This window comes from Abrus precatorius, unplaced genomic scaffold (assembly GCF_003935025.1).
Source record: "Abrus precatorius isolate BTA unplaced genomic scaffold, Abrus_2018 Scaffold7, whole genome shotgun sequence".
Classification (NCBI taxonomy): Eukaryota; Viridiplantae; Streptophyta; class Magnoliopsida; order Fabales; family Fabaceae; genus Abrus; species Abrus precatorius.
This window is the reverse complement of record NW_020874417.1, coordinates 18,026,457-18,098,545: the sequence shown is the minus strand read 5'-3', so window position 1 is coordinate 18,098,545 and position 72,089 is coordinate 18,026,457. Positions and strand designations below refer to the sequence as shown.

At 33.4% G+C, this 72,089-nt stretch overlaps 2 protein-coding genes and 1 non-coding gene across 5 annotated transcripts; 2 read left to right on the top strand and 1 right to left on the bottom strand.

Moving 5' to 3' along the window:
- Window positions 1-26,770: 26,770 nt before the first annotated feature.
- On the top strand, window positions 26,771-30,094 carry LOC113871583 (ankyrin repeat domain-containing protein 13B-like). The gene is made up of 2 exons (XM_027508675.1): window positions 26,771-28,135; window positions 29,762-30,094. The coding sequence occupies exons 1-2, from the start codon at window positions 26,771-26,773 to the stop codon at window positions 30,092-30,094; spliced, it is 1,698 nt and encodes a 565-aa protein (XP_027364476.1).
- A 6,274-nt stretch (window positions 30,095-36,368) lies between these two features.
- On the top strand, window positions 36,369-59,633 carry LOC113872307 (E3 ubiquitin-protein ligase Praja-2). 3 transcript variants are annotated; one of them, XM_027509759.1, is made up of 10 exons: window positions 36,442-36,482; window positions 37,966-38,064; window positions 38,463-39,394; window positions 40,601-41,249; window positions 41,347-41,430; window positions 51,660-51,854; window positions 53,744-53,841; window positions 58,108-58,207; window positions 58,401-58,499; window positions 58,583-59,298. In XM_027509759.1, the coding sequence occupies exons 2-10, from the start codon at window positions 38,056-38,058 to the stop codon at window positions 58,643-58,645; spliced, it is 2,229 nt and encodes a 742-aa protein (XP_027365560.1). In that variant the 5' UTR covers window positions 36,442-36,482; window positions 37,966-38,055; the 3' UTR covers window positions 58,646-59,298. The 3 variants fall into 3 exon arrangements, 2 of the variants coding, with proteins under 2 accessions (XP_027365559.1, XP_027365560.1); XR_003505867.1 differs by having other exon boundaries at window positions 36,369-39,394; window positions 40,601-41,246; window positions 41,344-41,430; window positions 58,583-58,719; window positions 58,886-59,298; XM_027509758.1 differs by lacking the exon at window positions 37,966-38,064 and having other exon boundaries at window positions 36,381-36,482; window positions 58,583-59,633.
- Window positions 59,634-66,584: 6,951 nt separating this feature from the next.
- LOC113873951 lies at window positions 66,585-66,686 on the bottom strand. Its single transcript, XR_003506016.1, has one exon. It is a non-coding gene; the product is annotated as a small nucleolar RNA R71 (small nucleolar RNA).
- Between the last annotated feature and the right edge of the window lie 5,403 nt (window positions 66,687-72,089).

The window sequence follows — 72,089 nt, the reverse complement described above, 5'->3', positions numbered from 1 at the left end:
GATTATATTGGACCAAAAAAATCCCACCATTGAAAGAACCAATTTGGAAAGATATAATCTTTGTAGGTCTGTCCCTTCTGGAAATAAATTAACCAAGAGTGTCAGTAAAATTTATTCTGTTGCCAGAAAACTTTGGTCCAAGCATTTATATAATCCCAATAATTGTATCCTGCTAGGTCAAAAAGTTGAAATTTTTTTTTGTAAATATTCAAGTTTTTCCCAAAATCTCTCGAAGACAGAACTTTAAGGATTTGTATTGTGAAATAGGTGATGGTATTAAGATCTTTTTGGTCCCTAAAATGTTTAATAGAGATTGAATCTGAATCTATTAAAATAAATTCATAGAATTGTCTAGTTTTATTTAAAGTTGTTGGCTTAAAATGAAATCCAGTTGGGAATACTTTTGTAATTACTTTATAAGGATTTTTATCCCAAAATTCAGGTTCCATTTGAATAACAGAGGATAATTTTCCTTTTGTTACGTAATGGGATATATTGGATGATGATTTGACAATTTGTTGTGGCCAAGGTTGGGTGATAGCTTTACTAGAATCTCTTGGAAAACTGATAGTTTTCTGGGATTGGTTTAGGGTTTGGACAATAGTGTTTAGGCTTGCTAAATCTATTTTCATTTCTTCTTTAGAGGCAATATCTGCCCAGGATTTTTTCGGTAATTGATTTAGACTACCTTGTTGGATGGCTAAAAAGGTACTAATCGGTAAGGCATAATTTGCCTTAGTCTATTAAACTATTTTAGATTGGGATGAAGAATAATCAACCTCGTTGGATGACTCTTCTATGGATCACAGACTATTGAGTTGATGACTCAACTATCTGGATTGCTTTTTAGGTGGATGACCTAGTCGGAGTGGATGACCCCGAAGATGTTGACTTTGAATCTGCCGAAACAAATTTTGATTTTCATTTACTCAAAGTCAGGGCAAGCCTGACTCTTCCTCTATTGGTGGTTCCTCCCCTGAAGGAGGCTGTCGCCTTTCTAGGCATTCTACTTGTCCTGTAAATATTCATGTGTAAGGTAATCAGGAAGGGAATTTGATGTGCCTTTGAGATATTCGATTTCAAAATAAAAAATACTTAAAATGTGTTTAGAGACAAGGTTTTTAACATATTTCTATAAAATTTCTTTGGCAGATTTACAATCAACTCTGATAAGAAATTTTTGATTTAATAAATCAAATTGAAATTTTGAAACACATAAAACAATTATCAAAACTTCTTTTTTAACAGTTGAATAATTCTATTTTGCAGAATTCTAGTTTTGATGTATATGCAATGATATGCTCATGGGAATCGACTCTATTTTAAGAATATCACCATATCCTATATTAGAAGCATCTATTTCAACAATTTTAAAGGTTTGAGGGATAGGGAGATAAAGATATTTTATCTCTCTTACTTTAGTTTTGATTTCTTTAATGACATTGGTGTGAATGTTAGTTCAAGCTGGAGGATTTTTCTTATGCCTATCAGTTGAGGTGAGGAATAAGTTCACCCACATAATTAAGATATCCTAAAAATCTTTGCAACTGGGTTTTATCAAGGATTTTATCTGAAAATTTATTAGCAAATTCAATAGATCTGCTAATTGGAATAATAGTTGATGAATATTATGACCAAGGAATCTGACATTTGTTTGGAAAAGACTGATCTTCAATCTAGACATAGCAAGACCATTTTGTTTGACAACATTAACAAAAATATTTATATGTTTAAAATGTTGATCAATGGACTAAGAAAAAATTAAGACATCATTGATGTAGACAATGATAAATTTTGAGTAAGGATTGAAAATATCATTCATAATTTTTTGAAATTCAGACTGAGAAATTTTTAGACTAAAGGGCATTATGTTTCATTTGTATTGTCCAAAGGGGACTATAAAGGCAGTTTTATACCTATCAGATTCATTAATTTGGATTTGCCAGAATTCAGACTTCATATTAAACTTGAAAAAGATCTTAGCAGAGTTGAGTTTGTTAAGAAGATCTTTCTTATTAGGACTAGGATACCTAATCCATTGAAGAGTTTGATTTAAAGATTTTTAATTGATTACTAACCTGGGAGTTCCTCTTTCTAACTTTGCCTATTTATTAACATAGAATGCAAAACAAGACCAAGGATTCTTACTCTTTCAGATCAATTTTTTTCTGAAGAGATCTTTGATCTCTTTCTAACAATATTGAAGAAATTCTTCATTCATTTGAATGGGTCTCGCCTTGGTAGGAATTTGATTTTCTATGAAGTCTTTCTCATAGGGAAGACTTACTATATGTTTTTTTTTCTATTCCAGAACACATAAGGAAGATTAGAACATATAGAAGATTGAATGTAGTCTAAAAGAGATTGAATCTTTTTCTGCAATGATAAACTCTTCAGTTGATTATCAATATTAGCAAAAGAGAATTCTTTCAAAAAATTGATTTGATTAATCTTTCTTTGTAAAATATTGATATTTCTAGTAAAAGGTTTATTAGAGAATTTGAAAACAATTTGCTTAACTAAGTGGTAAGTCGAGATTCCTTCTTTTGAATTTTGAAGCGGAAAAAAAGCTTTTATAAAAGGTGTTCCCAGAATAACATCATTCTTCAAATTTTTTACAAGAAGAAAATTTGTTTTTATCTTAAAACATTTATTTTTAATAATAGCTTTAGATAATTTGTAATTAATTTTAAGCTTAAAACCACTCACAATGCTGCTCTTTTCAGAAGTTTTCTCAAAATATTTAGTAGAAATTAACCCTTCTAAAATGTAATTTGAATCAGCACCAATATCAAAAAGTGTCAAAGTATCAAGAAAAAAATCTTCAATAATGATTTTGATATTAATGTAAAATTTTTAGATTTTGACCTTATGAATCAAACCCATGAATTGTTCCTCTTTAGGATTTCCAGAATCATTTTTTGCATAATGTTGTTATTTCACAACTTCTGATTCATCATCTTCAAGTTGTGAAAGAATTATTTGATGAATTTGTTGTTGATCTTTGATCTATCGGATCTCCTTTTTAAGATTACTAATCTCAATTTAGAGATCTTGAATAGTGGTTGATTTTATAGAATTTTTCTAATTTTTTGAAAATGCTATTTATATCAAATTTGTTTGTTTTAATAAGTTCTTTAGGTTTTCGTTTTGTTTCTAAAACTTCTTTGAGTTTCTTAAGAAAAATTTTCTTTTCCTGAGAATCAAAAATAGAATTAATTATTTCAAAAAAATGATCTTGTTATTTTGTTAAAACATTGATTTTTGGTGTTTCATCACTATCAGAAGAAGAAACTTGTTCATCTTGTTGAATTTGATTGATATCCTCACTAAATTCTTTAACAGATTCATCATCCGATGTTTCTATGAGGAGATTATTGATTTGGTTTTCTATAGAAGGATCAAGATTAAGATTATCAATCTTTTTCTTAAGCCTATAGTATTTGCTAATATGGATTGATTTTTCACAATTGTAACAGGTGACCCCTGTTCTTGGTTTTTTAGGAATTTTTTTAGGGATTTTATCCTCACCAGGTTTCCTAGAAGGTTTGTGATTGTATTTTCGCTTATAGGATTTCTTCTTGGATTCTACCTCCTTCTTAGGGTAGTGTTTCTTTTTCTGGGTTGGACAGGGAGGTAACCTGAATTGCTCACAGAAAGACCTTAATTCTTTTTTGTTTAAGGCTTTCTCTTTGGCTAATTGTCTTTAGATTTTGTCGTCTTGACAAATCTTTAAGGCCATTTTCTAGAATAAAGAAATTAATTGACTATAACTAAGACTATCATAGGGAATTTCACCATTAACAGAATGGCTACGAAGGTTGTCTATAACTTTGTCTCTGAATGATTTAGGTAGGCCAACTAAAAAATTTTCTTTCCAAAATGATTGTTGGTTGTCTTCTCTAGTAAAGACTCTAGACAGTGTCTTTATACCACCTAAAGTCATTCAGGGTTCTACATTTAAGATTGGACAATAATTCTACTGACCTATCTTTCCATAAAGATGGATCTCCTATAAAGTGTTGACCAATGGTGAAGAGAAGAGTATTCACTGCATCAAAGATAGGACTTTCCTCATCCATGAGGGTTTTTCCCTTAGCATCAGTTTTGATAACAGTGAATTTTTTTTTTTTCTCATCCTTAATAAGGTAATTATCTCACCAACCTTTGAGTTGACCAGAAAAACTAGCTACAAGAATGTTGATAGTGGTTTCTTCGGTACAGCTATAGGAGGTTAAGTAGGCAGTGGATACCATGGTCATCTATTGTAGAGTATTCATAATGTTATACTCTGTTTTGCCATCTATGTTCCATTCATAGATGTCGTTGGCACTAAAGCTCTTGAAACTATGATCATTTTGTTCTTCTAAACGAAGATCTGGAGTAGTAGCCTTATTATAATAAAGCTTTGAGGGAGATTTCCAGTTTTTACCTGTAGTAATAACTGAATTTACTTCTAGATTGGACACCGAATCTACTTCAGAAGGTGGTTCTGAATCATGATTATTAATAACATTAACAATTTTGGAAAGAGACCTAGTTTTTGGTCTAGAACAAGACTTTTTAGAAGATTAAGGTATTTTTGGAACTATTTTAAGCATGCTATTAATTCTACTTAATACTTCACTAGGATCACCTAATTCTTCAGGAATTTTATATTTCTCTTTTTGCCTAAGCTTTAAGATTTTCTGTTTGGCTTTGACACTAATTTTGAATGGTTTAAAAGGGTTTTTTTTTCTCATTGGATCTGATAAGAACAACAACAAGAAGAAGAGGGTGTTTCTTCCTCCTTTTGTTTAACTAGGGGTATTTGAGATTTTATTTTCAAAAATCTGGAGATATTTATTGATATAATTGGCCTGTTCCATGAGGCCTTGGATATCACTAGGAGATATAGACTCATCAGTGAGTTTGGTTTTGAATGGCATAGCCATGACAGGATTGCCACCATTATCTTTTAATTTAGGCAATTAGAATTGAGTTGAAGGAGGAAGATTGCTTTGGACTATTTGTCCATCTTTGATTTGCTAGGAAATGACGTTAGTAGTAGGATTACTAATAATATCTACTTGCCAAGGATAATCTAAATTATTTTTTATGGTATACGCATGAAACCAATCAAAGAAAGGAATATTTTATTCGAATTTTTTGAGAAATTTGTAAAATTCCTCTTGGATATCTTTCTTATTGCTACCCTTATAATTCTGGAAAAATTACTCTCTCTAAAATTTTCATTCATCAGAATAGAATTCTTTCTTAAGGGTTTCTTTATCAATAACAAACTTATGAGACAATATCATAAGACTCATTAAGGGAGGAGCAAGTTGAAAATTGGATACTCTGATTTTTTTCTTTTTTTTCTGAGGTTTGATATATTGTTCTAGGAATACTAGAAGAAGTATCTAAAACCTGTAGGTCTATGTGAGATGGAACATGAGATATAGATCTCGGTATCTCAAACCTAAAAATTTGGGATCTGGAAGAGAAAGATCTTCTCCTAGAGACAAGGTTTGATTGTTTATTAAAGGCTTCTATTCTAGAGGAGAAAGAGTTTCTCTTATTGGAAGTTATTTTAACTTTCCTGAAATTGTCTTAAGAAATCTCTTGGATTTAAGGAGCAAGTCTGGGGACAGAAGACGTAGCCTTGTCCATAACCCACTTTTCTGGGAGAGTGACTTCATCCTACTTAATCGTTCTAGGAAGGGATACATTAGGCCTAGTTATATCTGTAATAAATAGGATGGTTTCACCTTTTTGGGGTTTGAGAAGTACCTTAGACGTATAAGAGTTCATGACTTTGTACTGAATTATATAGATTAATGTTGTCGGAATTGATCCCTCTTTCATGTCTAAACCATGAAAGTGAATATTGAGGAATAGGGAATCCAGAATATTTTTATCCATAAGACTCATCGTTTTGTTTGGATAACAGTTGAAGTAGATAGGTCCTTGCCCTAGACTAGTTTCTACTGTGCCTATTAATGAGTCTTCAAACCTATTATGTCTAATATCTCTAAGACACGTTAAGATAGAGGCATCTATACCTATGTCTATCAAAGGTTTTATGGCGACTTAAACACATCTTATATGGAGATATTTGTATTTTCTCATATGCTCATTCGCCGAATGTTTTGATAAGAGATAAAATTCTTCTCCTATGTCTTGACCTAGAGGAATATTGTTTTCAACAATCTTGATAATGTAATCAGAACTGTTTCTTTTGGTTTGGTCATTAGGAACATATAATGTATCTTGAAGGATTTCTGAAATAGTCCACTCATTCATGCTTTGGTTAATCTCTTCAAATCGAACTTCTTCATCAAAAAGATTGTGTTTAGGAGTAATTTCAAGAGACTGTTTCTCTTGGACATTTAAGAGGAAATTGGTTTTGTAGGGAGAGGAAGATGAGCTAGAGTTAGAGTGAAGAGAAATGCAAGAAAAAAAGCATAAGAGACAAGACATCATAAAAATAACCTCTGGTTCATCACTCTCATTTGGTTCTATAAAATATATTTGTTAAATTATCAATAACTTTTTTTGACTAGATCAACTTATTTGTGAACTTTTTTCTTTTTTTTTTTACAAAAATAAAAATCTCTTTACTATAGTCAATAGCCTCTTATATTCTTTTAATTTCTTTTGAATATATCGTCAAATCAACCTTACCACCCTTCACCCACGGGATTTATTGCTACAACTCTATTCAAAAGAACTCAAGAACTGTTGTACTTCCAGTAAAGATCTTTCATGAAAAATAAATTTACCAAATTTAAATACTGTACATGGAATGTAAAGGCAAATCCAGAGAACTAGTCATTAATATATATATATATATATATTAATAACAAAATGCTAATGCTAGGATTGTGTTGGAGCAATTAATTATATACATGTTTATATAAAAGTGTCATCAACTGAAGCTGTAAAATATTGTCGTAGAAAAGATTTTCCAAAACAAAACATATTGATTGCTTGTTCATTTGACCTAAAATTTACTTATGCTGGATGGGAGGGCACTGCATTTGATTCAAGAATATTAAAAGATGCACTACATAGAACAAATTGTCTTAAAGTAACTAGAGGTATATGTCTGTATGTGTGTGTGTGAGAGAGAGAGAGAGAGAGTTATAATATTCTTGATTCTGGATTCATGTTGAGAATGGGACTATTCACACCATTTAGATCAACTCGTTATCATTTGAAAGAATTTTTCTCTAGAAATTCACCTCGTACACCTCAAGAATTATTCAACTATCAACGTTCATTATTGCTAAATGTTGGTGAAAAAGCTTTTGGAATTTTGAAAAAAAAAGATTTTCAATCATTGCAAATGGCATAAAATCAACTTATGAAATCAAGACTCAAAATATGATCATCATAGCATTTTGTATTCTACATAATTATTTGTTGGTAGTAGATCCTGATGAAGAGTTGATGGATGAGGTCGATAAAGAAATTGAAAATCAGAGTGCACCTCAAAATGATCATATCTTAGTAGATGATATTGAAGAAGAAGAACATACTCATCTAGGGGAGAATTTAGAGAATTCTAATAGTTGATTCTATGTGGAGAGATTATACTTCTTGACTTATATATTTATTTGATATATTTTGTAATTTGATGACTTTTGTGATCTTAATTAGTATATACATTTTTTTTTATATAACATGCATATATTTTCTTTATTAAAATTTGAGTCAAGATCTTGTATTTAGGAATTATGTCTAAGCTAGAAAGAGAAATATGGACACTAGAAATGGATAATACTCTTGTTGATGCCTTTCTACATCAACGAAATGAGGGAAATAAGGTGGGTGGAAGTTTTACATCAAAGGCCTATGACTTCATAACTGAAGAGTTACAAGAAAAATTTAACAAGCCTTTTAAAAAGGATAAGGTGAAAGATCGTTGAAAATTATTGAAACGAAATTTTACCAATTGTTATGACATCTTCAAAACTTTAAGTGGATTTGCATGAGATTTAAATGCTAAGTGATGGCTTGCTAATGTCAAAGTTTGGCAAAAACTAATTCAAGTATGTTACAAAATTTGAACTTCTTGATTTTATATAATTTTATAGTATTTATTTCTAACTTTGTTTAATAATTTATTTGACAAGCAAAGCCTAAAGCTGAAGAATGGATGAAAAAATCTATTTCAAACTATGACAAGATGGTCATTATGTGTGGGAAAGATAGGGCAATCGAAGAACATGTTAAGACTGCCCTAGATATTAGAAAGAAGAGGTCACTATCTAGGGAATTAGTCATTAGAAACTAACAAAATTACATTAAAAAGTATCCAAGAAGACAATGAGCAAGAAATTAGTTCTCCTGAAGTGCAAGTAAGGATGGGAATGGGCTAGGCCGGAGATTAAATGGGCCAAACCTACTACATAAACTAGAGCCTAAACCTAGGCCTATGACCTGACATATCTGACGTTCCTAATACAGACTCAATGGCCCACTTGGGCACCTCACACCTTCATGCGGGAAGTGGCATATACGCATGCTTAGGTAGGTAATTTACATGTGGTGAATAACAGAATTAACGTGCACAACACATTTACACTTAATAAATCATCTTAGTATTCATGTATACAAGATATATACTGGCTATATTGGTATACAACACTTAGTCAGAAATTATAAATCATACATATATAAGTACATGAATACTCAACAATGCTTATCATTCACAAGAACACATAGAAATCCTCTTCTTTTCCAAGCATAAACCATGGTTTGAAGATAACACTATCATAAGTAAATACGTAAATAATCATTTAATACAAATTAATCTTGTTGTCAATAAAAATACAATAATTGATATTTATAGAACACAAAGTACAACTCAAAATAGTTATTAACTCTATTTAATCCTAAGAGCAGTCCCAACACTAATTATACAAAGATGATAATTACAAAAGAAAACAATCAGAGGAAGTGCGCCCCTCTAAAGAATTCAACCATGCATCTTGGAGGACTCAACGAGTTGTACTTAAGGTCACCAATACACGAAAGATACATTGTTGTAAGGTTGGATTGTAGAACCACGTCTTCCTTTAATACTGGGGTCCACGCCTTGATTTAGTCTCGGCTCATCTACACACACACACAGAGAGCAAACAAAGAAAGACACAAAACATACAAGAGGGTGAGTCCATGTAATAGATAGAACAAGTCAAGTCACACAACAATCCATACAACGGGTTTATTTTCAATCACATCCATAACACCTAATACCAATCAATCCAACAAATCGAACAGCATAACATAGCCAAACATATGTTAGATGATGCATGATGCAAGTTTCTTATAAAATTCACTCTTTATTTAGTCACATGATGCAATGCATGAGGATCCCAGTCACTCAGAACATCATCATCATCATTACAATATCTTTCTTTTAACGTCAGAGGCGGTCGGAGGATTCCATTCCTTACTCCACATCACATCACAACACAAGTTTCATAAAAAAATAATAATAATTGTTGACAACTCACGCTTCAAGAGTGTCTTTCAGGAATGGACCTACCACGAATTGGTAATGCTTGCTCACGTCAGGATTAGTGAAAGTTTATTGGCAATGTGTCCTGGTCACGGTAGCTACTCCGTGCCATTGGGGCAACCACCCTCACTACCCCCAAGGTTCTCCCAGGAACCTGAACACCCCACATCCTGCAGTTGTGCCAAACTGTAGGCTTGACGACTTCATCAACTCATGTCATAATTCATGGACAAACAATTTTATTAATTAGCCTTCCACATTTCATCATTACCGTTTCTTCATTCACCTTCCTCTTTCTTTTAGAGGATATCACATTCAGGCACTTCATCACCCATTTGAGTGTCAATTATCACACACTTTTTCATTGACAATCATACACATTCGCCACCATCCATTTCACATTGAGATTTTCAGTCCTTGTCACAAATCCAAGCATCAAGTCCATAACACATAGAATGAATTGGCAATACACAGCACTTCCAAACATCTCTATTGCTTATTAAGTCGCACACAAGTAAAAGGAACCAATCATTCCAAAATTAGATTGTGGCTCAAGCAATTACAAATGTCTATATATATATATGTGTGTGTGTGTGTGTGTGTGTGTGTTTACAATTCAACCAGTGGTTTAGGAGCTAATAATATTCTGCATATTCACCGAGTTAAGTGTGGCACTTTAAACATGCAACTTCAACACAATTTTGTAGAGATCTCAAACTATCGTCACACCATATTTTTAAAGTCAGAGGACCTTTCTCTTTTGAAATTATACACTTTCGTTTTAGACAAACTAGTACACGAGCTTATATACTCAAATCAGAACTCATTCTAAGAGTCGCAATCACATATTGCAAGGTAGGACTAACATACACCTATTCAAATCATCACGCTAACTTAATAAATTAGAGATAGATCAAATAATTACATTCTTTCAATTCAACTAAGAACATCAATCAAGCAATAGCAAAAAGACATTCATTTTCACAATGCAATGTAGAATTTGTATACAATTTAGTGCGGAAAAATTCCTCTTTTATGAAGAAACAAGTGGATGTAATAGCATGCTGAAAATGCTTCTCTTTTGATGTAGAATTTGACATATAATGTGCATTGGAAAGGTCTGTTCTTGGGGTAGGATTACATACAAACAAAATGTAGAATAATATGAGAATAAGTCATTTGACGCTAAAATAAATAGGTAATAAGGTGCAGCACATAGAATGTTGTAAAGTGTTGATTAACTTATTCTTTCATGCCAAAAATAGTTATGCAGTAAGGTGCAGCATGCAAAATGCACTAGTACGCTAAATAGTTCATTCTTTCATATTAGAAATAACAAAGCAGTAGGATGTAATATGCATATTGGTATTCCTTTTGATGTAGAAATAAGTGGGCAGGAGAATGTAGAATAGTAACTTAATGTAGAAAGTAGTGTTAAGTTCAAAGGATAACAATACAAAATTATGTAGAAAAACAATAGCAATTTTAGAAAGAAAAGAGTGTAGAATTTTGTAGAAAAATAGTGACTAGTTTAGAGGATGAAAGTACAAAAAAAATATTTTTCCCACATTTTCAACTAATACATGAAAAAGTGCACAAAATCCCATGAATTTTTAAAAAAAGCAAAGAAGGTACAATTATTCTGTAGATAGGAATAATTTAAAAATTTAAGAATAAGTAAAGAACACATATAGCGATTATGCATGCAGCCTTTGAAATTTATCACGCATTGGGTTTGTAGTTAAATATCCTTACAAAGGTTATAAAGTTCATATATTTATTCAAATGTGACACACTGCAGAACACAGACAACACATGATCTGGACACCAACGAATAATGTATTCATAAAATCAGAGTCACATGCAATCAAATTAAACACTCAATCACATTTCATATACTCACCAGAACATTTTCCAGTTCATTAATTCGCTCAAGGAATGAAAGAAAATGAAGAAGAACTTCATGCATGCCCACTGATAATTCATTTAAACAAGGTAATCAACCAAACATACACAAAGTTACATCACTACAGTCACAGAACAAGTCATTTTCATGCAGGTTGATCAACAAGTTTTAATGGAGTTTCACACATAATTCAAAAATTCACCAAAACACCCCTCTATGCATCCTCCTCAACTCATTTATCAATAGGAAGAAAATTTAAAGTTTTTTGAACATAGCCCGGAAGTCAAGTAGAGGACATAGAGGCAAGAAATACGATAGTTGTAACATGCAATAAGATTTTCATTTTGATCGGCCACCATGCAAGCAAATTGAAGCATACTTTATTCAGCAAATGATTCAAAAATCTGTGCCTTAATCTCCAGGGCTAAACCGAAAAGGAAAATAAGATGGATTCAAGAAAAACAACATGGATTACGGTTTTGTTTAGTAACATCCATCACAACCAGCAAGAGAAGCATATTCACATAAGTAAAATGAAAATAAGAAATCATAGGTGACATGCAATAAACTTTACCCACAATCGCACCCATGCAAGCATCAAAGCATTATTCAATAGTTAGGTTTGATCAGAATATTGAGGGATGAAGAGAAAATTATCATGCAAGTAGTTTTCAATGGCATCCATGAGTGGAGCAAGGATGAAAAAGCACATGCAACAAACAATAACACATATTGAAGCACAAACACATGGACCCCCTTACCTCGAATGCAGTTGCATGCAAAAGTTGCAGGTTAGTGCAGTGGGTAGAAGCTTCCCTCCATCAAGTTCATTTCTTCTTTTCTCTGAGTATGGCAAAAGCGTAGCAAAGCCTCGAGTTCGTGGTTCTCAATTTGGAGGAAAGGGCCAAAGAATACATCTTGAACATGCCAAAGATTTGAAGGGAAAAAGAGTTCTAAGATCTTTTGTAGAAATGCAATAGCAACGATTTGAGCATTAAAAGGTTTGTGCGTAACTCTTAACTTTTTAGAACGTAGGGTGAAAGAGGAAGGTACAATGACTGCCTCTCTCTCGCTTTTGGTTTCTCTTTTTTTCTTCAAGTAGAGGAAGAATGTTCATAGCAGAGAGTGAAAATGTGGATACCTATCTATGCAAAAATGCTAAGTTCCTTCACATATGCACACTGATGAATCCACATTTTACTAAATTTTTATACATCATTTATTACTTTTTATAGAAAAGAATAGACTTAGATAGTGTAAATAAGATGAATATTCCAATTAGGCTAAATAATATAGGTTTCTTAGTTTTTAGTTAATTTACATTGATTTATATAGTTTATTTACATGTTTTGATCATTTGAATAATGTGGCAGAATCCCCAAGCTTATTTTGAAGAATTATTGGATTTTGAGGAATTTGAGGTGAAAGTAACTACTTTCAAAATTGATAGTGACAACTACAGCAAGGCATTTCCAGCAAAGGGACCAAAGTGATCACTTTCAAAGCTTAAAGTGACAACTACAGCAACCCAGAATCCACTAAACCTGCGCGTGGTTACTATGAATATTCATAGTAGTCACTCCAGAGCATGCAGAATTGAAGGCGCTGCACGTAGTTACTATCAAAATTCATAGTGACAACTCCAGAGAGTCTAAAATGTCCCAGTGTTACGCGTGATTACTATGAATATTCATAGTAATCACTCCAGAGAGGCAAAACCTAACTGATGCTGCGCGTGTTTACTATGAAAGAATAAGAGTAACTACTTTGGAGGGCGCCAGCTTTAGTATAAATAGATTTTTACCAAATTAGAGTAAAGGGTTCTTACACCTTTTGAACCTTTTCTCTTCTTTACTCAATTTAGGATATTTTCCAGAGCTTAGGGCAACCTTGGGTGACAGCCAAGGGTCCAACCTAGGGTTTGTTTTCTCATTTCTCTTGCTTTTACATTAATGTTAATGAATTTTCTGCATTTCCCAACTGCATTTTTGACCCCCATTTCCATGGAGGGCTAAATTTTGTGTAATCCTTTGTAAGTTCGCATAGATTCTTGAGTTCCTTGAATTTAATGATAATATAATTCCTTTCTTTTCATGAATTACTTCTTCCTTGTCTCTTGAATTGAATTAATGGTGAATGAGGGGGGTATTGCTCAATTAACCCTAATTTCGTTTTAAGGAGATTCTAAACTAAGGATTGCTTAATCCTAGGTTTAATTCTAAGGTTGCGTAATTTTGGGATGAGAGATTAGAGCCTAACAAATTGCGTAATTTTGTTGGGACCATAAGGTTGATTTTCGCTTGTTAAATTAACCTAATTCATGGAAGAGAGGATGAATGTTAAATCTTGAGTGGAATGAGGATAGAATCTATGTGGATGAACTAAGGATTGCTGTTTTCTATTGTTTGAATTAATTAAACTCATTTGCTCATTGCTCTTTATTTTGATTTGAAACCACAAAACCCCCCATTTTAATTGCTTGTTCAATTAATGCCTTCAACATGTTTAATGAAGATTAATAACCAATGTTCACGGGAGACCATCTAGGGTTACCCTAGTACTACATTAATTTGTTTAAATTTTGATGAGGATTTACGACAAATCTTTTAAACACCTTAAAATAAACCATCATCACACACACACACACACACACACACATATATATATATATATGGCAGTAAATAGAGAGACCACTACATTTAATCCTGTTCTCTTCACTCCTTTGCATTAGGTGTTAGCCTCTTTTCAATAGTCACGTGTCAATACAAGAGACAGCCACCTATCCCTTCATTAAATGTGTCTTTAGTGTCTCTCTTTGAGACGTCCCTATTCCCAATAGTTTAATCTCCATTATCTGATACTTCTTAGGAAAATACCCAAAAAAGTTTTTTTTTTATAACATATATAAGAGTCAATTATGTCTAAAGCATCAACTAACTCTTTTACACAAAAGCACTAATATCATACAATGACCTAATATTATAGTGCTCAATAGGTTACAAACCTTCTAAGTTTCGTCTTGCCATTCAATTAATTACATCATAAAAGAAACGAAGGTCTACATAATGACCTTTAAAAACAAATCACTAAACATATAACTAGTTGCAACAATCTTAAGCTACTCCCTAGTTAGCTCATCCCCTACTCCTTTGGTCTAATTAAAGGAGAGTCATTATGTATCCATAACATTGTCAAAAGACACAAAACGGGTGAGTACAAACATTTATAAATAATAATACAAGGCAATACATATGCTTAAATGAACAAAACATCATTCAAGCATTAACAATATCAATCATCCCTATACTTGTGCTTAAATGAATAAAACAACATTCAAACATCAAGTAACAATCATTCAATTCAAGCATCAAGCAACAATCATTCAATGTCTTTTGTTTGTGAATTTTCTATAGAGTAATTAATTAATTTATTTTCAAGTTAAGATTAGGAGTTTCGTGTCTGCAATTCGACTAGTATCATAGGTACATCTTCTCCCTTTACCGAAGACAGAACATAAGTGCATAATTCTCATTTTATGATCACTACTAGCAGCCCACACTCAAACCAATCTTGATATGCTCTAGTGTCTGTCATGATAGGATAGGAAAGTTTCCACTGCCTATGACACAAGTTAGCTAGACTTGGTCCCCTGTAAACTTTGGGCACTCTCCTATCCTCTATGGTAAGACCAAACACAAATAATATCATAGCCATTAATTATCCAACAAGCACATTATAACATCTCTATTTCAAGAGAACAAACAATTACATGGACATGGCTAACAATCAAAATTTTCCAAATTTCATGAACTAACTTGTAAAATTAATAACTAATTCAATACAAGTCCAAACATCATGAAATCACCTAAGTTTTATTCCTTTCAATGTCTACTATAATATAAATTATAGTAAAAATACAAAAGCTTCCAAAGAATTAATCAAGTTTCAGTTTACCTCTGCTGTTCTCAGATCATTCCACTAAACAGCCAGCATATTGTAAAATTCATAATAAATTCAATTCTCATCCAAAACACATGAGACTAATGATATTATTCTCATTAACATGTCTATTTTCATACAAAAATACTTCCAAAATCAAAATATTCCTAGACATCAATTCGTGCTTTAATTTCTCAGTTCATGTCACAGAATAGCACAATTTAACAACATATTGGAAAAATCATAAGTTATTCAATTCACCACCAAAATTCATGAAACCAGTGGTATTATTTCACTGTCGTTATATAGTTTTACATAAAAATATAATTAAAAATTTATAGCTTCCAGATTCTATAATAAGTCCTAAACATTCTCTGTTACTCTCAGTAACATACTTCTCAGAATCAGTTAAATTGAAAAGTCATAACTATTTTATTTTAAGTCTAAAATTCATCAAACCAGTGAGTATATTTCCCTTATAGACTCTATTTTCATAAAATAATAATAATAAAATAATGCCACTTATACATTTAAAAAAAAAAAAGTTTCTCAGTAGCACGCACAAAACATTACTCTTATACAACAGCATATTGAGAAAATCATAAGTATTTAAACTTAACTTCAATTTATGCAAAATCAAAGGGAATATTTTACTTATGAAGTCTAATTTTGTAAAAAAATATAAAATAAAATAATATTGTTCATGGAACTTAAGATAAAGAGAATTTATAGTGAGTTGTTCTCAGAAAATAATCCACACACATCATAATATTAAAAAATTCATATATATTTTTTTTCAAATCCAAATCAAATGAAAATAGTAAGAAAATTTCCATTAATAAGTCTATTTCTATACACAAATAGAGATAAAATAACGCCAGACAAAGAAAATTAAACGAAATTGAATCAAGGCACATTGCTCCCAGAATACTATTTTCATGTAGCAGAAACTTAGAAAAATCATAAATAATTCAATTTAAATCCAAAAAAAGTAAAACTAGTGGGAAAAGTTTCAAAATATAATTATACATATGAATAAAATACTAACAAAAATTTTTACAAAGGTTTTCTCATATATTACATTATTTGCAGTTTAGTCCTTTTACTTTATGTTAATTGCAGAAAGGTCCTTTTCTCAATTTTTTTGGTAATTCTTAGATAGTCTAGAACATTTCTAATGAGCTTATGGGTCTTTAATCATGTCTCCACAAGTTCTAAAATATTCTCTTAGTTCTACCATACGTGGTCAAGTATCTTGCACTTTTAAGGTATATTTTGGTCCAAAATCGTAGTCCATCATCATGTCAAGGTTCAATCTTTCAAACTTATTCTTACATATTTGTTTTCATCATATTTCTCATATAGTCTAGAGGTTTCAAATATGTTCAAGGTTCCATAGGTCCTCCTCATAGTAAATTTCCAATTTTAGTCCATTTCTTATTAAAGTTTCACATGAAAATCTTTAATAATGTCCTAAAAATACTTTTTAACTCCAATATAATCCAAACCAAAGAGAAAAACATATATCTTACTTAATTATCCTCAAATAAAATCACACGACATAGATCAAAGAGAAAAATTTCAGAATACACCCTTAGAAACAAATTTTACAGAAAACCCATATTTATCCATGACAGAAATATGCAATTTAGTAGAAAATTCCCAAAGTCCATCTAATCAATTCCAAAGCATAAATCCACATAAATATATCATGAATTCATGAAAATAACACATAGCAAACAAAGTCATTAACAAAATTACATTAAAATATTGTTTACAATTAATTTCAATTTTTTTGTAGAACTTTCTGTTTTTGCTATTTTAGTGGTTTTCTTGTGTATTTTTTTTTCAATCAATTTTTCTTTCATATGAATACTAAAACCACAAAATTTTCATCATATAAAAAGGGTTAAAGGCTCCCCTTTGACTCAAAAATTCATTTAGCTAAGTATTCCTTTAATTTATGAAATAGTATTCCCCCTTACTTGATTTTTGGTTGATCTTGGCTTGATCTTTGGGAAGTCCTCTTTCTCTCTTTCTCTCACTCTTTTCCTCCTCTTGAAAGTGATCTTCCACCTCCTTTGGTATCCTCTTCCACGTGATCAAGACTTTCATCAAGAAAGTTGGTTGCTTTGTAAATTTTGTGGGGTTTATTATCCACTGTAAGACTTTTATGGTAAATTGATGGATGATTCAACTTGGTGGAGTTCAAGAGATAGGTGTGGGACTAATTGTAGAAGTGTTTGAAGGTTGCTAAAGACTGTTAAATTTGGAAACTCTCTTTTCCTTGCATGGTTGCTCCATTCTTATGTGAAAATGGTCTTTTTTCTATGCATGGAGTTTAAAAAAATTTGCCTTATTTCTCTCCCTCCCTTGGCCCCTCACAATTACTCCCTCTTGTAGCAAGTATGGAGATTTAATTTGGGGGTCCAATTAAAGTTTCTCTCATAAGCCTACACATGGCCATCTGTTCTAATGCTAAAATTGCCCTCCATCATGATTCTTGTCCTTAGATTCCTTATCCAATTGTACTCAAATTCTCTTGGTTGCTTTCTAATTCTTTTAGTTATTTTATAGTGTATCTTCTAGTCCTATTTGGCTAGGGTAGTCACGATTCCTAAGTTCAAAATTGGATGGAAATTGAGTCTTGCACCTTATTCAAAATCTTAACCATGAAACCTTGACTTGCTTGACTTGCCTTTCTTTTTTATTGGCTACTTCCTTCCAGCTTCTTCCATGCTTCATTTACTGGTCAGTTGGGTTGTCTTTCAAGCCAAGAAAACGTGAAAATTGAATTGGGTTGGGTATGTTACAAATTTTGCAAGTTTTTGGCATAAAATGGGTCATTTTCCACATCATATGTGGGCTATTTTTGAGGAATTTAGTTTGAATTTTGTTCTTGGATTTTTGGCTTGATTATTGAACATCTATAAACCTATTTAGTCCATTAAATTACCATAAAAATTCTAGAATTTATCTCATTCATTTGCTTGCCCAAAAGGGGCCTCCATTCTAGGTGTTTTTAGGGATAGTTTGGTCATTTTAGTCAAATTTTGCAATTTTTTTTATTTTTCATTTTTGGATCTTTCAAACCCTCTTATAAATCATATAAAACTATTCTAGATATCCTAAAAAAATTTACATATATTTTTTTTATATTACTCAATTTTTTATCGATCAGACTCATTTCGGTAAAATTTGTTAAAGAAAATTTTAGTTCTAAAGTCTTTATGTTCTACATTTATTTTATTCAATGAGGTTTATATAATTCAACAATCATTTATAGAGTGAAGGAAATTTAGGGTGTTACACTCTCCTTCCACTATAGAACTTCGCATGCCAAATCATCTTCCACTACAAGTCCTTATGCCCTTTGTACTTTACTAAGACAACTAATGCCATATAAGAATTTCAATCATTTAAATGCTTCTCAAGGATTTAATACGGGTCCAGTTAAGAAGAAAGATAATAATAGAATATGGTATTAATGAGGAAACCTATGGAAGTGGATTGGTCACCACATGTTGAACGTTCCTTGAGACATCTAAATGTAAGCGGTTGGTTATTACTACACTTAATTAATAGAGATTAATCATGTCCCCCTCTCTCGAGTCTTAATCAAAAGTTAATGCAGTAGATGAGAGTAATAATGGGTAGAGGTTTTAATGGGATAATGAAGAAAGTATGTAAGGGAGATTAATTAGAGGATAATGGTGTATAGGGAGATGAAAAGACGACACCTAGTGTACTTTAGAAAGGCAAGGACCATGTAAAAGCAAAACAACCACTTAGTGAAGGTGCCCTCTTTATAGAAGTATTAAAAGGTTATTAATATTGTACCTAGAATGAAAGAAGTGAATTATGGTCTTGTCTCTTGGAATTTTGACGTGTGTTCCTTAGGCACTAATGGAAAGAGCAATTTTTGAACTATATTTCAAAGATGAAGAGGTTGAGAGGTGTGTGTTTTAAGGGTCAAACATGCATGCATTATGATTGGTCAAGAAAAAGGTTCAATTAATAAGGGCGGCTAACATTAAAAACCCACTGAGGTTTTATGTCTTCCACTTTCTCCCTCTTCCTAACTCGAGTGTCTCTTAATATTCCTAAAGTCATCATGCACTTGTCTCTCTCTCCTAGAGTAATGGCATAGAGATGAAAGGGTGTCATTAAAATACATTAAATGAGAATAATGGTTCTTAATGGAGGTTATATTCACGAGTTTCTCTCTCCTCTTTCTTCATAACTCGAGTTAGTGGGTCATTAAACATCTTTAAGGGTTGGTGTCAATGTGTCTCGAGCCACATTAATTAAGGAATAAATGAGTTCTAATGGCAATGTCTAGTGGAATATTTAGAGGCAAGGAATCTCAAGAGTTCTAAAGGAAGACAAAAAGCACACGTGTACAGTACACACAAAAGACATTAAGAAAGGTAATTAATGAGACAGCGATGCATTTATGACGCATCAAGTCCAATCTTCTCTCTCCATACTAATGTCTTTTCATTTTCCAAATCCACTGCACTTAATTTTTGCACAGCCAACTAGTTATGACGTTTGAAATAACGAGAAAGGCTATAATGCTCATTAAATGATTGGTTGAACATTAAGGGTTATCTAAAACTTCCACTAACCTCTTGGTTTCACGTGCTAAGCTTTAAATGGATGGATTAGTGGGATTTAAGAAGAAAAATTAATGTGTCTCTTAGTGGTCTCTAATGCACATTAATGAGATGTCAACTCATTATTATCCCCCTTAATTAAGGGTAGTTAAAGCATCTAGTCATCATAATAACTAGGCACAAGGGAGAGTCAATTCCCCATTTCTTGAAAACCAACGTGGCATTTAATGAAGTAAGAGAATGAGTGAAGTTTAAGAACGGTATTTGAAAGGACACGAGGGAAAACACACATATCATTTATGATGAACAATCTTTCGCCTAACGCTGCATAAAAGTCTAAAAGGTATTAATACAAGGGTAGCACGTGTGATTAGAAAGACCTAGAGGGTAAGCGAAGAGTTATAGCTCAGCTGTACCCCTTTTAAACAAAGTTCAAAAGTCAAGGGTGGTCGAAATAGACTTTTAGTCTCCACACTCCACATGTTGCATCTCTAGGTAAATGAAAAGGTAATAAAAGAAAAGGGAAAATTAACTCTTGCACACTTGGAAGGTAAAATATATGGAGTGCAAGTTCATATATATACAATAAGTAAATTAAACAGAATAATTCTAAGGGAAACAAAATTCAAACAACAAAGTGTCAAAGACTTGAAATCCACTCTAACATATAAGAACACATCAAAATAGTAGGTTGAAAAAGAGAATATGAAAGAAAGGAGAAGGACAAAAAAATTTTCCCTTACCTGAAGTAACGTACAATTGCTGAGTAAGGTTTAGAAATTAACTAAAATTTTGAGGATGTTACAACATAGGTGTAACGCCCCAAATTTTGTAATATTAATTATTGTTATTTATATAAATCTAAATGTATATATATATATATATATATATATATATATATACGTGTGTTGATTTACTTGATGATGATGCTTATGTGTATTAAGTATATGGATGTGTGTATGCATGACTGGATAGGGCTGAAATGAGCTAAGTGCCTAAGTGCAAGGCGTAATACTGGGTTGTTCTTGCTGCAGCGAGAGGATTCTTGTTGTAGCGAAAGAGCCCTGGGAGGAAAGACTGAAACTGTCACCTTCTTGCTATAGCGAGAGACGTCTCGCTATAGCAAACGAGTGACAGTTTATGATGCATTTTTTAGTGCAGTCTCGCTGTAGCGAGATTCTATAGAAATCAGGGTGCAGTTTCGTCTGATATTTCGTTGCAACGAGGGGACCTCACTGTAGCGAGAGTGTCACAACCAGAAAGGGATTTAAAGGAAGTAAAGGTTTGGGGAGGGTTGTTTCTCCCTCTCCCTTCGAAGTCCCTTGGATCCTCTCATTCTCAGTACCATTTTCTACCGATTAATTACCTCCAAAGCCGTTTAGGAGCTTGATTGAAGGTTGAATCTTTGTGGGGAACACTTGGAGGTGAGTTTTAATGGTTAGGGTTTCAGTTTTTTTTTCATCCCTTTTCTCTATTTTCGTGGTTTCCCTGGGTTCTCATGGAGTTTCTCCATGTGTTTAGGATGAAATTTGTGAGGGGGAGCACTTCTTAGTAGATTTAGCGTGTGGGTCTTCAATCCAAGGTAAGGGGGGACTCTATCCTACTCTATTATATGTGATTTGCTATTAATTGTTGAATATTGTGATGTAACTAAGTTAGAGGGTAGGAAATTGTTGAGAAATATGATGAGGGCCATGTGCTGTGAGATGTGAATATTGTGTGTGTTTACCCGAATGGATGAATGTGAATTGCATGCTAGATGTTGCATGATAGAATGAATATTGTGAACAAATGTGGGCCTGCAGGCCGTGTAATATGAATGGAAAATTGTAGGCTGTGTCGTGATTTGTGAAATGAAATGTGGGCCTAGTGCCGTACATTATGAATGAAATGTAGGCTGTGTGCCCTGTGAAGCATGAATATTGCATGCGTGACTGGGGCGTATTAGCGCCGTTGTAATGTACTGTGAATGATTCAGCGATACACTGGAGGTGTAGAAGATGAGGACGATAGAAATACCTTGGGGAAGAGGGAGTGGTGGTGACACCGACTATGGAACGGGTGCACCACGGGCCACACACTCTCTTCTTGACTAGACCTCTGACCACTATCTTTGCTGAGCGACCCATGACTGCTCACGTGATATCCGTGAGGTGGGGGTAACCAGCGACCATTCATAGTGAAAATATGTTATCATAGTGCCACAGTAGATGTGGTTGGCGTGCATGCGCGTGGGACTATCGTTAATAATATTTTAGAATGTGAAATGTTGTTGGTGCCGTGAGTGCATCGATATTGAATTATAATATATCGAGTGATAATGTTGTGTGTGTTTGTTTCTGTATAAATGTATAGAATTTTGATTTGTAGGTGAGACTCTATGCCTAGTTGTGTGTTTTGGTAGTGTAGAGTACTCACCGTTACATTCATTTTTTAGGTAACTAAGACGATCAGCACCGGACTCAGTGAAAGAGGTGGATAGAACTGCTATAGGACTAGGATATAAATTTGGAAATAATGTATTTCAAAAGGGTCCTGTAGTAGTGATTTGAGGAAGATTGTAACCTTTTTTTCTTATTCTGAAATATTTGATGAAACCATGGGTTGAGAACTTTATTTGAAATGGAACTTTTATTATCCTGAATTTGTAAAATTATTATTTATTGAATATTGAGAATAAGGTGTTACAATAGGCTAAAATTTTAGGCTTGGCTTGGCCTTTCTAGAAGTCTGACTTAGTTCAATAGCCTATTTAACAAGAAAGCCTTCAAAAAACACTAACACTTTAAATTTAATGGGCCAATAGGTCAATGAGCTAGTAACCAACGGGCTAGCAAGCTGAAAAGCCTATTATTAATAAAATAGAAAACATATGATAAGTAATTATATTTAATACTATGTTTACCAAAATATAAAAAAATACATAAATGGCTTCATAGATATCATATCTCAAAATGACCATATTCAATAACTCCACAAAGTTTTAAAGAATTATATTAGAGTTAAGAAGTTGAAAAGTATTTGAATTAAAAAGACTAGAATAAGAATTAGGAAAGAATGAATTCTAATAATAAATTGATATATTTTAGAAATCAAACGAAGTTTTAATTATTTTTTTTATGATAATTTTTAATTTTGGTACTCTAATAGTATAATTATAATTATTATAGATTACATACTAAATTATGTTATATATATTAATATGTACAAAGTTTTAATTGATACTCTAATAGTATAACTATAATCATCATATTATTAAAGTATAAATAAACTATGTTATACATTATATATATATATATATATATATATATAATTTTTTGGACAATTATATTTGTATTAAATTGTTACAAATAAATAAACATAAATTATAAAATAATATAATTATTTAATTAGGCTAGTCCAATAGGCTTGAAAAGCTTTTTTTAAAGCTTAAGTTTGGCCTCTTTATCAAATAGGCCTTTTCAAAAGTTTAAGTCCGATCTTTTTAATAAAGAAGTTGAGCTGGGTTAGGGCCTTAAATAGACTAGGCCATACACCCTTGTTGAGCGACTTGGTCCATTCTCATCCCTAAGTGCAAGTTGCTCAAAAAGAGAACAAAGCTAAGGAGTCTAGAAAGTTCAAGGATGATATTGAAGCTAAAGGGATAAAAGAGACACTTTTGAAAATTGTCGATGCTTTCAAAGATAGTAAAAGCTCTAAGGAAGAGTATACTAGCTTACGAGAAAGCTACACAAAAACTTCCAATTTTTAAAAATGAGATTTGGGGTCTTTTGGAAGAATTGAAAATTGAGAGTCAAATATTTAACCGTGCATACTTATTTCTTCTTGACAATCCTGGAAAGCTTAAAGGACTACTTGAATCTCCGAAGATAAGCAAAAGAATTTGCCAATAGAAATGATGTTTGGTCAAGTTGGTTCCTCAAGGTACTCTAACTCTTTTTTTTTTTGTTTGTTTATAACCAACTTTTTATTTTTTTTAAAATTTTTTATTCTATTTTGCAGGTCATACTAATATCTAGTTAAAGGTATAACCAGTATATTTTGTCTTGTCAGTGCAGTAGCATGGAGAAAAAATTTGCTAATAGAGATGATTTCTAATGCTAAAATAGATTAGTAAATTTGCTAGAGTAGCTAATTTGCCAATACCTATAAAGCTTAATATTAAAGACTTTGAAGTAAGCATGACTCATTTGAATTTTTATATTATGATTGTATTTCAATGAACTTTTCATTTGTTGTTAATACCTTATATATAATGGTTAAAGGTGCTTTTAGTATATGGTTGATAATATATATTTATTTATTTTACTTGCTTGAATTTGAACGAGTTAAATGTAATTTGAAATGTTTTTTTTTATTTAGTCTATGAGAATATTTTTCTTCATATTGATTATTAAATTAATAAAATAGTAAAAAAAATAATATTTCTCTAAAAAGTGTGATGTTAATTTTAAATAAACAATAGAAAAAAATTCATAAAATATGTTAGTTTTAGAGTGATAATTTTTTAAAAAATTATTAAAAATAGAAATATAAATTTTAAAAATATTAATTTTTAGACAGCAAAATATATATAATTTTTTATTTTTTAAAAAATAAAGAAAGAATAGCAAGAAAATAACTTTTTTTAAAATATGTTTGTTTTAGAGTGAGAATATTTTTTTTATAAAAATAGAAATATAAATTTTAAAAATATTAATTTTTAGAGGAAGAAAAACATTTAATTATTGTATTTTTTGAAAAAAAATAAAAATATAAAGGACAATAATATCATTTATATTCTTAAACTTTTTATCACTCTCTCTTCTTAATATTAAACATCCAAATAAAAGGAGAGGTTTAATCATTCCTTTTCTCCTTTCCTTTCCCTTTCAAAATCTTTCCCTCTCCCTCCAAACTGTTAAACAAAGTCTTAGACTCGTTGAAATGTATTCAAGATGATGGACTAATTTAATATAAATAGGACTATTTTGCTGACAAAAACAAACATTTGATAATTTTATATATTTAGCACTTCTTAAAATTTGGTGTTATTAGGAGTAATCCTACTTGAGAAAAACAAGAATTCAACTATTAAATGTCCTCAAGACAATAGTTAAAGAATCAATAAACTAAAAAGGTAATTCTAAATTACTAGATTATATGTATATGAGCACTAAAAATTTTTTCTAGAATATTGCAAAATTTTACTTGATACTTTTATGTTAAATAGAAAAAATTTCAAATGATGTATTTCTAAAAAAAATTGTCTCTGTTATACTTAACCTTTTGCAATTATTATTTATAATTTCTCTTACATTTTATTCATTTTAATCACCACTATTGTTGATTTAAAATTGTTTGAAATAGTTTTATAATAAACAAGATTAGTTTTTTGAACTTTAAAATTAGTAGGCAAAGAAATACTTTTAAAATTTATAAAAGAAAAGAAAAACATCTTGAAAATGTTAATTTTTACTCTTTCTATATCAAATTATCTATTGTTTAATGTGTTTCAAATATAGAAAATAAAAAAATAAAATAGTGACACTAATTATTATTAAATAATAGTCTCTTTTGACTGCATATCATTGTTAAAAGAGTTGGTGTGTAACTGTATATTAATTAAATATTTAGGAAAATATAAAAAGTAGGAGTGTTTTATAATTAATTCATATTTTATTAAATTTCTAACGTAATACAAAATTTAAAACACAATAAAATTATAAAATGATAAATAATTTGAAATGAAGGGAGTAATATAAAAATACTAAAATAACTAATCTTTTGAAAATATTTATTTTAAAAATAAAGAAATCAATAAAACTTGTTAAGAAAGTAAAAGTGAAAGCTTTTATGAAAAATTATTACTAACACACCTTAGCATGATATTCAATACAATATTTCATCTTGAGTTCTAATAAAAAATTATTTTTAATAAACAATTATATTTATTGATTATTTATTAATAATTGTAAAATGCTTGCTAATTACTAAATATGTAAATTAGTTAGTAGAAATTGTTTCATCTTACAACTTTTGGGTTCAATCAATGATTTTGTCTGAAGTGATTCCATTAAAATAATGAAAAAATAAATGAATAACTATGATACGAAAATAAAGGGAAAAAAAATAATGGGTGACTGCTAGGTGAGAGCTGGCTTAGAGTTAGTATGCCAACATGCAGGATGCCATAGTTTGACCCTATTAAAACGGATTGAACTTAAACAACTTCCACTTCCTATCCACACACGCAATAGAAAACTCTATGAAAAATTTTAAGATACCTTTTTTAATTAGCATAAATATGAAAAATATTAAAAAGAAAATATCCTTAATCCCTTTGGCTTAATTTAGGATAGTTGAGTTTTTTCTCTACCACTCTTAGATCCACGCACGTGCTAGTTTAAAATGGTCGTTTCCATTTTTAAGCCTTTTGCATCCAAGTATCTACTACCTGCTTTTAGATCCCATTATCGGTGAATATTACCTTTTTCTTTTATATTTTCACTATGAAATCTCCCCTCTTCACATTTTTTCTCTCCTATCTTTATGCCTCATCAAGTGCTTGGTTTGACCCTTGTCCTTTTTGCTTCTAACAATTGTCTCAGCTATATTGATTTTGTCGTTTGATGATATCAAAGTTTGATTAAATTTCATTTATGATTTTCATGAAATTTTCCTTGTTTTGAAAAGACAATTGTCAATAGAATCATTTTACTTTGAGTTTCTCATAATTCTAGTTTTGAAATTAGTTTGTGATTGTGATTATTTGTTATTGTGGATTGCTAGCTAGCTACCGTCCAATTTTGAGGTATGGCAGACTTTAATGTCTCAGCATATGCTCATAGTTCTGTGCACAAGGCCATAGTATTAAAGAATCATGATGATCTTCAGGAGATTCTTGCAAGGTTACCAAAACTTTGTAACCCCTATAATATTAAAAATGAGGCTGCAGCAATACATGAAGATGATAAGGTTACAACCATCTCTGCTGTGGTGCATAGGAGGGATGTGCCAAATGGTGACACCCCTCTTCACTTGGCTGCAAAACTTGGTGATGTGGTAGCAACTGAAATGCTCATTGCTGCTGGTGCAAATTATAGATTGAAGAACAAGGAAGGATGGACTGCTCTTAGAGAAGCTATCATTAATAAACAAAATAAAGTAGCAAAGATTATGATTACTTATTCTTGGAATGATTATGATGAAAAATGGCATAGAAGGTTGCCTCGTTATATAGGGACTATGAGAAGGATGAGGGACTTCTACATGGAGATCACATTCCATTTTGAGAGTTCTGTGATACCCTTCATTTCAAGGATTGCACCTTCTGATACTTACAAAATTTGGAAAAGGGGTGGGAATATGAGGGCCGATATGACTTTGGCTGGCTTTGATGGTATGAAAATAAAGAGGTCTGATCAAAGCCTTTTTTTCCTTGGTGATGGATTAGAAGATCAGAAGAAAGTCCCAGGATCACTGTGCATGGTCTCACACAAGAAGAAGGAAGTGGTTGTTGTTTCTGCACCTCCTGAAGATTCAAAACCGACCGATAGAGAGGTTAGGTTGTTATTGGATAAAAAGTCTAGATCTCAAGTATGTAAGGTTGGACTTGATCTGAGTCAGGCACTTCTTGCTCCCCAAATGACTTGGAGGGGAAAGGAGAAAAAAGAAAGTGTGGGGACATGGAAAGCTAAGGTATATGAGATGCAAAATGTGGTTCTAACTGTGAAATCCAAAGCTCTTCCTGGAGCTCCACCTGATCCTAAGTCATCTCCCGAAGAAAGTACAAAGGAAAATGAAAAATTTGAAGACACTTTAACAGATGATGACAGGAAGCAATTAGAAGTTGCTATGAATGCATCAGATGAAAATAGTCATACTCACAAAAGTAATGTAAAGAAAGAAAAGAAAGGAAGGTCTAGTGGACACAGAGAAAAAGGGCACCATAAGGGAAAAAACAACAATTCTGCTAACAGTAGGAGCCAGGTAAATGCAAGTGATGACACTGAGTATAAGAAAGGGATGATGCCTGTTCTTTGGCTTTCCCATGACTTTCCCCTAAAAATTGAAGAATTGCTACCAATGCTTGATATTCTTGCCGAGAAAGTTAAAGCAATCAAACGTTTAAGAGAACTCCTTACAACAACACTTCCAAAGGAAACCTTTCCAGTCAAGGTATGTCCTTTTTTTGTTTTGTCATATATGCATTTTAATTTCTTTCCAACACAGCCAACAAGCATTACCAGAATGTACATGTAATTATGTTTACTCTTTTTTTTTTTCTATCTTGTTTTCCTTAATGCACTACCCAGAAGGGAAAATTATTAGATGTCTTATCATATGTTGGTTATGGTTGATTTTATTCTTTTCTATATTCTAAAGGTACAGTGTACTATTTCGCTGCACATGTTTGTGCCTAAATGCTTCTATAGCAATTTATCTAAATTCATTAATGTTTGTCAGTTAGTTATCTCCTCAAAAGACTATTTCAATTGTGAAGAATGAAATTTGTCTTAGCTTGCATGTGGCAATGATTTTTTAAAAACTACAAAACTACAAAACTTGCCATTTAGATATTAGATAACAGTTGGTTAGATCCTGTGCATTTCTTTTGCATCTAGTAATGCTTATACAAATAACACTTGGTTTTTCAAAAGACTAATGTTATGCTTGGAAGGGTGAATATGAAATGTATTGAAGAGTAAAGGAGTAAATTATGAGTGTATCTAACCATAGATCATGATTTGGAACATTCATCCTTCCCTTATTCATCTCCCTGATTCACATATATCAAGCACACCTTAAAATTTTGTGCTTTGAAAAGCACAGAACTCATTTGGGGAACCTGATAAAAAAAAGAGGTCTAGTTAACCAGTAACCTTAGGAAATCGTTTAGGAACTAATAATAAAATAATTTTGTTGGAATGCACAAGGAGGGGGGAGATGCATTAGTATATTTTTTAATAAAAAATATTCACTTTTAATTGCTTACGTAGGTCCCTTAAGATATTGGTTAACATTTGTCAAAACTAAAAAGTTATACTTTGTAATAGTATGGAAAATCAAAACTTTATTTTGTTTTGTTCTTTCTATAAATTAAATGAAAGGATAATAAGCTTGTTTAACGCATGACCTGAAGGTTGAGATAGAAGAATTCAATTCAACCAAGAGTTCACTCAGGACCCAAGAACATAGAGTTTAACATGAATTTGGCTTGAGAAGTTTGAGCCTCATTGTTGAATAGGTAGCAATGGCTCAACCACCTTCATTATGACATCAGTATGAGGAAAGCTGCCAACAAATTAATAGTTATAAATTTTTACAGAATGTGTATGTAGATGGATCATTTGTACAATTGCCATTGCTTAGGTATATATTGTTGCAATTGATAGTTCTTGGAATATGTGCTCACCCCAAAAAAATTAACAGGAGTTATATCCAATTTAGCCATCAAAATGAACTATTTGAACATTGACATCTAGTTGTGCTAATGTAGTATTTACGGGTAAGGTTGCATCCCTGCCAGAGTACAAATTCAACAGTTTGACATTAGGACTATACACATGCACATCATTTGTATTTGTCACCGATCGGTTTATTCCTCTCCTATTTTTGTTATTTAAAAGGAGTTACTAGTAAACTATGTGGATTGGTATTTGGTGGGACTAATAGGAAAGAATTAATGATCTTATTAATGATTTATTTTCTATCTTGTCATTATTGTCTTTTCCATATTCTTATTCAATTTTTTTATTGATATGCATGATTATAAGACACATTTCATTGCCTTTGCAAATTCAGGTTGCCATCCCTGTGGTGTCCACAGTTAGAGTATTAGTAACTTTTACAAGGTTTGAAGAATTACAACAAGTAGATGAGTTTGAATCAGCCCCATCAAGCCCTACTAGTGCTGACCTAGAGAATTCAAATATAGAACAATCCTCATCAACATCGTCATGGTATCAGTGGATGAAGACTCCCTCTAGATCTGGTTCTTCTGCTGTGGAATCTAGCAGTAGGACAAATGAAAACCAAGATCTATTTGCTATTCCCTCAGGTTATACATGGCTAACCTATAGAGAAATGGTGAAGAAACAACAAGAAAAGAACAAGAAAAAGCCACGGAAGTCATAACTAAAAGGGTTGAAACAAGGAAAAATATAACTATAGTTAGATTCACTTCCCTCGCATATAACCTATGCCAAACATCAATTGTAAGCACTAGCCTTATTTTAACACATGATTTGTAACTTTTATATTTAGTTTATTTTTATTGAGCAAAAGTAGTGGCATGAACCAAATCACAATTGTAACCACAGTTTGAAACTTTATTTAGGAGAATCCACCGTATTTAAACCTTGAACCACAAAACAACAAACATAAAAAGTACACACAATTTTAGAGGTTAATTCTATATGATTTGTTCACCTATTCATTGCTTATCAATGTTCTTACAACAAGCTCAAATGTACAAGCATAAAGGCAATAAAGTAGATAACTTATTTAATCATAAAATAAGTGGACAACTTATATTATTAAAAGAAGATTTATAAATAAAAATATGACATCATAAGATCCTAAGAGGGTTGTAATTATGTTTATATAAAATAAGAACTTAAAAATGAAGCTTTAAAAGATTTGTAAAAAAATGAAAGAATGATCCATGACCTCTCAAAGCTAAAAAAGGAAAAAGTAAAAAAACTAAATACAATTCTTGACTGAATTATTGTGCCTCTGCTGGTTTTATCATATCGTTTAGGGAAATTGAAATGATTGTTATGTGTTATGAATGGCTTTAATTTTATTCCTATATTTAATAGTTGATGTAAACCATTTAAAATGTAAAATTGGTTGATAAAAAATAAATAAATTGAGTGAAAATAGAAGAGGATTTCATCTTTAGAGAGCACTTTTGTGGGAGATCAATAATTCATAAGAGAATTATTTTTTGTAGTCTTTTTTTCTTTTCTCATTAATAGAGATTCTCCTTAGTAATAATTATCTTTCATATAGTTAAATTTCTATGTCAAATATGACTTTATCATAACAAATTAGTATTAGAGCTATGGCATCTGCAAAGTTTGACATTTAGAAATTTACTAGCAAAAGTAAATTCAAAATGTGGCACGTGAAGATGCTCTCTCTTTTCACGTAACAAGAATGTGAGTTGGTGTTGGAAAGAGAAGTAAAGTTGTCAATCAAGCTTACATTTGCACAAAAGAATGCAATAATGAATAAGGTGCATAGTAAAATTTTGTTATCGCTAGGTGATGAAGTTTTTAGAGAAAAGACTACTAATAAGCTTAGGGCAGAGCTTGAAAGTCGATACATGACAAAGTCTCTCCATAATTGTCTTTGTTTGAAGAAATAATTATATAATATGCAAATGCATGAAGGTGAGTACACTTATAAACATATCGATAATTTCAATTAAATTGTTCTTAGTTTAAAAATATTGATGTTGGAGTGGATGACGAGGACTAAGCTATTTTTATTCTTAGTTCTTTGTCAAGAGCTTATGAAAACTTTGTAGCCATAATAATTTTTAAAAGAAATTCATCATCGATGGAGGAAGTAAAAACAATGTTACAATCTTAGGAATTTGAAAAGGCGAATTGCCAATTCATATAGTGGCACTAGCTTTGGTGAAGGTTTAATGGTAAGAGGAAGAATATGACAAAAAGAAGAAAAACTTTTAAAGAAGTTGGTCAAATTCCTGCAACAAAAATAAGAACAATAATATAAAGGACATTGGAAGAAATAGTGCCAAGATCTTAGGAGAGATAAAGTAAATACTTTAGAGTTTGGTGAAGTAGTTGTAGCCTCAGAAGAATTAGAAGGTGAAAATGTTCTCCTCATCTCATCTAATGTCAATGATGATGAATAAATTCTTGATTTAGCATGTACTTTCCATATGATGCCGAATAAAGATTGATTTGTCATGTTCTAAGAGGTTGACAATGTCAAAGTTTTAATGCAGAATAATGGTGCTTGTAACATAGTTGGTAAAGGTACAATGCAAATTAAGATAGTTGATAGTATTGTGAGAACATTAACCAAAGTGGAGGTATGTGCTCAAACTCCACAAAAATTTAATTTCCTTGAGCACATTAGACTCTCTTAGTTGTTCATTCTAAACTGAAGGTGGAGTTTTAAGATTTTTTTAGAGGTGCCTTAATAGTTATGAAGGGAAGGTTAAAGAATGGACTATATATCTTGCAAGGTAGCATAGTGGTAGATACAATTGTGCTTTCTTCTATTTCTGATATTGACCAAACTCGTTTTTGGCATATGAGGTTATGCCATGTAAGTGAACGTGGAATGAATGAACTTAGCAAAAGAGGCTTGCTTGGTGGACAATGGACTCGAAACCTAGATTTTTGTGAACATTGTGTTTATGGAAAACAATGTAAAGTGAAATTTACATTGTAGTTCAAAGAATGCGAGGGACTCTTGATTATATCCATTCAAACCTTTGGGGTCCGTTATGTGTTCCTTCCCATAGTGGAGCAGAGTATATATTGATGAGAATTAAAGAAGGCCATTGAAGACCAAAGCTTGAAGGAATTGGAAGGACTTCAAGGACCAATAATAAGGGCAAGGGCAAAGAAAATAAATAGAGACTTAGAAAATATGGTTGTTGTCCTATCTGAAAGAGATCTTAATTTAGATTAAAACAGCCAAGATGGTCAATTACATATGCTCAGAGAACTTGGACTCCAATGAGTTTTATTAGGATTTAATTACTATGTTTAGTTTATTTATTTTAATATTAGTTATTACTTATTTTAAATTTTTAGTTAGAATAAAATTTTAATATTTTATTTAGTTTAGGGTTTTCTCTTCAATATTCTTCCTATAATTTTCTCTCACATACAATTAATTATACATTATATAAATCAATACAATATCTCAAAGATTGAACACTTTCGGATTCAACCCAATCGTACAATTTAAAACACATTAAAATTTAATCATGCATCACAGATATATTACCGAAGATCACACTCTCTTGGTCTTAATAAAAAAAATCACTTATCCTAAAGTTTAGCATTTTCTATTTTTCATCTTCCAGTATACATATTATTTAAAATAATAATTCACAACATTAATTGTACATACATAATAATAAATAACAAAATCATAAAAACTTCTTAAAACTTGTTTTGCTCATAACTCTTACTACAAAATTTTATCTAGGTAATTTCTAAAACAAATCATAGGTTTTTCATGCTTTAGGAACTCATTTTCTACATTATATTTTCAAGAAAACCTTATAGCTTTGCTATTCAGAACATGGTAGTTTGAGTTTTCTGAGTCAAAATATATAAATAGGACTTAGGTAACTCTCTTTACTTGAAAATGAGTCTTTTGCAACAAAGAGATGAGAAGTGATGTCTCTAAAATCAGGTTCTTCCTAAGATCAAAAGGAAGGGTGTAAAGTTTATTATTTTTTTTTTATGGAAGATATTGTTTGAAAGACCAAGTTCTTCTTAAACATTCAAAGTGGAGTAACTTTGATAAGAAACAAAAGGATGGAATAGAATTGAGATTAGGAGATCAAGCTCTAAGAAATTACTTGGGATCTAGTGAAAAAATATGTTCAAGCTTAGATCTGAGAGAGTTTTGGAGAGTAATGGTGTTTTTTAACTGGGGAAGGAGTGAGAAAACAGACAGTGATATGAGAAAGGGTTATTGGCCTTATGTTTTAAATTTTAAAACAATGAAGTTATTTATATACTATTTTCACTCACGACTTATCGCTTGAGCAAGCCTATTCTTGCTTGAGCAAGCCTATTCTCGCTTAGGTGAAAACACTAGATAGAAAATTTTACCTAGTTTTTTTTGTTTTTACAATCTTGCTTAAGCGAGACAGGCTCGCTTGTGCCTTCTCACCTGAGTGAGAGAACAATTGGGGTGATAGTATCTATTCTTGCCTAAGTGAGCACGCTTTGTAGGTTGTGTCAGATTTAGTTATTTTGATTATGTTTCAAGTTGTGTTGGCGTCGACCTTTGATTTATTTGATGCCTTATGTACTCAGTTCTACTGTGTGTACTTATTTACTTTTAGCACTTGGATTTACTTGACATTCGGTGCATTGAGCCTAACATTTTGTTACATTCTAGAGTTTTGTTTAATGCTAAGGAAAAGGTATTTCCAACATTTCTAACTAGACAATGAAAGTATGTATACATGTGTTTTACTTTATATCAATGACCAAATATTACACAAGGATGAACTTATGGAGATTTTGATTATACCTTATGTACATAATGAATGTATATATTGATTGATGTTATGTTTTGGATGTTAGCTTTATAAAAGAGAAGAAAATACATTTATAATTTTGAGAATGTTATTATGAGAAGATTATGTTATTGATGTTAACTCTCTCACATCATGTGTGATTATATACTATGCTACTAAGTATTTGTCAAGTTTAGGGTTAGAGATGTCACATGTAAAGGTGGCTGAATTTAGCTTGTTTCTCCAAGTTCAATTTTGACATCACTTTCTTAGCCAATTTGGACTATAAATTTGGTTGCATGCAAGGCTTAATTTAACCAATTTTACCTAAGGTTTCATGTAAATTTTTGGGTTGCACTTAAGTCTCAATGAATTCAATTTTTTTAAAAGTATTTTATGGTCATTATGGCTGCACCAATTCTCTCTTGATTTGGTTCTAAAATTATCCTTTAAAATAAGTTTAATTGATACTTAAATGAAGGTATCATTTCCCAAGTTTATAATCTCAATCTAACTAAATTTTTGGTTTGTTCTTTAAATTTTTTGAATATTAGTTAGAATCTCTTTTTAAATAACTTGTTCCTCTTAACTTAATACTCACCTCATGTCATCTTAATCTCTACTTTGCCGACAAAATTTCTTAAATTATTTATTCGATTACACTTTATATAAACTTCACTAATTTAAGCCTTAATTAGTTTAGGTCTAATTCCTATTTTATATGAAATTTATGACTATTAATTTTCAATTTTCTTAGGATTTTTATTGCCTATTTCATATTTTTTATATTCTCTTTAACTTAGACTTAAAAATTTTCACTTAAGAGTTCTTAAGAATTCTTAACAACTAAAATATGAAAAAAGAAAAAGTTTCAAAACAAGAAACATATTACAACAACCATTCTTAAATTTCTCTCATCATCCAAAACTACAACACAACAATAAAAATACTTTAAGTAAACTCAACAATTTCATATACCTTCAACAATAATTCTTTTCACTTTGATATTTTTTCATATATGGCAATGAATTTATTCAGTAACTACTATTTGTTAATAGTAAACACAACACTATAATTAGTAAAGTTAGTTAAAAAGATATCAAACAATATTTAAGTACATGTTTGAACTTTTTTTTTTTTACAACTATATTCTTTTTCTTTTATACTAATAGAATTTTTTTTGGTCACCTAAAATTAAATATGACAAATATGGTAATGTATATGAAAGACTGACATGGACCTTAAATGAAGTTTTAAAACTATAAATTAAAAATATTGATAATATACCTTTTAAATACATATTTTAGTACATTTCATATAACTAATTTATTTTTAAAAATATTAAAATACTTAATTTTATAAATTAATAATATTCTTCGTAGATAGTATAACTACTTAACTTTATTCAGATATCTTAAATTTTGATTTTAATTTATATTCTTTAAATAAGAAAATTTTGAGCCATATATTTATTATATTTCATTAAATCTATAATATTCTACTGTATTTGATTATTCAACCTATTTGTAAAACTTGATTGACCAAGTTTCTTTATTTTAATTCTCTTTTAAAAATTTTATTTTATTAATTTGATATAATTGACGTGATTTTTAAAATTGATATTTTAAATAATTGAGTTTTTTTAACGTATTACTTTTTAAATCTAATAACAAATACTTAAGATTATAAATAAGTTAAATTATTAATAAACTATTTAAGCTTGACTCATTAAATATTAACTAAACTTATTTATTTAATTAAATAATGAAAATTAAATTTTAAATTAGATTAAATTATTTAAATTAGTTAAATTTAATTCTAAATCTAATTTATTTATATAAATAAAATAAAATAAACATATTTTTTTACAAATAAGTTTAAAATTTAAATTTTAAAAGGCCAAGCATCACTGACTTCTTTCTCTCTCTCCCCCCTCTCTCTCTCTCTATATATATATATATATGAAAATAATTTCAAGATTATTTTTACTAAATTCCACGTCATCCATTCAAATTATATTAATATAATAATAAATTTAATTAAATAATATATTTTTATATGTTTTAAAGGTTAAATTTGAAACTGCAGACGTATGGGGCTGAGACCTAGAGAATATTTAATTTATCTTGTTTTTGGTTCGACCCGACCGGACCCGACGTTTCGGATCTCAACAGATCCATTCCCATTTGGATGAGCGCAGTGATAAATTCTCATCCCTTCTCTCATTCTCTGTTCCTCACCCTCTTTCTCTTTCAATCCCTCACTGTTAATCAGGTATCTTTTTTTTCTCTTTAATTTTTGTTGCTTCATTTCTGCTTTTAAAATACGCATCTTCATTTCGTCAATTATTATTATTTTTTTTGCACATTTTTTTTCGGTTTCGGAACAATTCGATTTTATCGTTTCTTTGATATATTGTATTAATTATTGTTTCTTTAAATTATTTTTACCATTTATCGAATTCTTTCCTGAGGTTGATGGTGTTTGTTCATCCATTTGTTTTAAGTTTCGGTTTATTTTTGGGTCATCAGTCAGTGGAGTCAGATTATTGCTTATAATTTATGGAATTTTTTTTTATATTTTTCTTTGGTATGAATGATGACCCTTTTCTTTAATTTAGACCCAGTTTTTATTTTGTTTTATATTATTTTGTTTTATTTATTTTAAATAGCTATTATGCTTTCACTTGAACGTGACTCGGTTTAGTTCACTTTAGCTTTAAAGTTGCTTGTCTTTGCATCTTGTAAATGGTGTGCAACCCTACAATGTTTGTCTTTGCTTTACCTTAGGGGTCGTTTTAGTAATTTACGTATGCTTCCAACTCAAGCCATCTTATGGAGTTTTGCTTGTGGCTTTCAGAAATTGGATAAGCTGGTTTTATAGGTTTTTCTTTCAATCTGTGACCTCTTGAGTCTAACCTTCATTTGCTGTTGATAGACAAAGTACCTGAAAGCGATTACTGCTTTTGTGTTATGTGCCAGAGCTGAGGAAATTAGTTCCTTGTCCATTGCTTTTGAGTAGAACCTGTGGTCAATTGGTCATGAGTTTTGATAGTACCATGCTTCACTTCTTTTCATATCACGGTTTATTAAAGCCAGAGTCAATGCTATGTAGCTTAACTTTGTTGATATGGATACAACACGTTGGCCTATTTTCCAATCTCAGGTATCTGTCTGGATTTTTCAGTTTTTTCTCATGCCTGAAAGTGCTCTTGTTATAAAATGAAAAGTATTCATTGTGGGGAACAAGTTAAAAATTTCCGATTTCCAAAAAATTTGAATTTGGAAGCAGGATTTGTTGGTTCTTTATCAGACACCATAGTTATTGAACTTTACAAGTTTGTTTTTATCTCCCTTTTTTCTTGCTTATAAGGCTGTGTTTTAAATGAATACTAAGCTTTAGATTTGTCCTGTTGGTTGAATTTTAGATTTGTGCCATTTAAGATTCTATTTATTTAATTTTCTTTTCAAATTGAAAATGAAATTGGTTATTTTTTACTATGTAGAAATGAGGATAGAGTACCCCTGACCTGACATGTTTATCTATGCCACAAGCTTAAAACCACTTCGTTTACATGACCATATTTTGTTCTTAGCATTTGTGGAAAATGTTGAGTTTCCCTTTGATGCTTGGTGCAACTTTTGATGAATAGCTTTATTAATTTTGGTTGAAGTAAAGAAGCCAAACTTTTTGGCAATGTGCAATATTTGCGACACTTTGTTGCATATGGTTGGAGGAATAACTCTTTCATTTTTAGAATATCTCTTTGGATAAGCAACTTTTGGGATAAGATTTGGTGTTTGGCTTCTGTATGGTGTAAAACAGATGGACCTTTTTCCTTCCATATATGATGAAGGTTTGCATTGTTTTGCTTCATTAATGTCTTCTTTAATGTATGCTTTTTCTTTTCTTTTCTTTTAATGAGGATCTCTTATCCCCTTATCCCTTTGTACTCTTCTCCATTGTCTTTTTGATTTTCTTCTCTTACTAATTTTTTTTTTTTTGGGTTAAAGCATATTTCGTACACCCACTCAATGTGAAGGTTGCATTCAAGTAATATTTTCCACTGTCTTCTTGGCAATCATTTTCCTATTAAATATTGTGGGATAAAGTGTTTTTGTGTATTTATAGCATATGAATATTGAGAGTTCTTATGTAACTAATGGAGGAGCTTTCATATTAGTGTCATTCATATTTATTAGATTACTGGTTTATGGAATATTTCTTGATCACTCTTTATGATTCAAAATAAAGGAAATGGAGGAGGATATGGAAATTGATCATATTGTGGATATTCCTGATACCCCAGATAGAATAATTTACGATCAGAAATATTTCAGTAATCCTGAGAAGAGGGAGAGGGGTTTTACTTTTGCAGATGAAATGAATAATGGCCGCAACTATATAAATTTGTCCCCATCAGAGAAATCTTGTCCTTCTCAAAATGCTCCCATCTTTAGGAGAGCTCAAACTGAGAAATTATCTGGACTTGGGACAACACATTTGAATGGAACTGAAAAGATGGAGAAAGGGAAAGCTATAGGCTCTAAGTTTCCTTCTAAATCATCTCGCCATGGGCCTATTTCTGTTTTAGATTTGACTGAAGAGAATGGACAATTCCAACAACTGAAACCAGCTTTATCACATCATGGATCAAGATATAATGCAACTGAAGACAAGAAAGAATCAAAAGCAAGTATTGGGAACTCTTCATTACCATTTTATGCTGATTCTTCTAATACATCTAGAAATGCCTTCACTGGAAAGGGTAAACTAGATAATAAAACACTTCCAGGCCCTAAAGTATCTGTGGACCGTGGCAAGAGTATTTCTCTGCCTAATGATTCTCAGTCTCAATCACCAAATGAAAAGCAAGTGTCTTTGCCTCCTTGTCTTTCCACTGCTCCACAATGTAGAGGGCACAAGAGATTGGTACGAAATGGGTGCATTTCACCTCATAATATTGCAACTAGGGCAAAGCAATCAGCTAAACAGAGCAGCCATCAGACCAAAAGTGTTGAACAGAGTCAAGCTGGGCATTCGGTTTCTAGCAATACTGTATCGCTGATTAGTGTTGATGATACAGTTGCTGAAGAGAGAGGCAGTGGTAGAGCAAAAGGAAAGGAAGTACTTACTCATCCTTCATCACATGGACTTCATGCCACAACTTTTCACACCAACAGCAGGTTATCAGACCATATTACATATTGAATTGCTTTTTTGTTTTTAGTGGATGACCTGGAAGTTTTGTTTCATTTTTTTCAGGTAGTCTTGCATGAGTTATGCAAGATCTCTGTGCATGCTATTATTAAATGAAGTTAATAAACTGTTTGTAGCTTCTTTAATGACAAAATAATTGACATAAAAGTTGCAGCAACCTAGTGAATTGAAATAATGTTTTGAATTTAATAAATTAGGCAGGAAAACTATCAAATATGCACAAATTTTTAGGAGTTTTGTTTCATTATTTATTTTCGGTCTATTTATTTATATTTTGATGTTCAAACTTATCATAAATTGATTCCATAGGTTTTCATGCAGTCCATTATTTATGGCTGATCACCATAGAAATATGACTTCCAATGAGGAAGTGTTTCAATTAAATGGATTAGATTTAACTGTTGGTGTTATAAGAAAATAAATTGAGATTATTTCTTCTTTCATTACCTAACTCAAATTGCATGCACATGGTTTATTTATAGATGACATACATTTTATGATGAAATTTGCATTTATATTGAGTATTGACTATATGAATCTCATAGTTATTGAACTTGGACTGACTTTATGGAACTTCATTGAGTCTTCGACAGAAGTTCATTTATTCTGAATTAGGAGTGACTAAAAAGTAACAAGCCAAAGAAAACCCTTCCTGTAGTATTATGGTAATTCTGATTTACAGGAGTTTGTCTAAATTTTTTAAACAAAAGAAGAAATTTCATTTGTTTTGAGGAGGGTAGTGGGAAGTTTTATTTGATGTAGATATTATGATCAGTATTATCAATTTTGGATGGCAGAAGGCTAAAATCTGCTGTACAATATGGTGGATGGTGTTGTGTGGCAAATAGCAGAAGCATGACTGCCATTTGACAGCACTGATTATGATCTATAATGTGGACCTTGCAGTTTTTCAATCTTGTTTTGTTTTGAAACTTCTGTCAAATATTTTCTAAACCAAGGAATAATTGCAAATTCTGTTGAAGGTATATATATTGTCATCTTGTGCATTGCAATTTTCTTTCTAAACCTAATGTTTGTGCAATCGGTTTGGAAAGTGAAAAGACACGACATTTAGTCATCTATCGTTTGTCTACATGCTTAAAGAAGCCCCATCTCTTGTATCTGTTGATTACTTATGCTGAGATTAAAGGCATTTGTTACTTCTTCACCAGCCCTGTAATCAACTGCGAAGAGGCCAACAGTACCCTTAATGCTTTAAGAAATTCATTTCAATACACTGAGGGACAAGGTGGTTGGAGAACTACACATAATGAAAGAAATGCTGATCAACAATTGTACAATGTAAATGGGCTTCATTCAAGAAGGAATTGTGATACTGGAAGATTTATTAATAGACGAAATATCAGCATAATGGACAAAAGAAACACTGGGAACAGTCAAAGCAGCAATGATGTTCATACTTCTCTATTAGATCATAGTGCTCAACCAACTTCTGTGATCATTCCAGATGTAGACCAGTCAACTGGAACCCATCATACTGCTGACATTCTGACTAAAAGGCAAAGAAAACGGGAATCACCTTCAGGAAATCCTAATGATGCATCTTATAGTTATAATTCAGAGGTCATGTTCCTCAGTTCGTCTGGGGAATCATCTAGCTCATCCCGGAGCCCTGTCTTGGATCCTGAGGTGGTTGAGTTGTTATCTACACCAGGGTTTGCCAACAGATCATCTGAAGATGTAGATGACAATGACAAAAATATTTTGGATGCTCGGGCAAGACAAGTAGAAGCAGATGAGATTTTGGCACGTGAACTCCAAGAACAACTGTATCATGATGATTTTTTTGAAGGCAGAGGGGTTGGCTATTTTTCTTTTCCTCACTCTTTGAGATGTAGTTTAAGGCTTTAAGATATTTCTTATTTACAAGCACTTGTCATTTCTTGATCTGCTGCAGATTGATGAACATTTAGCATGGGAGCCGCAGCATGCAGAGGATCTTCTGCATACATCTATTGATAGTCACGATATATATCATCCTGTAACTAACTTCTCTTTTTCTCTGAATTGACTATATTAAAGAGAATACCTGTCTGTATGAGCAAAGTTTCTTTATAGGTTACCTAAAATATCAAGCGATGTTACAATGCTTTCTTTCTATGCATCAATGCTAAAATTTGTTCTTTATATCATGATTTAACTCTTTTATGTATTTTTAAAAGATTCAAAGGTGGTTTATGGATGGTATGTATAATTAAAGGTTGAAATGCCAGACTTGAAGTCTACATGACATAATATTGTCTTTATCTTTATTATTTGGCATAATTGTACTTTAAAATGGATCTGTAATGTGCTGTTGTTTTTTATATCTGTTGAGAGAGAAAATATTGAATCCGTGTGTTTAGGGCACAGCGGAGTTATTCCAATTTATAGAGAAGAGTAAATAATTACAAAATATACAGTTACTATATTTACAAGATTCTAATAGATTCTAACACTTCCCCTCAAGTTGGAGCATATAGGTCATATGCACCAAGCTTGTTACATATGTAGTTAATCCGAGGACCCCTTAGTGACTTAGTAAAGATGTCTGCTAGTTGGTCATGGGAATTGACAAAACTAGTAGATATTTCTCCGGACATGACTTTCTCTCTGACAAAGTGACAATCAACTTCAATGTGTTTTGTCCTCTCATGAAATACTGGATTTGAGGCAATATGAATAGCGGCTTGATTATCACATATAAGTGACATGTGTGATCTCTCCGAACTTTAATTCTTGAAGCAACTGTTTGAGCCATATAAGCTCCTGACTCGCTATAGCCATAGCTCGATACTCCGCTTCCGCACTCGACCGGACTACAACATTCTGCTTCTTACTTTTTCAAGAGACAAGGTTATCTCTGACAAATATACAGAATCCAGAGGTGGACCTTCTATTTATGGGAGATCCTGCCCAATCTGCATCAGAATATCTCACAACCCGAGTGTGTCCTTTGTCTTCATACAAAAGACCCTTTCCTGGAGCTCCTTTGATGTATCAAACAATGCGAATCACTGCATACCAATGTTCCTTACATGGAGAGTGTAGGAATTGACTTACTACACTCACTGCGAATGAGATATCTGGACGGGTAACAGTGAGGTAGTTTAGCTTTCCTACTAATCGTCTGTACTTTTCAGGATCTAGAAGAGGCTACCCCTGATTTGGCAGGAGCTTGACATTGGGATCCACGGAAGTGTCGACTGGCTTGGAAGTTAACATTGTTGTTTCTTCCAAAATATCCATTGCATACTTCCTTTGGAAAATGATGATCCCACTTTTGGACTGTGCTACTTCTATTCCCAAAAAGTATTTGAGTTTGCCGAGATCCTTTGTCTGAAAATGTTTGAAGAGATGTTGCTTCACCTGTACAATGCCCTGATGGTCACCACCTGCGATGACAATGTCATCAACATAAACGACCAAATAGATGCAACTGGTAGAAGAGTGACGATAGAAGACAGAATGGTCAGCCTCACTCTGAGTCATGCCAAACTGTTGAATCACAGTAGTGAATCTGCTGAACTATGCTCTGGGTGACTGCTTGAGGCCATATAAAGATTTTCGCAATCAACATACAAGACCAGAGGACTCCCCCTGAGCAACAAAGCAAAGCGGTTGCTCCATGTAGACTTCCTCTAGCAAATCACCATGTAAGAAAGCATTCTTAATATCCAACTGATAGAGAGGCCAATGACGTATGGCAGCAATGGATAGGAATAGTCGCACAGAGGGCAATTTGGCCACGGGAGAGAAGGTGTCGCCATAATCCAACTCGAAGATTTGAGTATAGCCTTTGGCGACGAGACGGGCTTTAAGCTGGTCAACCTTGCCATCTGGACCAACCTTGACTGTATACACCCACCGACAGCCAACAACTGACTTCCCTGGTGGTAGAGGAACGAGGTCCCAAGTCCTACTGTTCTGTAATGCACACATCTCATCCAACATAGCTTGTTTCCACCCAGGATGGAAAAATGCATCACCTGTACTCTTAGGAATAGAAACAGAAGACAAGGAAGAAAGGCAAGAATAATAGGAAGGAGAAAGACGATGATAACTTAAAGAAATATAATGAGGAGAAGGATTACGAGTAGAACATATAACTTTTTGAATGGCAATGGGAATGTCAGATTTAGAGGGCGAGACCGGAAGATGAGGCGAAAGAGGTGGCTCTAAAGGTGAGTCTATGGTGTTGTCAGTGCTCGGTGGCTCCAAAACAGGACGAGTACGACGCTGATATACCTGCAAAGGTAGAGGAGATGGGTGTGGAGGGGATGGAGACGCCTCTGGAGGACAGAAAAGGATTGAACTAGGGGCAGTTGTGGATGAGGAAGACTCGAGTGTAGATGTTCTAAGTTCAAAGAACGGAATGGACTCGAAAAAAGTAACATCAGCAGAAATGAAATACCTGCGAAGAGTAGGGGAATAACACTGTATCTTTTTTAAGATCGTGGGTACCCGAGAAAAATACACTTATGAGACCGAGGAGAGAGCTTGTCAATGCCAGGACCAAGAGCATGAGTAAAACATGTAGAACCAAAGACACGAGGGGGTAAAGGATGAAGAGAGTGGTGGGGGCATAGAACTTGATGAGGGATTTTACCTTGTAAAACAGAGGAAGACATGCGGTTAATGAGATAACATGCAGTAAGTACCGCATCACCCCAAAATTGATGAGGAACATGAGAGTGGAGAAGAAGAGTCCGGGTGGTCTTAAGTAGATGCCTATTTTTGCGTTCTGCAACTCCATTTTGTTGAGGCGTATAAGGACAAGATGTTTGATGTAACACACCATGTGATGCCATAAAGGTCTGAAACTGAGTAGATAAATATTCACGGGCATTATCACTTTGTAAAGTTCGAATAGGGATACCAAATTGATTTTTTATTTCATTAAAAAAAGACTGAAAAATTGAAAAAATTTCAGAATGTTCTTTCATTAAGTATAACCAAGTACAACGGGAAAAATCATCTATAAAAGTGACAAAATACCTAGATCCTAATGTAGAGGAAATACAACTTGGACCCCAAACATCTGAATGAACTAAAACAAAAGGGGACAAAGCCCGACTCATAATGCGACTAGAAAAAGAATGACGAACATGTTTGCCTAATTGACATGACTCACAAGACAAAGACTCTGACTTAGAAAGACTAGGGTATAGCTGCTTCAACTTATCAAGACCTGGATGTCCTAATCGAGCATGAATCAGAAGTAGAGACGCTGCTGCTGAACCAACAAGAGAGGGCTTGTTGAGCTGATAGAGACCATGAGACTCACATCCGGAGCCAATTGTCCTCCTCGTAATCCGGTCCTGTAGGAGAACAGAATTTTTGGTAAAAGATATGACACAATCAAGAGACCAAGTAAGTTGATTAATGGACAATAAATTAAAGGGTGCCCCAGGGACATAAAAGACATTGTTAATAGAAACAGAAGGAAGAGGATGAACAATACCAACACTTCGGGATTGAGTTTGAGACCCATTTGCCATGGTGACAGAAGGTAAATAACCAGAAGTAGAAAGAGAAGAAAAAAGGAATTTTTTACCAGTGATGTGATTGGTGGCCCCAGAGTCAAGGACCCAAGAGCCTGAAGAGTGAGAGAGACCAACGAAGGAATTACCAGTGTGTGCAACAGCAGCAGTAGAACCGGAGGCCTGACAATTGTCTACCATTTCAGAAAATCGTCATAGGAAGGTGATGAATGTGGATCCGGAGCCAATGTCGGAGCAGAGGTGGATGAAGGAGACACAGAACTCCGGGCCACCTAGGCAGTGCGAGGAGGTCGACCATGTAGAGTCCAACACTTATCAATTGTGTGTCTCGGGCGGTGGCAATGATCACACCAGGGACGTCCTTTGCTACCTTTGCCCTGTGAAGGTCAGTTGGTGTTGCAAGAAACCAAAGCCGAAGAGTCACTAGGAATGGGAAGCAAAGGCTCAGAGGAGGATTTGGGAGGCACACGGAGGAGGGTTGCCCAAGTACTATCCATAGTAGCTTCTGTGAGGCTCCCCAGGATCTGATCACGAACATGAGAATATTCTGGGGGTAGACTGTATAAAGCCAAGGATATGAAAAACTTCTTGCGATTGTCAAGTTCTGCATCTGGAGTGGCAGTAGGAGGAAGCAATTTGTTGAACTCACAAAGAAGGCTTAATATCGAGCCAAGATAGGTTGACATAGAATCCTTAATTTGTTGGGCACTAAGGACAGTCATGAGGTCTTCACAAACTTGGTAGAGTCGCCGAGAATTGTTTGTAAAGAGTTGCTGGGCTTGTGTCCAAACAACCTTGCAAGTTTTGTGAGTGCGAAAGACATCACGAAGAGATGGGTGAATGGTGGCTCGGATGATACAGCACAGTTGAGCGTCAACCTTTTTCCACATAGGACGGTCGGCCTCTGGGACATCATCTGCTGTTTGGGTGAGATGTGTCTCATAACCCTGTCCAACAAGTCAAAGTTCAATGTGAGAAGCCCAAGAGGAGTCGTGCTTACCGTCCAATTGCTCAGAAGAAAGAGGAGCAGTGACATGGTTGGTAAAAATCTGGGTATCAGCTTTTGGAGTGCTAGAGGCAGCCATTGGTCAACGAGAAGAGAGAGAAAATGTCCAAACAACAGCGAAAAAGGGCAAAACAAGATAGAGTAAATGTCCAAATAGCAAATCGAGACCGGACACAGGTAGGGGAGAGAGGGGCGAGCAAACCCCAATCGACGGCGTCAGGAACGAACGCCGGACGCGCGGAGAGAGAAGGTGGCGCGTGAGAAAACCGCCTGAGGAGAAGGCGGAGCGTGGGGGCGCGTGAGGGCTCCAATGAAGGCACGGTCAGCGGGGTTCGGCCGATCTGACAAGGGCGATCACGACGGTGGGGTTTCCGTAGTGATCGGAGGTTGGACGGCGGCGGCGATGGTGGTGGTGGCGCCGGAAAAAAATGAGGATTAGGGTTGCCTCTCTAGGCTTTAGATACCGTGTTGAGAGAGAAAATATTGTGCAGTTACTATATTTACAAGATTCTAATAGATTCTATCAATATCCATATTGTTGTTAGGTTGCAAGAAAAATATTAATTATTCAAATTCATTTTTAACTAATGGGGATATTCTAATTGCTTATCCAATATGCTGTTTGATCATTTGTAATCCTCTCCTTTACTGACAAAGTATTTAGTGGGATTAGTATCTTGGAGCCTTGAATATGCCACTACTTCTTAGAAGAATGGGCTACACATGTAGAGACGGTAATTGATTGATGAGTGGTAAATGGGATTGGCATTTGATTGCAATAAGCCCATAATGAAAAGAGTATATTATTGGAAAAGGAAGAATGGGTCTGTTAATGTTAAGGCCCAACCTAGAGAAACAATCAGTTAGGTCATAATTAGGAGGCAATTACAAGTGATGGTTGTTATAAAGGTCAGAGTTAGGAGAATTGAGTTGTCTTTTGTGAGTGAAAAAGTTTGTGTAGGAGGGATCTCTCGAAAATTTCTGACATTGTATGATAATAGTCGCACCTAATCTTTTTTTCCTCTTTCCTTGCTGTACCACTTCTAACACCTAGAATCAGAGCTCTGATCCGGAGTGGTGGGTTAGGCAAGATTTTGATTCTTGATTTCAATGTTTGATGTTCGATTTTGAGTTGGAGTGTTTGTGATCTGACGTCGCCCAAGGAGTTATGCTGAGACTGTGTTTGTGATCTTGGTTAGAAAATACTTGTTCTGCAATTGGGTGAAGTAAGACAACAGGAAATTAAGGAGTAGATGAATTTGATGGGACAATCCATTGTAGCATCCAAGGAAATGATGGAACGTAACATGAAAGACGAAAAGTGGGTTATCAAGGCACCCAAGATTCCTTTTCCACCTTTTGATGGGACTGTGTACAGAATGGAGAGCCAAATGTGCTATCTTTGCATTAGAAGAGGTACTAGAAACCCCAGAAATTTAAACTTCTAATGATGGCAATGGAGGGAAAGGCTTTTGCGTGGCTATGACATTACATTGTACAGAGAGGTAAGGATAAAATGAATTGGAGACAAATTCTTTATGATGTGGGTTGTAGGTTTGATGATGGTAACTATGATGATCCTTTATCAAAATTAACAAGATTGAAAGCAAACAAGCACTTTGGGAGAGTATTTGGAGGCCTTTGATGGATTGTTGGCTAGAGCAGGAGTAGAGGAGTTGGTGCCTTTAAGCGTATTTTTGGGAGGTCTGCACATTCCTTTAGAGAAATTATTTAGGCTTCTTAAACCCCAATCAGTACCAAAAAGTTATGAAGACTGCTAAGCTTCAAGAAGAGATTTTGCTAGAATTGGCAGGACACGGAATGGGGAAGAGATATATGACCATGCAAGAATTAGGGAGATTAAGCAAAATTGGGGGAAGCTATGTTAATAATTGGAGGAGCAGTACTATCCTTCCAAAGACTGATAACATTACAAGTTAGAATTGGATAGGTAAGGCCAGTAACAAGATTGTTGAAGTAGTGGAGGAAAATAATAAAGATAGAAGAATCTGACAACTGCCTGGTGCAGAGTATAAAGAGAGGAGGAGAAGGGGCTTTGCTTCACCTGTGAGGAGAAGTACACGACAGAGCATGTTTGCAAGAATAAACAACTCAGGGTAATGATTTTGGAATAAGTATACGATCCAGCAGAATTAGGAGTGACAAACAGGGAAGAGGATGAGGGACCTTGGGAAGGAAAATAGCTCAGCTGGATCTCTAGAGTATGGTTGGTCTTACATCAAAGAGATCACACAAACTGTGGGGTATGCTCGATAACACGGTCACAATTTTGATTGATAGTGGAACAACACAAATTTTTTTCTCAACAATTAGTAAGAATGTATTGGACTACCGGTCAAAGAAACCCCTCCATATTGGGTGAAAGTAGGAGATGGACATAAGGTGAAAACAAAAGGGATGTGTCAAGGATTGAATCTTCAATTGCAGTAGACATTAAGCAAGGTTTTTATCTCTTTGAATTGGATGGAGTGGATACAGTCTTAGGGTTAGAGTGGTTGGAAGAACTAGGTGAAATATAATTTAAAGAGCTCAAACAAAATTTCAAAATTAATGATAAGGAATATACCATAATGGGTGATCCATCTCTTTATAAAACATCAGTCTTAGTGCAACTGCAAACCATGATCAGAATCTTGAAGGTGGAGGAGCATGGATTTTTTTTGGTGGACTGCTATATGGCAAAACTTCAGCAACAAACTCAAGGTCAAATTTCAGAACAAATTCAAATTGTAGTGCGAGAGTATGCAGATGTGTTTCTAGAACCCAAAGGGGTTCCAGTTCCACCATTTAGAAGGCATGACCATGCCATTACCCTAAAGGAAGGCGCTTCTATTCTCACTCTAACGACAATGAAATTGAGAAATTGGTTGGTGAAATGCTTAAAGCAGGTATTATTAGACCAAGCGTTAGCTTCTATTCAAGTCCCATAATTTTAGTAAGGTAAAAATATGGAAGTTGGAGATTTTCTGTTGATCATCCAGAACTAAATAAGGACACTATTCCCAACAAATTTCCTTTAGCTGATATTGATGAATTATTGGATGAGTTTACAGGGGCAACAATCTTTTCTAAGCTTGATCTAAAATATGGATGTAACCAGATTAGAATGAAGGAGGTAGATATAAAAAGGACAGCTTTTCGCACACGAGGGACATAATTAGTATTTAGTGATGCCATTTGGACTTTTACTAATGCCTCTTCTACTTTTCAGTAACTTGTGAATGAGAGGTATTAAAGCCATTCTTAAGTTTTTTTGGTATTTTTTTAATGATATTTTGATTTACAGTCTGGATGAGAAGAGTCATGTTCAACACTTAAATTCATTTTGTCAACTGCTGCAACAACACAAATTAGTGGTTAATGAGAAGAAATGTGCATTTGGAGCTGCATAGGTTGAATACCTAGGATGTGATATTGGCTTATGGTGTTTCAGCTGATCCTAAGACGATTGAGTCAGTACACCAATGGCCACTGCCTAAAGACGTCAAGGGACTATGGATTTTTTTGGGATTACCGGATAATATAGAAGTTTTGTCGAGGATTATGGAAAAACAGCCAAACCATTGACTGATTTGCTTAAAAAAGATTAATTCCAATGCTCCCCAACTGCCCAAGAGACTTTTGAAACCTTGAGTGCAACCATGACAAATTTGCCAATATTGGCAGTTCCGGATTTTTCTAAACAGTTTGTAGTAGAGATGAATGCATCCAACAAGGGTTTAGGAGCTGTTCTGCTGCAAGAAGGAAAGCCACTAGCCTTTCTGAGCCAATCTTTATTGGAAAGAGCTCAATTAAAATTAGTATATGAGAGGGAGTTGACTGCAGTTGTGATGGCAGTACAAAAATGGTCGCACTATCTTATGGGGAGGCATTTTATCATACTCACAAACCAGAGTTTGAAGTTTCTAACAGATCACAACATATAGTAAATGAGGAGCAAATTAAGTGGACATACAAGCTACTTGGCTCTGATATTGAAATACAGTATAAACTTGGAAGTCATAACAAGGTGGCTGATTTTCAAAGGGAAGATTGTTTTATAAAGATCAATTGGTATTGCCTTAATCTTTTACTAGAATTTCTCAATTGCTAGCAGAATTTCATACTTAAGCAATAGGTCACTCTCAATTTTTTCGAACCTACAAGAGACTTGCAGCAGTGGTGTTTTGGGAGGGCATGCAGAAGGACATTTGTGCTTTTGTTGAGAGATGTGATATTTGTCAGCTTAACAATTATGAAATGTAAGTTCCTGATTGCTTATTAAAACCATTGCCAATACCTACTCAAGTTTGGAGTGATTTCCCTATGGATTTTATAACAGGACTACCTAAAGTGAAAGGGAAAGATACTATTCTAGTAGTCGTGGACCGCTTACTAAATATGCTCATTTTATCCTCGTATGTCATCCTTTTTCAGTTAAGGAGGTTGCACAACCCTTCAACTTTGAGACAGTTAAACTACATGGATTCCCCTCTTCTATTGTGACAGATAGAGATCAATTGTTTCTCAGCCATATTTGGGCTGAGTTATTCAAACAGCCTGGGACAAAGTTGAAGTATTGGCCTATCATCCGCAGATAGATGGCCAAACAAAAGTTGTCAGCCGATATTTGGAAGCATACTTTTGCTGTTTTTAAGGCACCAATCCCAAACAATGGCCTTTTTGGTTGGCTTGGGCAAAATATTGGTATAACAATTATAACAGCTCAACAAAAATGACAGCTTTTCAGACACTGTATGGCAGAGATCCACCTCTTCTTTTTAGACGTGACACTTTTCCCTCTAAAATAGAAGTGGTCAATCAACTTACAAAAGATAGGGATGACATATTGCAAAAGTTAAAGTAGAACTTGGAGACAGATAACAAAAGGAGAGAAGTGGAATTCTTGGTGGGAGATTGGATACACTTTAAGATGCATCCTTATAGGCTGAAGTCCTTGGCTAGAAAGTGCAAGGAACAGTTAGCTCCACAATTTTATGGTCCATATCAAGTTCTACAGAAGGTAGGCACAATAGCTTACCATTTACAGCTACCAGATTACTGCAAAATTCATCCAATTTTTCATGTATGCCTTCTAAAGAAAGCTGTCTCGAGCCTAGCTACAGTGTAGCCCTTGCCAACAGAGCTAACTGCAGAATGGGAATTACAACCCCCCATCCACAAGACGTCTTAGGATGGCAGTATAATGATAAAGGGGTGGCTGAAGTATTGATCAAATGGCAAGGTCTACCAAAATGTGAAGATTCTTGGGAGCAACTTGTTCTTACGTAGTCTCAATTTCCACATTTTCAACTTGAATGCCTTGGGAGGAAGTTTTGATGCCAATAAGCCCATAATGAAAAGAGTATATTGCTATATTATAAGAAAAGGAAGAGTGGGGTGCCAACTAATACCTAGAGAAGCAATCAGTTACTCATAATTAAGAGGCAGTTACAAGGGATGGTTGTTATCAAGGTCAGAGTGAGGAGAATTGAGGTGTCTTTTGTAAGTGAAAATGTTTGTGTAGGAGAGTTGCCAGGATCTCTCAAATATTTCTGGCATTGTGTGACAACAGTTTACACTGGGTACAAGGACTGTGTTTATTCTCAGTAATCTAAATCAATATTTTTTTTCTCTTTCCTTGCTGTACCAGTTCTAACAGCATTCATGAAGCAGTGCTTAATGTGTTATATGAAAGATTATCTATTTTTATTTATGCAGACATGGTTTCCAAGGGCAAACAGACAGCCTCGTTCACGGTCTCATCAAAATCCTTCGAATAGGAGGAGAAATGTGCCACAAGCTTCTTTCTCTAATAGAATGTTGCAGTCGAGGAGTCGCATTGCAAATCAGCCACCTATCATATCATCTAGAGGAAGACGCCCCCAATTTCCTCTGGATATGGACTTAGACATGGTATCTTCCTACCATTTCTCCTTTGTTCTGTTCTTGTTTTTTCCCTTATTTTACCTCACTTTGCATGCCATGTGATGGCTTTGTTATTTAAATTTCCTTGCGATGCATGCCTCAAACATCATGATTATTGCTTTCTTAGACTTCTAATAAGAGAACATTTTAAAATCAGCATTGTAAGATTTCTTTTATCTTAAGATCCAGATTGATTCTCTACTGCACCATTACCATTGATTGTGAAAGGTTGGAATCATGCTTCCATGGTCACCAAGGTATTAAACAAGGGGATACTTTTTCTTTGTTTTTGTTTACCTTAGTTGATGAAGCTCATCAAGGAGATTGCAGATGTTTCAATTGAATGGTTCTTATCACTGACTTTGTATCCGTATATATTTCTGCAATTGCTATGACTTCCAAATAACCCTTATATACCCTTTACTTTTGGTGCAATGCAAGAAACCACACTCTTTATCCTTGGGGCTTTCCTAGCATGAGATTTCCCTTGTCCCCCTTATTACTTTTATTATGGACTTGTTTCCCCAAGAGATTTTGGTAAAAGTAAGGAGGCTCAAAGCCCAAAACATTTGGTAGTGTGCAGTAGTTTTAGTTGTTATTTCATTTTTCTTAATAAGTGTTCTTCTAGTGTATTTGGTTGTAGTATAATGCTTGATGATTCCATGTCTGAAGATATTTCCTTGCATTTTTTCAAGGGAGTTTCTGTTTATTTTTATATACAGAAGGACCAGATAGCCTTGTTGCACTTTTTTTTGCTAGTTCCTGTTTTATTTATTTAAGAAAGCCAAAAAAAAAATGTTTTTACTTTTTCCATATTATGCTACTTATTTTCCATGTAAGCTACTGGTTTGGGGATTTAGGCTTGAGTAAATCATTGATATGATTTAATAAATTAAGGGGGGAGGGGGAGGAATGATAACAAGTAAAGCATGGGGATTAATTTAAAAATAAGTTCAGCGACTAAGGTCTCCCCATGTTTGTCACATCAGGTTCCATATAGAAGAGATCTATTGGAGTAGCTGGAATTATGAATTAGGAAAACATTTCTACACTTTTAACAAAAGCTAAGGGACTATTTGAACAATGAGAAATGGTAGTAACACACTCTTCAACACACACTGTGATTGGTCTATTTTTTAAAATGTCAAAGTATTTGCATAGTAAATTGATCTCTTTTTAAATTGCTTTGACTTTTTAAAAAATTGACCAATCACAAGAGATGTGTTGAATAGTGTTCAAAAGAATGTGTTGCTGACATTCCTCTGTGGACTAAATAAAACTTAAGGGACCCGAGTCAATTTAAAAGTAAATTGATCTCTTTTTTAAATTACTTTCACTTTTTAAAAAATTGACCAATCACAAAAGATGTGTTGAATAGTGTTCAAAAGAATGTGTTGCTGACATTCCTCTTTGGACTAAATAAAACTTAGGGGACCAAAGTCAAATCATAAAAACAAGTGAAGTACAAAAGTGTTTAAAGAATGTGTTGCTGACATTCCTCTTTGGACTAAATAAAACTTAGGGGACCAAAGTCAAATCATAAAAACAAGTGAAGTACAAAAGTGTTTATTTTTCCTTAAGCTTTAGCACATTAATATTCAGTTTGACTTTTGCTTGTGCTCATGCTATTGTTCTCATACATGTATCCGTGCAATTTTTTGTCCATAACTTCTATCTTCTTCTCATCAAATTATTTATATAGCAAGAACTTTTACTTAGTGTCAAAATAAAATGGAGTCTTTCTTAAAGCACTGCCTTCTGTGTATCAGAATTTTTATTATCATTGAATTTTTAAAATTATGGGTACTCTGTTGGGATTAGAAAGTATTTCTTAAGTATAGTTTGAATTTTCAATGGCATCTACCTCTCCTGTGCAGAGACTTGATATATTGGAAGCTTTAGAGGATGCTGTAGGGGATTTCAGTGATATGGGAATGGCTGATGACATCTTTCATACTCGACGTGATTTCAACGAGTAAGCTTCAATTGAATAATTTATGAACATAATTATTTTTCATTCTTGTGCAGAATGACACCAAACATGTTCTTATTTCCTCATTAAAAAGGCGGCATATTAGCAGATATCAGTATTCTCATTCTCTTTAAAAATCCATCTTAGATATTCTTCTTATAATGGATGTGAATGGAATATTGTAGAAATCACTGTGCCTGTTAGTATGTCCCACGTTAGCTAAGAATAGAGTTAGAATACTCCTTATAAGGGTGCCTGTATAGTTCTTTGATAGAACTGGACCAAAGGGGGATTAGAACAGAAAAGAAAAAGAAAAGAAGAGAGAAAAAATCTAGGAAAGAATTGTGTATTATTGAGAAATGACTCTTGTTGGGAAATGATACGCCCACACTAGTGCAGAATGCTTTACATCAAATTCTGTAAGTAGGGAATCAGGTATTCGAGAGCCTGATCTTTCCTAGTCCAATCCAAGTGATTAACTAAGATGTCCCTGACTTCCCTCTCTTTTATTTATTCCCCACTTGTGACTGTTACATACACACCTCACTTCCCTCTCTTTCCCCTATTTATGTCCTACAAACCTCACGCACTAGATGGCTAGTCCTTAGCATGACGAGGTATGTTAATATGTCCCACATTGGCTTGGAATAGAGACAAATTACACCTTATAGGGATGCTTGTGCAGTTCTCCACCTATGAACTAACTTTTGGGATTAAGGCCCAAGTTTCTTAACAGTGCCTGACAATTTAGAAGCAAATATATATTCTTTTAGGCTGAGAACTAATTATCTGATACAATGGTTCAGAAGGGATTGGGTTTGTTGAAAGAAAGAGAGAATTTTCGTTGGAAGGCTTTGAGATGAAGCCCATATGCCCAGAACAGTTCAACACGTTTTGGTCTGATATGGGCCCAAAGAAGCCTGTTATTTCTGAAGTGTATGGAATTTTTTTTTTGTGCCACCTTTTTTTTATTTGCACCACCTTTTTTATTCTGAATTCCAAAAGTTCAGGAAGGTATAAAACACTTCTGAAATTTAATTTCCAAAAGTAATTTGCAAATGATTTCCAGAATTTAATTTTCGGAAAGTATGAAATCATTTCTGGAATTTAATTTCTGAAAGTGACTTGCAAATAACTTCCAGAATTCAGTTTCCAGAAAGTATGATATCACTTCTTGAATATAGTTTTTGGAAGGTATTAAACACTTTTCCAGAAATTAAGTTTTGGAAGTCACAATAAAAAAGGTGTAAATAGCAAAAAAGGGTGGTGCAAATAGTAATCTCCAGTGTATGTGAGAAGGGGCAAAAGGTGTGTTGCATTTGACCATAGCCAAGTGGGAGAAAGGACCATAGCAGTGTTAGTCGAGAGATGTGGGGAGAGGAAGTAAGGTTGGGACTAGTTGAATTTGGATTTCTAGTTGTAGGTCTCTCCCAAGTTCCTAAGGGTTGTTTTTTTTCCTTGTTGAACGCTAATGTAGTTGATGTCTCTTTCATATCTCTTTTTTATTGAATCCAATTTGCCTCTAGAAGCTTTGAACCCTAATGTCAACAACATTCAACAGTCTTCCTATTGTGTTCAGCCTGGTCTGCAACTAAACCCAGCAGTGGTGCTACTGCTCTGAGTAGTCTAGTGCTGCTTTTCTTGCATCTTTTCTATTCTGGTCTATTTTTTACTCATGTTGATGCATGACATTCTTGTGGAATATGGATTATGATTTGTGAGTGCTACTTTATTTAAGTGCGTTTATTGATTTGAAGGTTTTTTCTCCTAATTTATGTTATTTTATATGCATAATATAAATTTATATGCATTTATATGAATTTTGTAAAATCTTACGATTTGGTTTACGATTTTCACTCCCCTTTACAATTTAAAGTAAAATTCCTATTTTAACTACCTTGACGCTTGCACTCATGGAAAGCAGATTGAGAGTTTGGAGCAAAGTCTTACGGAAATGTAGGTTGTGAATCTGTCAGCAATGAGTGACTTCAAGGAGAAGATTTGGCAACTTTTGCAGCAACAGGATCAGTGTTGTCAAAATCGTGATCTTCTTGAGGCTCGAGGATCATAATCACATGTGAGGTTGGAACCTGTTGGGTTTGCAGTGAATCATGATCTTTCTCCTTGAGATCGTAGGATCTACGATTAGATCTGATCTTTTTCGGGTCAAATACAACGGTTTTCCATTGTGTTGCAGTGGTCAGCCACTATTTGAAGCTCTTTGTGTTGTGTTTTAGTATGGCAGCTGTCGCAGACGCTATAGCAGTGGAAATCGCAGCTTTTCACACGGTCTTAGCCACTACTGTGCAATATTTTAAAAACCCAAAATTGTCCTAATTTTTTGAAGTTGCAGAACCATGTAATTAGGGGTATTTTGGAGTTTTTAGGTTGAAACAAAAAAGGGTTTAAATGGTTTTAAAAAAACAAAGGCTTTAAATGGGTTTAAAAAAACCAATCGGGCCTCTTCACATTTTTGCACCCTAATTTCTCTAACACTCTAGTATTGTGTGACCATCAACTCAATGATCTCCGGTGATCAGCTGGTGTTTTCCAGCTAGGTTCTGATGTTTTTGGCAAATCACTGTTCTTTGACCCTTGATCTGCATTTTCTGCCTCTGTTTTTCCCTTTGTTTTTTTACTGTCCCACACTGCAAGTTATTCTCCTCTCATTGTCCTTTTTTCTTTTTCTGTTCTTATCTTTTCTGTGTTTTATTGATTTTGGTTTCCAGCTATTTTGTTCCTTTTTTTATTTAGTCTCGATCTCTCCCTATTCAGTTCTAGTTTTATTTGGTCTTTAATGTTTTGTTACTTTAAGGCATTGAGTTAGAGGATAAAACTTGTTTATTTCTTTGTTTTTATTGTTATATATTTTTGTTAACTAGAAAATGTCATGAATTGTTAGTTAAATTATATGATTTAGAGGTTAATTTCTTTATCTATTATTTTCTATTCTATGGTATATGTTCAAGTATAGCTTTGTATGTTTGGTAAGATCTTACTATCTATTTTGCGATCTCATGATTTGTGATCTTTTACCCCTCTCCCCTCCCAATCCTAAGTAGGATCCCGATCTTGACAACATTGAACAAGATCACAAACATTGGAAGGGATGTTTGTCCCACAGACATAGTCGATCTCGGAAGTAATCTGAACTCGAGTGTCAGGGTCCTAATCTCTAGACAGCGAGAAATTGATCTTTGGAGGACAATAATTGGAGATTCTAGTTCTCAATGGGGGACTATTGAGAGTTTGGGTTGGCCCTTCTCTTGTATGATTATGCAGGGTTTTGGTTGTCCCTTCTATTGTGCTCCATGAGTTTCTTCATTTCTTTAGTGTATTTATGGTCTACCCCATTGCACCCCTCTGTTGTTCTGCTACTGCATCTCCTCTGTGAAGAGTTATTATTATAATTGGGGTTGAGTTTTAATTAGACTATCGAGAGTATATGGGCTGGGCCCCAATGTACTTTGTACTACATTCTCTCTGTCTCTGACTCTAAGACATTGGGAGACTGCATTTTACAGTCATCCCATTACAGGTAGATTGCATTGGGAAATCCATGAAGTTCACTTTTGGACAATTGAGGATGGCCCGATATCAAATCTACAATAGGCTCAGATATCATCTTGAATTTCAGCTATAGACCTAACTCCACCCTCAAAGACCCCTCTTCCCTATCAGCTAGACCTAATACAGCCTATAGCTCTTTTTACAATCTGTAACAGATAAACCATGATAAAAACCTGAAGCAATCTTCTAACTATACTAACAGATTCATGCCTAATCATTCCCTGTTCTCCTAACTATTATCATCACTTTCATGCTGTAAGATCAAAGACTAAGGACAGGTCTCTGGTTTGTGAATCAAACCAGGCAAATGTTTTCCTCAACATTTGGTTGATTATTTTGTTGCACCTACCAAAATGATGGAAAGTAAATTTAAATCTCAAAATTATGCTCCTTAGCTTTTCATTCTTTAAATTTTGAGAACAGGAAACACAATTTGCAAAGTAAAAAATGTAAAAAAGATGAGACAAATGCACTGTAATTGATAAGACTCAATGAGGGGAGGCAAAGTAGAAAAGTCTTCTCTTCAGTTTGCATGTTAAATAGTACGGCATAGTAAACAAGTTTTCAGGTTTTGCAAGGGCCCTAGAGTGGACTCAATTTTGCGTGTTCCTATTCCTTGATATCTGAATTTTGTATCAACTTCAGTTTTGTATAAAAATAAAATGTAATTAAGTTTCATGCTTTCTCATCCTCATGCAGAGATGATTATGAAATGTTGTTGGCTCTTGATGAGGGAAATCACCAACATACTGGTGCATCCGCCTATCAGATCAATAGTTTGCCACAGTCCACTGTCCAGGTAATTCAATTAGTTTTCCATTTTAAAGCTGAAATCCCCAGCCCTTACGGTTCATTTTTATCCTCAACCTTACATGTTCTTCTGTCAGAATTTCTGCTTAGGGGCAGGGAACCAGGTAAGGTGAAAAATAGGGGCTGTGGGAAATTGTGATTTAGGTTTAATGCTGATATATGTTCTCATTCATTTGTTACAGACTGACAACTTTGCAGAGGCTTGTGCCATATGTCTTGAGACCCCAGTAAAGGGGGAAAGTATTCGCCACCTTCCTTGTTTGCACAAATTTCACAAAGATGTGAGACCATTAAATGAATATATTTATTTGCTTTTATATTGAGATTGTAAAATACTAATGTGCATTATTATGCGCTATGGCAGTGTATTGATCCTTGGCTCCGTAGGAAAACATCATGCCCTGTGTGCAAGTCATCTATTGCCTAATTCATTTTGGGATTAAATGGTTGATTTACTGTGCTGCAGTGTGTTATCTCAGCCGTCTCATTTTGTCTTTCAAGGTAAAGCAAAAGTTGAAATTGTAATAGACATGCTACCTTCCCAGCGTGCTAATTTATCTTCTGAACCGTTAGATATTAAAAAATAAATTGCAATGATGGAAAAATTTGCAAGTTGGTAACTTTTGTGGTGCTGATATGTTGTTACTGTCTTTTGAATTATGATTAGTTTTGGGATATGCATGCATGTGACACGACTGTTCTCTGAATCACGGTGTTTGTATTTGAAGTTTTGAACTTCTACTGCTGGTTGTAATGAAGTCTGCAAAGCAGTGGCAAGTTTGAAGGCCTTATTATTTCTTAAGACAGATGAGCTACAAATATTTTGGTTGACGGAAACATGATTTGTGATGGCAGCTATCCTGGGATTCAAAGTTAATTTGCATGTGGTTATAGTTAAACATGTATCATACAAACTGCACTGGCAAGATCGTGGCTATTTTTCCATTTTGAGGGCATGCTGCTTGCATATAATGATCCACATTGAGGCCATGCCAAGTGCAAAGTAGCATAAACCCAGTTATCACATTTTTTATTTGCCTCATCCGGTTGGGTAATATACCCTTGAAAATAAAAGAAAAATAAGGCAATTGAACTTGATAGTGCAATATAAAACAAAGGTGGATGTTTTGACAATCTTGAAGTATATAAATTAGATTCGGTTTTGTTTATTATATTTTTAGGATGAAAAATTGTTAAAATTTATACAATCATTATATACAACGGAGGAGAGAGGTGAAGAAAAGAAGTAGAATTGTGGTACTGGTTGATGTGATGAAGAGGGAAAAAGTAATGTATAAATTGATGAATAAAATTCTATGGAGATTATAATTCTATAGAATGTGGACAGCGACAAATATATTATATATGTAGTCGTTAATTCAACAAAAGTAAAAAATAAGCTAAGATGTTAAAATCCTAAAGGTTCGCCAGTGACAGTGTGTTATTATTATTTTTTTCATTGACTTTCGTCGTAGGTGTGTTATTATTTATGTTGATGACGTCCCTGAAAGTGAGGCCTATCCATTTACGTATTTTAGCAATGGGAGTTATTATTTATGGCATTTACTCTTTAAAATTTTTGTAACAGTTATCTCAAATATATTTTTTAATTCCACCCCCCTCCCTTCCTTGTACAAGAACCCGTTCACCCTGACTATTGACTAGTGTTCAAGAGTGGCAGGGGGTGTTGTGATTTCATAGATGCAAGGGATATTGTTTGCAAAATTAAAAGTTATAAAAAAGGATTCTACAGTTTCTATATCCAAAACTATGATTTTTTCTTCATATGTATTTAAATTCGTCTTTAGTTATTTATATATTTTTGTCCTCTCCATCCATAAATTGGATTGTTATTCAAAATGAGTGTTATTACTGCTATTAATGATAAAATTAGGTATAAAAATGAGGGGTAAATGAGAGTTTCATTTTATTTTATGATAAAAGATTTATTCTAAAACTATTTTAAAGACAAAATATGAAGACACAGAATTTCACGCCTGTAGTTTTTCTTAAGAAGATTACTGACCTATTTATCTCTTGTAACATTGAAAAACAAAATGTTCAAAAATCTTTTTTTTTTCAATCGGTCATGATTCATTAAAATATGAAATAAATTTAACTGTTAGTTTAAAATTTTTCATCAAATATACCAACTTTATAAAATTTATATAAAACTAAAATAAATATGTATTTTATAACATTACTTTATTTCAATTGATAATGTTTTTAAAATATAAATAATTATCAAATTTTAGATATACGTAAAATTTGATATGTAATATTAACGGATGTTGACTTTTTTTTTTTTAAAACAACAGAAAAGGAAGAAACTTCTCACATTTTGAATGGCAACAAATTGATCTTTTTTATTTGGACAGAAGTTCCATGAGAAGTTTCAACAAAAAACAAAACAAAAATTTATGAGAAGTTGACAAATTGAACATGAGAATTGTTTAAAAAGTAGTGTGGGTTGGCCCAAACTGAGGAATTACATAAATTAATATGCAATAATTAGCCTTAGCATGCATAAAAAATTTCTTGTTGCATCCCCAAACTTTTTTAATTGTAATGTCCAATTTTGAAAGTGATTCATATCTCAGGAAGAAATCTGTTCTTAAAGAGACTTATCGCTGTTTTTTTCTTCTATAGAGAATTTTTTTAAAAATAATGGCAAATACTATAAAGAAATACAATTTTATATTTTTTTTAAATTAAAATTTCAAATATAAAAATGTCAAAATTTTAAAATAATATACTGTATATTTAATATTAAAAAATATACTTGCACTTATCATTTTATTTGTTGAGACGTTTAGAAGAATAACTAAAAGAATAATAATTTCTTTTTCTTATTTTAGATTTTTTAACATTTTTTATTTTACTTTTCCCTGACATTTGTGAATCAGAATCTCGCTTAACAACAAATTTATTGACACAAATTAACACTGAATTTGTCTTTAAAGGCCTACTATATATTGAATAGTTTATAAAATGTGTTTTCACGACCATTTATGCTAGTATTATTTTTCATACACAATTTTAAATTTAAATAATCCTCCACTCATATATCATCAATTGTAACAAAACAACCTCATAAAAACATACCACATAAAGAGAAATATTTAACTCAACTCTAATAATTGACATTGTGTATCATTGCTTCTATTTCTCACTTTTTTAAAAAAAATCTTTTCTATATACATACATTCCAAAAGTATGTTCACTTTCAATATTACATCAAAGATTTTCCCTAAATTATTTACCTCCTGCTCCAACGAATGCAAGGTATCCTCCTTTTCTCTTCAATTGATTATTCCCTCTGCATGAGACAGCATGAGCATGTCCTCCCATTGACTCATACAAAACTATAGGCTTTTGCATGTTATACAGCATTGGTCTCCTTCCCTTTCATTTGTTTTCTTATGTTGTAGCAAAATCATTCATAAAAATTGAGTTTTTTTGGAGGAAGACAGACAACTTCCTCTTCTCTGCATCCAATATACCTTTACCCGTTTATCCAAAATTAGAGACAAAATTGTTTGTTACTAAATCATTGGCCGCAAATTGATGAGAGATGACATTTTAATTCTAACTCTAATAGAAACAAACTTTTATCTCTAAATTTAATGACATTTTTGCCTTTAATTTTTATCTTTAAATTTAAAATATTTTCATCCTTGAATCAGTCTTTTAAGTTCAATAACTATTTTGTCTCTAAATTCAAAAAAAAAATCTATCTATAAATTAAAGCTCTTTTGCATCTCTAATTTGGTCTTTAACTTTGTATATATAGTTAACAAATATTTAAATTTTATATCTATTTTATACATATTTTTCTACTAAATTATTTTATATCATACTAAAATTATCATATTTTAAAATCACAAAAAAAAACTTAAATTTGAAATACTATATTTGTATATTCATAACATAAAATATAACATTTCAAACACATATCTTTAAAATATAAAATTCAAAATACACCTACAGATATAAAAATTATCATTAATAATTATAATTAAGTTTAAACAATATATCATTTGTAATAATGATCAAAGAGTCAAGCTATTGTGATAATCTAAATCATATCATCATCATTACTTTCATTTTGATCCTCTTATATAAGTCTATCAAACGGTTGCTCTTATTTTTTTATTTTCTTGTTCATCCTTTCCTACTTAATGTTATTTTTCTTGAAGTTTAAGACTAAGAACCTAAATAGTAGACTTTAGTTGAACCACCTATTTTGCTTATACACCTTCCATAGAGTGAAGAATAATGTAGATGATGATTCTATGACTTCAGTAGCTTAGGACCAAATCCATATATGTGCCCTCTCTTCCTAACAACTCCAACAACCTCTAAGTATATGATGTTATCATATTGTTGATTTCTACTTTCACCACTTTGAGACTCCCTCAACTAGGCAAATTTTTATGTAAAATCAACATATTTCAAATCATGTAACTTAAGTTTTTATGTCATACATTGTTAAGTGTTTTAAATTTATGTTTTTGGTCTTAATTTAGCACTCTTTTAGGAAAAGACATAAATAATCTTGGGTTTCATATTTAACCTCTAAATGGATAAATTAATCTAATTCAAGAAGTCACAAGAGTGGTAGTGTTTTGATTTAAAATATCTCTCATTTTGTATAGAATTTGATGAAGTCTAAAATACAACGCTACAGTCCCAAATCCACAACTGCAGCCAAGAAATTGTGTAATAAAAGGAGGATTCCAGGGAGTTACAACCATGGCTTTGAATCTGCAGCTGCAACTGTGAGAAAATAAAGTAATTAGGGCAATCCAGATCTCTAAGATGCAGCTGTGAATTTGTAGCTGCAGCAGTAAAATTAAACTTCCCAAATTTCTCTTATTTTGAAGATTGGTATAAAAGGGATCTTGGAGAGAGAAGACAGAAGAGACATGCAGAGATTGAGAGAGAGAGTGTATGTGTGTGTGTGTGTGTGTAACACCTTGATTTAATTTTTAAGTAAATAAATTTCACAAAAATGGGAATAATAAAAGTTTTCATTTAAATAATTTCCAACACATAGTTTCATTAAAGTATCTCAAAATTAGAATGGATTACAAGTTTATATCAAATGACTGCTGCAGGACTAATTCAATTACATCATTTTTTCAAAATAAGTAGTCTAAGTCCTATAGTAGTGTCATCCATCCCTTCACCGAGCTTGGTGTTGATTGTCTTGGTCACCTGAAAAATAAATGTAAGGGTGAGAGTACTCTACACTATCACACACAAGCACAAAGACTCACCTTGCATGTTCCAAACATTTCATAATTTAATTTACATCACTTATTACAATCACACACACATCAAGGCATATATCAATCATTTATACGTGTACGCTCATTGTACATGAAAGTAAATCACATCAATTTAAACATGGATGTGCTCACTGCACCTCCAATCAATCCAAACACACACACACACACACACACGTGCGCTCACTGCACATTAGCCGTGCTCACTGTATGTTAGTCACGCTCACTATGGCACTGTGATCACAGTTTTTCTGATGCCTTCAACCTCAGAGACTTACTCAGTTTTCCCACCATGGATGGTCACCGGATAGCCCCCGCCTCACGAATACAACGTGTGCAGTCATGGGCCTCTTAGCAAAAGTGTTAGTCAGAAGCCGAGTCAGGAGAAGAGTGTGTGGCCTGTAGTGCACCCACGCTCACTGTCAATGTCGACACCACCCTTTCTTCCCTAAGGTATTTCTATTGCCCCATCTTTCACACCCAATATATTGTTGAACCATTCATAGCTTCCAACATATTCAAACATAATCACATTCACTATTCATCATGCCTTCCACACACACATTTCATTTATCTCATTATTCATTTTCAGTCAAAGGCACAAACACCCATATTACATAATATTCAATCACACAGTTTTCATTATAATCTCCCTACCATCATTCATTTCATCACACACAACACCCACCACATCTACCACATTATACTCAAACATCAATCACATGAAATTTCTATCTCAATACAATTATAATCAAGCCATTCTCATTAGATACACATCTTCCTACATCCTATCTTAACCACATTGTAACACATGGCAAAATGATAGATATCAAACACAATGAGATAGGGTAGAGTCTCTACTTACCTCAAATGAAGACCCAACTCAAAATAATAGTAGAAAACATTCCCCACATGGTGCTTCATCCTTAAAACATAGGAAATATCCATGAGAACTCAAGAAAACAGAGAAAGAAACACAAGACCAAAACCCTAGCTCACAAAACTTACCTCCAAATGTCTTAAACACCACCTCAATCTTCAATCTTACTCACAAACAGCTTTAGAGGCAGTTCAATTGGTGAAATAAGACTAGAAATAGAGAGAATCCGAAGAGAGATGAAAAGAAAAGAGTGGGAATGTGTTTTCCAAACCCTAAACCCCTCAAATACCTTTCTAGTCGCGACACTCTCGCTACAGCGAGCCATTTCTCGTTGCAGCAAAGTACACCCCACTCGTTACAGCGAAAATCTCAGAGGAAACTACACTATGGTTTATACATAATCTCGTTACAGTGAGACTGCAACCCATAAATGCACCTCTATCTGTTGCCTTCTCGCTATAACCAGAATTCACTCGCTACGGCAAGAATGCCCCTGCAGCACACACTTAGCTTATTTTCAATCAGTCCAGCACATCTAATCTCAATGCACAATCAGCATCCGTATTTATCACATGTATACACATATATCCACATCATCATATACATCAAATACACATTCAAATAGCAACCCACATATTTATATTAATAATCAAACAATACTACAAAATTTGAGGCGTTATAAAGAGAGATAGAGAGATCCAAGAGAAAACAAAGCATAATGAAGTGGAAAATGGGTTGTTTGGGAATGAGGAGGCTTCTTCATCTCTTCTTCTTTTTGTAATTTCTACTTGTATCTTGCTATGGCCCTCACTCAGTATGAGTGGCTAGTTTCTCTTGGATTGGAGTCAATATAACTACTAACTTTATTTCTTCTTGAGTTTTTATGATATCCAATTCAATTACTTGTGTGTGATTCTAATCTTAATGCTTATTTTGGCTTAATCACTCATTTTACGAATTAGGGTTTGGAATTCTGTGGGGAAACATTTTCTTAATCTAAACTAAATCATCACATGTAACAAACTCTCATACTGGGAATAAACTTGGATTTGTTAGCCACTTATGTTCAAGTTATTGTTCTTAATGCAAGGTGTTATTCTTAATCATAGAGAAATCATGTTTTTAGATTAACTATCTTAGGACTTAATTTTGAGGGATTTGGTTAAGTTACTCAATGAATGTGGAATTGAGATAGTTGAAATTATATTTGCTCATTGAAGATAAAAGTGTTAGCAAGTGCATTTGAATCCAATCTCTTTCTTGCATAAGGTTTTCTACTAAATTTTACTCTATTTGCTTTTACTTATTTTCATGCAAACCACTATTTCAACCATGTTTTCCATTTTTGTATATAAACAAGAAAGAAAATCACTATTATCACTAAATCCTTGAAGACGATATCAATTTACTACAACGAATCTTGGTCTGCTTGTCAAGTGTTACAAAAAATATCACCAAGTTTCTAGCGCCGCTGCTGGAGATTTAGCATAGATATTTAGTAATTTTTGTTTCTTGTTAATTCTTGTGAATACTTATATTATATTTAGTTGTTTTGTTTCTTGGATTCACCCTTCTGTTAAGATTTCTTGTATGCAAGGAAAAACTTCAGTTGAAGATTTACAATTTGATCCTAAGATTGAGAGAACAGTAAGTAGAAATAATAGTAGAACAAGAAGGCTTAGACAGTTAGAGAGATTCCATAAACAACAACAAGAGTTATTTGTTCCATCTTCTTCAACTTCTTCCACATCAACTTTTTACTGAGTTAGAAATGGATGGAGAGGGAGAAGGTAATCACAATGGTGGAGCTGGACCAGTTAGACCTCCTAGAAGAACCTTGGGAGATTATGCTCAACAACAAGGCCCAAGGCATTTTTCTAGCATTTCAACTCTAAATACCTCGAGAGCCATAGAGATGAAGCCAACTTTTCTCAGCATAGTTAGCTCTAACAATTTGTTGGACTTGACCATGAAGATCCATATTCTCATTTGTCTAATTTTATGAGCTTTGTGGTACAATGGGTATTCCAAAAGGCGATGAAGAAGTTGTCTATTTGAGATTGTTTCCATTTTCTCTAACAAAAAAAGCTAAAACATGGTTACAATCTCATCCAAATCAAAGTTTGACTAGTTGGAAATGATGTAGAGAACAAGTTTATTAACATATTCTATCCTTCATCCAAGTATATCAAGGTAAAATCAGATATTACTACTTTTAGGCAAGGCATAGATGAACCATTTTGTGATGCTTGGGAGAGGTTCAAGTCTTTACTCAGAAAATATCCTAACCATGGGTTTGAAGACATTGTATAACTTAATTTCTTTTGTAATGGGATCAAACCTGAGGTGAAAATGTTAATAGATGCAGCAGCTGGTGGTGCTATGATGTTTGCAGGTCTAGATGAAGCTACTCAAATAATAGAATCCCTAACATCCTCTGATCAGCAAGCTCAACATGGAAGACACTGTTGTTTACAATTTTGAACACTAGCAAGTGCATTAGGAATTGCAGCAAGTAATGAGTAATTTTTAAGATCAGAATATCGTCTCCACAGGGAATTAGGAAATCAATTATCACTTCACAGAGTATGAACTTGGAAGATTTATAACATTCAGAAGTCAAGAACAAGCACAATTAAAAAGTAAGAAACTTGCAGTAAAAAATAAGAGTATGAAAGTTGTGATGAAATGAGATAGGAATGAAGAATAGTTACGAATTTATTTCACAAGAATGTCAATATCAATTCAATCATGCCTCTGAATATTCAACTAATTGGTTAATTGCCAATCAGTTTCTCTTATTAATAGTCAAAGTTTAATTTCTTAAATCATTGACCCTAACAAGCAACTAAACCCCCTAATCCCTTAGGTGAAGTTTAATTTCAAGTTACATTAAGACTTAAAACCGTAGGATTGCAGTATTAGGTCTCCTTATCCCTAAGAAATCCCCAATTCTAATTGCTAACTCAGATCAGAGAAGCAAATCCAACTTCCATTGATAAATGTTCCTCTTTGATTAACCATACGAATTTCCATTCACAAAGTGCAATAACAACAGAATTAACAATTCAATTAATCCAAAAACTCAAATTTCAGAAGCAAATAGCGAATCAATACATCAATTCAAGTTCCATAAACTCCTAACTATGGAGAATTAAGCAAACATTGTAACAGAGAAAGAGAAAGAAGGAGAAGAATTACAGAGAAGCCATCTGCACGAGCTCCAATCCAATGCCTCTTCTTGGAGCTTCAAAATTTGACCCCAATCCTCTCTCTCTCTCTCAACGAGAATCTAACAGAAAAAATAGAAAATGAACAAAAAGCCCCGAGTTCTGAGCTTAAAACATATATTTATAGAAATTTTGATTATGTGCGTTATCACTCTTGCTAATAAGAGTGGCCATACAGAAGTTCATGTGGTTTCTGGAAACTGGAACTATCACTTTCACTGCTAAGAGTTGCAACGCAGGAGGTCGAGTAGTTGCGCGTGATCACTTTCGAGAGCAAGAGTGACCACGCACAACTTGCCTTGATTCACTCCTCTCTGGAACATCCACTTTTGCGGGTAAGAGTGTTAACGCAGAGCTCGCTGAAATTTTGCCTTCTCTGGAACACTCACTTTCACCAGCAAGAGTGTTAACGCAGAGCTTGTTCTTTTGAGTAACTATCTGGAACACTCACTTTCGCTGGTAAAAGTGACCACGCCCAGACTCTTTTCTTCTTTTAAGCTCTGGAACGATCACTTTCACTGGGAAAAGTATTAACGCCCAGTGTGTATTCGTCTTTGATGTCTAGAGTGATCACTTTCACTGACAATAGTGATCACGCCCAGCTTGCATTCCATTGTTCTTGTGTTTTGGAGTCCAGAATTGCTATTCTTCATCTTTCTTTCCATTGATCTTCCATTTCCATGACTTTTGCTCAGATTATTCCTACAAAAACAAGATTAATTTCTTAAGATCTAAGCAGAAATTCCACAAATGCTAAAATAACTACATATTAAAAGAAAACTTTCAATCATTCTATTTTTCTGAATTTTTCTACTTTTCTTATATATTTTCCTTATCAAATGGGTTAGAAATACACTAAAATATTAGTAAAAATATGGATTCATCAGACACTGATCTCAAAGAAGAGAAGTTATAGACTTGAGTACTAATGATGCAATTTTGGCTTTAAACAAGTTGTTATCTCCACAGATTGAGGCCTTGACAAAACAAATGGCCAAAATACCACAACAACACCATGCCATAAATTCTCCTCAAGCTCAATTAAGCCTTCCACTTACGTGTGATTTTTATGGAGATCACCCAAACGCTTCCTTTCAAAGAGTGGACTAGAAAAAGAAGAGTAAGAGGAAGAGTAAGGAGGTAATTTCCATAATTCCTTTCAAAGACCTATCTTACCCTTATGCTTGATCAAAGAAAGAAAAAGAAAAACAGCTTGTAAAGTTTCTGGATATTGTGAAAAAGCTCCAGATCAACATTCCTTTCATTGAAGCTATGAGACAAATGCCCACATATGCTAGATTCATGAAAGATTTGTTGACCAAGAAGAGAAGGATTCTTGAAGAAGAGACTGTGGAGCTTAAAGTAGGGTGTAGTGCTATTATACAGAAGTCTTTATCCCAAAAATCTAGAGATCTGAGTAGTTTAACTCTTCTAATGTCTATTGAAAATTTGTCAGTAGGGAAGGCACTTCTAGATCTTAGAGCTTGATGACAGTCACAAATTGTATTGCCGAATTAAATGATCTTGAATTGGATTTCACACGATAAAAAACAAAATTATTAGGGCACAAATAGGAATTGAAACAAGAAGAAAATTAATAAATGTGAAAATATGATAGAGATGGAGAATGGCGCCACAATTGCAAGATTGATAAGTCAAGGAACGATCGCCATAAGATTCTTGACCTCGTGATAAGATAAAAAAAATTAGCTCACTCAATAACCTAGAGTCACACATTCTCACAAGAGTGTTCAATCTTAAATTATATTTAAAACTAATTAAAAGTGTGTTTACAAGAACATATATATGTCTAGTGCTCATAACTAATGCTAACACAAACCCTAATAGGCTTCTTGAGACAACAAGCCTAAGTTTAAATAAACTAAATAAAATAACAAGATTTTATCCTAAAGCAATGAAGTTTCCAAAGGGTACCAAAGAATGCTTTAAAGGAAAACAAGTGCCCTGTGACCCCGATACCATAAATTCCTATTTAGGCACTCAATACCAAATCTCTAAAGAAGATGACTACCACAAGATGCTCCACATAGCCTTAGATGAAGAAAGTTCTGTACACTTGCTTAGTATTCTTTGCCTACTAGAAAGTCAATTTCAATTAGGTACAAAGCATCAACCTACACATATAAACGAGATGATCTGAAATCTTTGACCCGCATGTGGCAAGCTCTCTTGGCACACATTCCTCTGGCATTACCATTTCTAAAGCTAAGCTTGTCAACTGTATTCTTCAGCAGAAAAATGTACAGTTGGCAAGCCTAATCTCTAAGGAAATCCATGCAATTGTCCTCTCCCAGCCTTCCAAAGGCCACTGGCATTCTCAGGCTTCTCAGGCCTAATCACTAGACTATGCAAGGCCTTTGCTGTGGTTATCCCTAAACCCTTAAAATCTATCCAAAAACCCATCAATCAAGCATATATGTCCATAATCGGGTCAAAAATCCAAAAGAATTTCAGCCAACTCCACCTCAACCTCAACCCCAACATCAAACCCAACCCCAATAGCCAACTCAAGCTCCTCCACCATAAGCTTTGTTTGAATTGATAGTCATGTAGGCTTATATGACTGAGCAAGTCCAGCGAGCAGAAAAGCAACATTAGCTACAAATGACACACTCCGCCATATACAATTTTAGTAGTCAACTAACCATAAAGGGCAGATAGCCCTTCATTGTTATTTTTATAATTATACCCTTCATCAGGCTGACACTAGAGGTAGTTTGTACCATGGCCTATGTTCGGAGGGCAAGTGTACCCATCGAGAAGTAATAAAGGGTTTTTAAATTAAGTTTCCAAAATATCGTCCCACAAGGATTGATTTTCAATTACTAAGAATTTCCTAATTCAATTGTTTAAGCTTCAAAGATACGAGATTAATTAAAAACAAGAATTTATAAAATCAATTATAAAACTAAGAGCAAGGAATACAATGCACATCTTGGTTAAACTTATCGGAGACGAATCTAGGGCATATGGGTTTTCTCATTCAATCCTTTATGTTATTTTTCTATTTAACTCTAAATTAGATTTCTTTGTGATTACCAATCATTCATACGAATACTATTAATACCCAATGGTCATGCAAGACATTAATTTAAGAAAGCTTTAGGAGCCTATGAACTTGTTAATTTAATAACGATTAGAAAAGAAAGATTGGTTTGGTCCACCTAATCCTTTGTCTCGTTTTACCTATAGATATATTAATTAACCGAGGTACGGTCACCTGACAATATAATTAATTAGGATTAAGAGAGAAGTGCAATAGAATAAAATCTAATCACGAAACGGAAATCAAATTTAGATTCAAACATCAAAATCCCATAAATTCATGAACAATAGTTCTCATAACCCTAGCTATGGACTTAGTTACTCATGCTAAAGAAAAGAATTAAAAAAATCATAAACAAAGTCATGAAGAAAAGAAATAGCAAAACTAGAGTGTGATGAGTTCTCAGTCTTCAAGTACGGTCGCTTGTAGCTCCAAGTCTTTCGAAGCATGTGCCAAGGATCCTGTGTAAGAGAGACGAGATAAGAGATGTATCCAAAAGCAAAAGCCAAGATGTCAAAAACGGTCTCCCTAATGGTGCCTCAGGTCTTCCTTTTAATAGGGTTTGAAAACCCTAAAAACTCTTCATAATTGGACTTCCTGCAGATGAGCACGGCCGTGCAAAGCCTTAAGCACAACCATGCATGGACTTAAAGCACCCTCGTGCTTGTTGGAAGGGTCTGGGCGTGCTGGTTGCTGCGAAGTTCTAATCTTCTATCAATTTTGGCCCAAGATGCACCCAAAATCCACTTGCGGCCTCTTTATACCAAACTACACAATTAATATATAAATTAGTGTAAAACCCAAATAAAATAAAGGTCAAATATGAATATATGGGTTGTAAAATAAGGCCTAATTACAGACTTATCAACTCCCTCATACTTATTTGTTTGCTTGTCCTCAAGCAAAGTGCTGGTTAAGTGAATAACATAATAACTTAAAACGTAATACCACACACGGAACCCGAAACAATGGAGATAAAGAGAGCAACAAGAGTAATATCAATTAGCATAAGCAATCAAAAGGATTCCCAATTAGAATCTTATAATTTCATACTTTTCACTCAAACGTCAAACTAAGGTACTCTACTTTCGTCTCTCATCAAGGGACAAAATGAGATATCACTCAGTTCTCCTAAAGAAAAGTGTACTACCATAGGCTTGACTATAAACTGACTCTCCACTAAATAAATTAAATGCAAGTAAAAATCATGAGGTCTTTTTCAGGTTATAATGTGGACAAGGGGTTATAATAATTAAGGTGAGATAAATGAAAGAAAGGGATATACGAAGGAGTAGTAAATTATAAAAATTATAAACATCTCCTAAGTTTACAAATGAAGCTCTTGGAGTAATTTTTATATTTTTGAATATAAACAATATCTTTACTATTCTTTTCTTTCAATC

Bases quoted from the DNA above. Each gene is read 5' to 3' on its own strand.
- LOC113871583 (XM_027508675.1), top strand. From the start codon at position 26,771: ATGGCAGACTTTAATGTCTCAGCATATGCTCATAGTTCTGTGCACAAG. The intron at 28,136-29,761 runs GTATGTCCTTTT...TTGCAAATTCAG, and splicing joins AGGAAACCTTTCCAGTCAAG to GTTGCCATCCCTGTGGTGTC.
- LOC113872307 (XM_027509758.1), top strand. From the start codon at position 36,399: ATGAGCGCAGTGATAAATTCTCATCCCTTCTCTCATTCTCTGTTCCTC. The intron at 41,431-51,659 runs GTAACTAACTTC...TTATTTATGCAG, and splicing joins GTCACGATATATATCATCCT to ACATGGTTTCCAAGGGCAAA. The intron at 58,208-58,400 runs GTAATTCAATTA...CATTTGTTACAG, and splicing joins TGCCACAGTCCACTGTCCAG to ACTGACAACTTTGCAGAGGC.